This window comes from Passer domesticus, chromosome 3 (assembly GCF_036417665.1).
Source record: "Passer domesticus isolate bPasDom1 chromosome 3, bPasDom1.hap1, whole genome shotgun sequence".
In the NCBI taxonomy this organism is placed as follows: domain Eukaryota; kingdom Metazoa; phylum Chordata; class Aves; order Passeriformes; family Passeridae; genus Passer; species Passer domesticus.
The window spans coordinates 50,684,669-50,745,616 of record NC_087476.1 but is presented as its reverse complement, the minus strand read 5'-3'; the positions used below and the strand labels follow the sequence as shown (position 1 = coordinate 50,745,616).

General features: G+C 36.6%; 2 long non-coding RNA genes across 2 annotated transcripts; both read right to left on the bottom strand.

Annotated features, from left to right (window-relative positions):
* Positions 1 to 241: 241 nt before the first annotated feature.
* Positions 242 to 50,931, bottom strand: LOC135298085 (uncharacterized). The gene is made up of 9 exons (XR_010360056.1): positions 50,853 to 50,931; positions 12,683 to 12,823; positions 11,711 to 11,809; positions 9,639 to 9,767; positions 9,103 to 9,314; positions 5,010 to 5,055; positions 2,923 to 3,083; positions 2,644 to 2,716; positions 242 to 324 (listed from the first exon to the last, which is right to left on the bottom strand). It is a non-coding gene; the product is annotated as an uncharacterized LOC135298085 (long non-coding RNA).
* Positions 22,478 to 36,352, bottom strand: LOC135298086 (uncharacterized). Its single transcript, XR_010360057.1, has 2 exons — positions 36,287 to 36,352; positions 22,478 to 22,963 (listed from the first exon to the last, which is right to left on the bottom strand). It is a non-coding gene; the product is annotated as an uncharacterized LOC135298086 (long non-coding RNA).
* Positions 50,932 to 60,948: the final 10,017 nt, after the last annotated feature.

Below are 60,948 nucleotides of genomic sequence, written 5' to 3'. Positions count from 1 at the left end.
ATTCAGCTGAAAAGATGTAATGCATTTGGCCTCCAGTTCCTTTACACTCAATAAATAGACACTTCAACTGCTATGAAAATTGTTTCAAGCCACATCTGGAAAGCACAGCCCACACCACAAATGGCATTCCATTATAAAAGCAAGTGATTTTCTGCAATTTTTAGGGGGAAGCATTGTCATGACTTAAGACTTCTGTGACATTTCTGATTTAGCTAACAAGGGCACTAGAAACCCAGATGTTGCAAGGAAGTGAAGCTGACTTATTCATTCCTTCTGGTTTCCTTTGGAACTGATAGCCCACCTTGGGATGCATAATGATCAGATCTGCAAGAAATTAATCTTACTAGGGTGAGTAAAGATGGCACAGACTATTTAGTTCTTACCACTTCAAAAAACATTCTTCCCTGCTGAGTTTTCAGTCCGAAAAAAAGTGAGGAACTTTCTTCTATTTGTAGTGCAGTTAAAAGATTTCCACATTATGATGAAAACTAGCCAAACCTCTTCATTTGAAAACTAAATTCAATTATTATACAGACCATGCTAGATGAAATTAAATTATGACAGAGACTTTTGACTGCCACTAAATTGCGACCTATCAGGCCCACAATGACTCCATAGACAGCCAGACATATATATATATATATATATATATATATATACTGTGTACAAAAATGTGGCAATGTCCTTGCTAAGATGAAACCCTCAATACTGGTATCAAACAAACCCACCCCAAAAGAAAACTTTGTCTGCAATAATTTTGTTGTTGTTGTTGTAGTTGAGTAATAAATAAATCAATCAAAGAACATGGTTTTATCCTCTTTAGTCACTGACAAGCAGACTGTATCATCTATATTGACAAAACATAGCATAGGAGGACAAATGTGTGTTAGCATTGCTTGCCAGTCCATATGCTCTGCACAGGGATTACATATGGATTGCCATCCACAAAGCTCCCATTCTATGCCATGTTGATAGCACAGAGATGGCTGTGATGCACGTGGCCAATAAGCATGTGTGGTAAGAGATCTGCTTACTGCTACCCAAGATCCAAACAGCAGACATGGCACCAATCACCTTGGCAACAAACATTTGCTCAGGGAAAATGCACTGCATTTGCCTGGACATTCAGGCAACCCTTGTCTCCTTACTGCTCTGTGATGGCCCTTCCTTGTTTCTGCCCCAAAACCTAAACCACCACATTGTCAAAGAGCCATGTAACTTGATCCCAAGTCCGTCCCAGCTCCAGCTAGCAAAGTACAGAATATAGTCTTACTTCAAAACTGCCAAGGAGATGGATGGATGATTTTGAGGGAATTAAAACATAAGTGTTCAGGGATTCCTAAAAAGCTTAAATTCTCTGAACAACCTAGCTGTATATAAATTGAAGTTTAAGAGACCTTTGGCAGTATGGATTAAAGGACCAGTAAGAAAACAGCTTTTACAGAAGAGCCACAAATATTCAGGCTAAACAAGTGACTTGCGATCAAATATTTGACCATAACACAGGCCACACACCTGACCCAGTTATCCAACTTTGCTCTATTTGATCTATGAATCTTAACATAAGGCTCAAGCATTAAAGGCTTGTCATGCTTCTTGATGATCATATTTAATTGCCTGCCTCAAGAAAACTGAAAAGCAGCAATGTACTCCTTGTTGTTGAAACACATCTGCCTGTATTCTACCTTTCTTTAGTAGTTCACATATTTCTGCTACTTCAATAAGCTACTTAGTTGCAGAAATCCCAGTACCAATTGCTAGGTACTTCTTTACTGTAATTGATTTACCTTTTAATTTGCTCCATATTAAAATAAACACCAAATTGACTGGGTTTCTTAAATCTCTCTCTAAAGTGGAAAAAAAATTATTGTTAAGTTTTTACTTTTTTCTTCCCCTCAAAGAGTTAAAATGTTCTTATTTCTTATTGAACCAAATTTTTAGTGTGCTCCATTGTAGCCATTTAATTTCTTCATTGATAGATCCCTGCTTTTGCACCCATGGAGTCTGTTCTAGCACAGAAGGGAACCAATAGTTCACAGTGGACTGATAACCTCAACAACACATCCTCATGTCCAGGTGCATTTTTCAGAAGTAACCTAGGCTTCCATTAGTATTTTTCAAATTTATTTATAAATACGTGAACATACAAGAGGAAAACTTCCACATGAAATTGTTAAATGTAATAGCATAAAATGAAAATCATTGTCCAAACTGAAATCTTTTTTTAAAATTCTAACAGGAACAGAATTCTCCTTAAGAAAAGCATTCTTTTTACACAATTTTTTTTCTTATTCCCACTCATGCATCAGAAAGGTTGGTCTATGCTCCTAGGTTTGTTCTTTTTATTTGTGTTTTTCTTTTTCAAAATGGCCTTCCATGAAAAGAAAACTTTTACATGAATGATCACTGGCTTGAATTAGTCATAGCATTCCTGCTACATCAAACATCTTATTTGATTATTCTAAAGGACAAAAATATCATCTTCTTCCTTTCAACCTTCACAATGAAGCAAAATGTCCCACTGTATACATATTTTTTTATAATTTCATCTACCACTTTTGAGATGACAAACCTTCTCACCTGATATGTCAGGTAAGAGTACTTTTTTTTTGTTTGTTTAAAAAAAAATTCCCAGCAGCTTACCAGAAAGAGGCATTTTATGCAGTGCAGTCAAGGTTTTCTTTTTCTTTTTTTCTTCTGCAGTAAACATTCCTCCCTAAGATTTTGGTCTGTTAAAATACATATTGAAATTCTCCCTAGAGCATTTCTTACACCAAAGAGGAATAACAGCTAATATTTTGCTTCTCTAAGTAAAAAAGAACCGAGACTCTCCCCCATATTTGTAAGAGGTGGAAAACAGAAAAATAGCTAGTTGGATTGAAGAAATAAAACATGAACAAATGAGTATTTTCTAATAATTACTTGCTACAGGCTTGATCTTTCTGTACCGATGTTCCAAAGTTATATTCTGCTGTAAGAGGTAAGTCCAAGGCTTTGGCACAAAACGTACTACCTGCATTCAAATGAAATGTAAATGACTGTTCTGATTCATTCTGCATTCTTGCAGAGTTATTGGGAAAGGCCTGAAAGAGAAGATAAAAGGAAAGTCACAACCTTTCTTTTGTATTCAAATGGTATCCCACATAGATTACAGGTTCCCTTTTTAGTGTTCGTGACATTCCAACCTACAAAACTGAATTAGATCCAAGATTTTGAAGGCACATCAAGGTTTCTTCAGGACCCAGACTATTTTCCATCATTATTATATGAACTCATTCTGCCATGTTTTCTGAGTAGTATTTCAATTAATTCCCACTTCTTTCTAAGATCCCTAATAAAAACTTCTTACTAATACTCAATACTCCTGAACTTCAGGACATAGGAATCATTTATACAGCACCTGCCTTATTTTAAAGGCTGTTCCTGTCATTTAGATGAACATCTGTGTACTAAAAGAGTTTTTACATTTCCCACCCAATAAGACCCACAACATGCATGATCAGCCAGTTTCTGTGAGTGCAAGAGTTTAAAGTTCTATATAATTTTCACTTGTATAATTAAAATATGTAGAGGGGGGAAAAGAAACAAAAATGTCTTCAGGAAAAACTCAAACAAACGAAAAACAAAAAAACCACAAAATAGGTCAAAAATATCTTACCTATAATACTAATACCTTCTGAAAAGCAAGTACATCATCTGTACCTATACTTAAAAACTTGGGAGATTTAAAAAGGTAGATTTTTTTCTCCCGGTGAGATTTATTCTCAGTTGCTGCAGTGGGAAGCTCTAGTATGGTGCACGTGGGAGTGTTAGGGGAATATCAGGGGAGCAGACACACCTGCCAGGAGCTCACAGCCTGTGCCACAGTGGCAAATGAGACCAGGGTGAGGCCAGAAGCCATGGCAACCAAGCACCCCAACCATATAAAAGTCCTTGGGGAATGCTCATAGCCAGGGTGTGTTGCATCAGCAAGGGCATGGATTGACACCTTGAGCAGAAAGGGGCACAGGAAGAGCACTGAAGCCCAGACAGCTCAACCAAGGAGCACTGTTACCCACAAAGCAGAAAGCCACTGCCCCACCAAGCTCTGCACCCACCACAACTGATCCAGCTGCCCAGACAGTGCTCCAGTGGGAATACACTATCATCCAGGCTTATCTTGGATATTATGAAAAATTTATTTGTCAAAAAGGTTATCAAGCTGCACAGGGAAGTGGTGGAGTCACCATCCCTTGATGTATTTAAAGAATGCATAGATGTGGCACTTAGGGGCATCATTTAGAGATATACTTGGGGATGCTAGGTTAACAGTTGGACTCAATGATTTTAAAGGTCTTTTCCAACCTAAATCACTCTATTCTTTGCAACCTATTGAAATGCAGCATTTCTCAGCAGCTAATCAATTAGCTTTCACATCCTTCTCTGCCCTCAGATTTTGATGGTTAGGGTGTAGATTTTCAGGGATGAGGATAGAGAAATTCCATATATCAGTTCAAATCTGCATAGCCTATACTGAAATGACATCGCTTCCCTGGACCTGTAAAAAAAAAGTTCATTGTAGCATGCAAGCATTTTTCACAGTTCCTGAATTTATACTCATTGGCAGCATAAACAGTGTCCAATCTTTCACTCACTTTCCAGAGGAATAGCTAGAGAATGTTTTATTTTAGTGGGGCCCAGATTTGGATTTTCTTTAGTGAGTGGTGCTGAACTTTAAGCCCTGCTCATGACTGGTTCAGAATATTCCTGAACTGCATTGGGCCAGAGCCAGGGAACTCTCTGTCCCTTCCCTACTCTCCTGCAGAAACCTCTGTTTTACCTGAGCCAACTTTTGGGACAATGTTTCCACTTTGAAACGCTGGCTATCAAGGAATGGCTTTGAGAACACAGTCTAGACAGTGCTAAATCCCCAACTTTGTCTTGACATTCTATGGGAAGGCAATAATCATATAAAAAAGCTGGTCTGATGTGCAGTTGGCTAACTCCTTCACAAACATAAACACCATTACCTCAGCTGGGTAATCCATTCCTCTGGATGGGAAGAGGTGGGGGCCGCTGCAAGAGACTCATGACAGAAAACATTAAATGCTATTTTACACCATCTGCAAAGGCACAAATGTGTCTGCTACCAGATTCAATTACAGCAATCATCCTGAAACACCCTGTACTGGAAAAACCAAACACACCATTGCTCCTGTTTGAATGAGGCAGGGAAAAGAGATATGCTGCTGTCACTGTGGCTGTTGTCTACCCAGCCTTTTCATAAGTAATTTACCAAAAGCATTTTATGTATCCTAGGATAAGGGCCAAGCACTATGAATGTCAGTGTCTACTGACAAGGTAGATAATGGAATACCTTTTATTGGGCCAACAAAATATTATACTTTAGCTTTCAGGTCAAAAAAGCTCTGCCTTTTGAATGTTGTCAGTATTTCCAGAGTATAGCATTTAAATGAGACAATTGATTTAAGGCATTTCAACAGTCCAACATCAATCACATCTTAGGGCTAAGTCAAAAAGAAAAGTCTGCTAGGAAAAAAAGACAGGCAAGAGGTCTGCAGGTCCTATGTCCTGTTTTAGAGAATCTATCCTGATATCTCTAACCTAAAATACTTCTATGCTTTTATTCAAAAGTGTTACACAGCCTGTATAAAAATTGTCAAAATAGGGATCAGGTGTGGAGATGCACAAGGAAAAATTACACTGCCTAATTAATTTGAAAGTGGCTCAGGAAACCTGAAAAAGAAGGAGATTCTTAGACCATCTTCCAGTAAAAGTGGTGAACATTGAGAGAAACAAAGTAGATACAGAAAGAAGCATTAGAGCCCCATTTAATTTAATATAAACTAGACTAGATAAAAGAAAATTTAAAAAAATTCAACAGGAAAAACAAAGACAAAAATTCCTGTGGGCCAGCTGCCTTGATATAAGCAATTAGTTATCTGAGTTACATGACAAATTTCTTATGCATAACTAGCTTTTTCGGTGAAGGTGCATTAAAGATCAGATCACACTGTCAGTAAAGATTCAAGGATGGGAAATGCAAGAGTAAAATTTTAAAATTTCCAAAATGGTAATAAATGTATCTTGCTTGCTTCCTTTGATTGAAACTTTGAAAACTATAATCATCACAAGGGTAGATGAAGTTCATACCTGTCTTATTAAGAATAGTAATATAAAATGTTAAATTATCTTCTTAAACAGTGTATAAGAACTGCAGAACCTGAAAATAGAGACCCTCTGTTAAGAGGCTGAGCTAGGCAAAGAAGTCTAGACAAAATGCTGCCAAGGGCCCTTCTGTAACCTCTCAGCAAAGCTGTAGCTGCCCAGGGAAACTAGAGCAAGGGCTGACATCCCTCCTTTGATTGAAATCCTCAGCCTGTGAATAAATAGCTTTCCTTGGGAAAGGATTCCTCTTAGGCCTTCAGTTACTAAGATGTCCCAAGCTGTTTTTCTAGATAATTTCTTTCACTGATACATACTTGGGAAAATAAGAAACCATTTCATTATTAAAAACTCTTGATGCTAAATGTAAAAAACCAGTTTATTTTCATCCTACTTCATAGTGACCAGTAAGTACCATATATAACTTCCACTGCTTTATGACCCATTTCATGCTTTTATATCTCTTCCAGTATTGTCCCCAAATCCCTTTTTCTTCACACAAGACTTAATTTAACTGCTAATCTTGAGATGATGACAAATCATTGTACTTTTTAATCCCTTTTTCAATGGCAAATTAATACTCTCTATGCTAGAAGATGGCAATAAGCAGTCTTTAAACAAGTTTCTTTAGTTCCCAGTGTAATGGAAGAATTTTAGCTAGCAATGTGCAGTAGCTTTAAAACAATCATGTACGGACACTGGCTCACCAGTACCTTGGCTTAAAAAGATTTATGGAACCCTCAAAATCAGGAAACTGCTTAACCTATGCTATACAAAGGGCAATTTTATACCTTGAATGCACAAGAACATTCTATTTCTTTACAACAAAAGCAGGAGATGTAGTTGTCTAACATCTTAGATTCAAAAGCCTGTCACTAAATGAGAACACATTAAGAAATGTAATGCACCTAAGCAATAGTTAGTTTTTGTAATTTGTAGATTAAACTTTCCTATTATTTGAAATAAGTTACAAAGTACTTTCATATTAGAAGACTATCAGATATTTTTTCTTATTTTCTTACAATAGTCCCTCTGGTATTACCTAAACATTTTTTAATACATTACTCATGTTGTCAAAGTGTTGATAACACATAGCAAAGCAGCATTATAAACAGTGTTATTTGTTTTGGTGCTTTTTGCTAGCTTTTTTTCCCCAGATATTCTGAATCTTTTAAAAGATATAAGTAAAAATCATAATCTGATAAAAATGAAAGTCTCAAAAGAAGAAAAAGAAACATCTTCAGGTTAGACAGCCAGATTTTGAAATAGAACAGCTTACTCCCAAAGAGTTAGCCTTTGATTTTGGTAAGGTCAATGATTTTGGTAAAGTTGTCCTTTATCTAACTGTCCCTTTCTTAGATCTGGGTAAAACATCAGGACATGCAATATCCTGTTATGACTAGAAGCAAAATATTTCATACTCCACATGAAAAAGGTGTATCTACATTAAAATAAAAAGCATTTCCAATGTAGTCTCTCCTAAAGATGGCATAAAAACATTTACAAACATCTTCATAAAACAACATTATTATGTTCTTGCACAGGGGTTTAGTGCCAGAATTTAGGATCAAGTTTAGATGCTCTGCAAAGATACTCTACACCCCTACAGACCCAGCTCTCAACATTCTTCATCCTCATCCAAATATCCAACTCTTTTTTTTTGGGAGATGCCTTTTAGGAAGATCATCCTAACTCCTCAGCACTTTGAGCATTCAGTGTTGATGTAGTCTTGAGGAACATATCAAAGTATTTCAATTTAAAAGTAAGGATCTTTTAAATCAGACATGGATAGGATTTGAAACAAGCTAAACAAATAAGTGGCAAATGCTGATTTCTTAGCATTTTCACATCAATATTTTATGCCTTCTTGATCAGACATGTCTATCAAACACTGATTACAATCTAGTGAATTTCTGTCAGTCAGTGACCTGTGAAATACGAATGAACAGATGGGATCCTGTCATCTGATGTTACACACTGTGAATCTCATTATCAATTATGTTTCTAGTCCTAACTTTAGATGTCTACAAAAGTGGGTTTAAACCTTAACTTAAGGATCCATGTTTGAACCTTTTTCTGTATTCATGAAAATATCAACTGTATTCAGTTGCCCTTCCTGAAATTCTGACATTTCTTTCATTGTTAACAGTGAAGCACTGAAGTTTTGAAAACAGCAGAGACAAAGCCAGTGTGAGAGTCCTGAAAGAACAACAGATTTGCACCAAATGCTGTACTTGCTTAAATTCAAGCCCATTATAATTTGGAAAACAAAGATTTCCTTATTAAGTGCTTTAGATAAGATTATACCAGTCTGTAAAGTTCAATAAATATTGCTATTTCCTGGTAAGTTATTTTTAAAAACAGTTTCAATATGCTCCAACTACTAAGAGAAAGTGGCAAAAGTTTGCATTTCTTAAAATAAATTCTACAAATACTCAGCTTCACTGAAAGCTTCATTGGTCATAAAAGCAACACAGTTTTCTACAAGATATTTGACAGTTTATTAAAATTACTTAAACTCACCTTGAAGACACAGATATTTTTACTTTTATATGACTGTTCAGTCCTTGCTAGTGAAACACTTGAGAAAGGAAAGCAAAATAATAGATGTTCCAATCTGCTGAAGGGTTCAGATTTGGCTGATGACCTGATCTGAAACTTATTAGCACTGTGTTCTGAACAGTTTATGATAAATTTGTATGCTTCCATATACAGATTCAAAAGGTCTTCCAAAATTACTTTTGCCTGTACAGTATTCCAAATCCTGTCTGCCCCATGTGCCTGCCACTCACACTTCTGAGCTTAGCACCTCGTGGACATAAAAATCTGTTTGATGAAATTAGACGCACAGGTCTTCACCTTCATGAATGTGTGACAGCAGCTTTCAAGATAATGCAACGCAGCTCACTTGACAGACTTCATAGATTTAGTACTCACATTAAAAAGTGATTTCGCTTCCATGTCTTCAGAAAGCAAACATATGCTTCCAGTCTGCACAAAATTAAGTTTGCTTTCAGAGAGACATTTAACAAGAGTGAAGATTCCAATGTTTATCCAATTCCTCTTGTGACAGTGCAGGGACGCTGAAAAGAGGAAGGAGAGAAGGAAATACTCTGCTCTGTAGTATCAGCGGTGCCACTTGGTTCTTCCTGAGACAATTAAACAGTTAGAGATAGAATTGTAAATAAAGCTCTCTCTTATGCAACAAAGTGCAACAAATTCCTCCTACCTAAGAGGAATCTGGAGATCGCTCATCAATGCAAGGTTCATAGAAAAAAATCTGGGGGTACAATGTGTTTCAGGACTCCATTTGTCAATACTAAGAATAAGAAAAAATCCAAAATAGTTGTAGAAAATATTTATATGCTTAGCCAATAAGTTGTATGTATCTCCACAGAGAAGATTTCTGGTTGTCTAAACAAATAGACCACTGTTTTATTCTGTAGAGACTTTAAGTAATGGGACATACATACCAAGTCCATTTCTTAGGTTTAAGGCTATTTTAAAAGTCAGACTATGCACACATTTCAGAAATGTTCCTCAAAACAGTGCTGTAGTCACAAGTCTCAGAGCACATTAACTCTTCTTAAAGTAGCACTCTCCTATAACATGTCAAAAATAATTAACAAATAGAATATGCAAATACAATAGTTACTAATAATTGCTTTTTTATGTCCAAATACACTATGTTATGTCTTATCTGTCAGGTACACCTCTGTATTCTTGCTCTCATAAATTTTGTTGAGTTCACATTCTCAATATTAAGTAGCACTCAATGCATAAAGTGCATGAAGTAGAACAATGCAAAGGCAGTAAGATGAATGAAGAGGCAATACAAAGAGAATGAGCATGCCAGGAATTTTTCTGCCTGCTTCAGACACAGTTGTTTAAAGTTAAATGTGCTCAGCAGCAGTGTGGGTGTTTTTCAGCTGTGGCATAAAAGCAAAATCTTGATTACTTTGTTCTACTGGTGACAAATGCAATGTGCAATAATTACTACATTTAACTGAAATTTTCTACTGCTTGACTATTCAGCGAGCAGGTCAACAAGTTAAATATGTTTGGAAAAATCTGCAATGATATTAAATACCCAAAAATACATATTTTAACTGTTGCACGCCTATGTAAACAAATGTACTGATGGATAATTTTTCCATTCTGTAATTAAAATGGTTTCTGAAGGTATCAAATTCTTCAAAGATGCAACTATTAATTGCATCAATTTGATCAGAGGCCAAGAACATACAGAGGCTTGTAAATGATTATGCAGAGGCTCAAAAGAATTATACATTTGGTGATGATACTCAGTAGTACTACACAGAAATAAAAAGGAAAAAGCTACATATGCATTTCAGCTGTAAAACTGATATTTTTAAAATATTATGTGGGAAACTAAACTTTCCTTATATCTACCTTGTTAGATACCACAAGAAACATTTTGATTCTTAATTGAAGGAAATATGTTTCCTTAATCACAACATGCAGAAATTTAAAATTGTTTAGATTATTTGTTTTGTTTTTTACATTACAAATAAAGAGTACTAATTTGCTTATAGCACAAGCAATTTTAAACTGTCTCTATAGCAGATGAATATAATTAATTTTCACCTATGGAGGCAGTAGTAAAACTTCCACTTAGACCCAAGAAACATCAAAGCACAGATCCATTCTAGCCAAAGAAGAGACCACTGCAATTCCCCGTTCTGGTCTGCCTTTTTCAAAGGGAGAAATAATATTTAAATTTCTTGTGGCTGAGAAGTAAATTTTCAATCAAAAAATACAATCTGAAGGGTTGATTCTGTAGCATGATGAATTATTGCCATGTTTAACATGCAAACATCCCTTACATGTGTTTTACACATAAAATGTGGTTACAAATTGTGTGACAAAATAATAATTTACTTATTTTAAACTAGGACAACCACAGTGGAATTTGAACTATATAAACATAGTGTTTCTAAACATATTATAGTGTTACATTAGCTAGCTGAGTATTTTCTTATTAGTTAATGGTTATGGGAGATAACAGATATTAGGTTACCCCTAAGGAAATAAATTATTTTCCTATTATTTCAATAAAAATGGATTAAGGATTGCAAAGGAATACTAATAAAGATGCTGAATATCAATGCTTGGACATTTTAAAGCCAGTACTTTCAGCAGTTTTTCCCCTTAACCAGATTTTTAGATGTCCCAGGGATTTGTTATGAGTTACCTTGCACTTCTTACAAATAGAAAGAGAAAATGAAGTTTAAAAAGTCAGCTTTATAAACACATTCTGCATAAATTAGATTAACTAGATTTAGGTAACAAAAAAAAAGTTAAAATGTTTAATCGACATGTTAATATTGTCTGGACAGTACTGAAGTTTTTCTTCCATATAACCTGATAATAATTATCTTGCAGGTAAATATCAAAATTCACATTGATTTCAGGGAGCCATTGAAAAATAAATAATTTTGCAATCTGGCTTAGAATTATCACCAAGACATTGAATATATGCATGGAATTGAAAGAGGGTTGAAAAATGCCTTGAGTTACAGACCAGTGTAAGATGCCACCAGCTAATTCAAACCAAAATCACAACGTCTTAAAAGTTGACAACTGATGGAGAAAACCTGATGAAAGTGAGACTTTGATTCATCTGGAAAGTAAAAGGAAATAGGCACCTTTTCCAACCTGTGGCCAGGAATTCATGGCATATCCTCAAGTGGCAGTGCTAACAATATTAACAATGCTGAACAATTTAAATATAACAGACATACTTTTTGTGTTTTCTTATATTGCTATTAGTTTCTGACACTGAAAGACATTCTTTAAAACATCCAAGTAGAATATTAATGAGCATAGGAGGCTTTTAATTTCAAAATAAACATTTGGAATTAGTGAGTCAACAACTGGAGTGCTATCCTAGTCACCAGTTCTGTTGTAGCTCCTGCATTCCCCTCCTTGCCCTTCTGATAAGGGAAAAAACATGGTATTAGGATTCACTACCAAAGGAAGAACAGTCATCACCTAACTTCCAATCATTCCCTTCTAGCAAGTGCTAAAAGAAATTACAATTCCTATTCTTTAATCACACACAGTTCTAAATCTCAAAATCTCAGCCTATATTTTTGTCTGAGAGTGGCATCCAAGTAAAAAATCTCTTCCAATCTCTCTCCTCCCAGAGTCTGGGATATCTTCTGTTCAAGCATTTCACTCTCCAGATCTAAATATCTAATCTCATTTGTATCTATGTCTGGCAAGAGTTTGTCAGAAACACAAGATTTCATGTCCCATCCATCTTGAAGTTTTAAAATCTTAAATTCCCATCTGAGCACTGTGATCAGAGATTGCATTGAAACAATTGCATTCATAGCAAATGAAGTTTAAGAGAATTTAAAACTTCATAATTGTTTTAATTTACTTCCTTCTTCAACACTAATGAGCATATTTTAAATCCACGGGTAGGATTGCTTTTCTTCCCTCAGTTTTGAAATACATATTGTAAAGAAGATTTCTTTCACGTACTCACCCAATCAACAATGCCTGAATGTAAATTGAGGTATTTTATATGCAACTGCTTTTATCTTCCAAATCATACTTGCCTTCTGCAAAGAACAGAATGTGCTGATTCATTTTCAAAGAAAACTTTGTGACAAAATGGCTCATGCACCTGCCAGGGTAATAAAGGATGGTTTTTGTTAAACAAAACCAGAACTCTTCTCCCCTCCCCTGCATTATCACTGTTAATTGCTGTATTGTTTCAAGAAACAAAAATTCACAGAGAAAATAGCAACTGCATACACAGCAGTGTGTATCTACAAATTGTTGGAAGCTAACTTAAGCCAGTTGTTCCACCACTTTTATTTCACAGTGCAGAGGCTTCAGGAAAACGAATTCGTTCATCGTTCTGTCTTTTGAAACCTTGATTTTTTATCAGTTTACTTCACATGCACTCACTGATGATTTTCAGTAAGTACCACAGCACAAACTGTTATTTGAATTAAAAGAGTCACTGATTCAGGCAGAAATAAGTTTCTTGGAGAAATTTCAGTTTCAACAACACCCACACTCATGTGGGCTTCACACCAGGTGTGCTGCAAGGCACCAGGTGCAGTAGATTCCCTCCTATCCCTTCCTTCAGACTATAACCCCTCCTGCTTGTGATTTTTGTAAGAAACTGAAATAAGCTTCTGTTCAGTTATGATTGAATACATCAGGGGAAAGGTGTGACATGACAAAATAGAGGACAGAAAAAAGACACAGCAAAAAGCCCAAAAGGGACCCTTAAATTGGTGTTCTGGGAGACCACATTCATTGCATTTACCTGCAAATAATGTTATTTCTGCAAATTAAGAATAATCTCTAGAAAAATTAGAATACCACTGTAGTTTTATTACCTCCTTAATTTAAAATCCCATGTTTTCAAATCAAAGAAATAGAACTAAACTGTGAATTAAAAATAACTCTTTAAGGTTGAAGACACCTCTAGTTTCTGAATGTAACAGAAAAAAAGTGGTTTCATGGGGTTTTAGTAAAACAGACTAATCATCAGTGCTGCCCCAACAACCTGAACTAGGAATCATTGCCAAGAATCATGCAACCCTAACATGAAGACCTCACAGAAGCACTACCTGTTTCACAAGAACTTCTTCCTACAAAAATGGCTGTGGTCAAGTCCCATCAACATGAACCTCACTCACAGATCTATTCTCAAACAGCACTCCAGATGTGTCTCCCAAATTCAGAACTTCATTTCAACCTTAACTACAACAGATTTGTTACACAAATATTTCTGGATTCAGCTTACAGAGATGACGTTGAGTGGATTTTTTTTTTTTTAATTTTAAGAAGCAAACAACAGCTCATAAATGGCTGTAGATATACATGTTTGACTAAATATCAGTATCTGAATCATTCACCACAGACAACCTCTTGAGTCAGAGGTGAGTAAGTCAGGGTTAATTTCATCTCAAAGCAAATCTTCAGCAACATTAAAATCAGCTGAACTGAAAGCCCTCCTAAGGCATCCAATTCTCTCCACTTGACATAGAACAGAAAACTTGTATTGTTTCACAGAGCTAGAATTTTATCTTAGCAACTCTTAGCCCATATATAAAGTAAAGCAATGCACTTAAAGCTGCATTTCAAAACCAGGTTCCATCTCAATTTTTATAGAGCGTATCAAATTTAATGAGCTTTCTTAAAAAGTAAAAATCAAGTGCTAATACTTGCACTGCCCCCTCAATGAGCTTATTTCATTCATATTTGAAAGTGGACAAGTTTTTAAGGATATTAAAGTATTAATTTCCCTTGCTTCCCCATTAGAAACTTACTTCTAGGGAGAAGACAGTATTTATTCTTTTAGTAGTGGAAAATCAGAAAGAGCTTAGTCCAAATCTTTTCCAAGGAGAAGGAGCAACATACAGGAAGAAAAATAAGACTCCTTTATCAGGTAAAGGTCTCCAGACAAGCTACACTCCTGCTGCGATGGTTGCATAGGAGTGTGGGCTGGTGTGCAAGGACTGGTGACAATAGGAAAGCAAGTTTCATTAGTTCTGCTACTAATGGAACAGTTTGTTTTAGCTTATAAATGTTCTAGAAAAAATTAATGGCTATTAGAAACTTTGAAGATTACATTTGATCATTAAAGTGTGAAATAGAGAAATTTATGTCTGTTTTAATTGAAAAGCTTAATGCAACCTTTATGGCAGAGTTACCTCCTGATATATCTTCAAATGTCTGCAGAAGTTTTTTCTGCTGTGCATATTTTACATATGCCAGGAGATTCTAACTAAGAGAATTAGATGGTTAGGAGGACAGAGAAAAATTAATGGCAATTCAATTAAATGTTTATAATTAATTAATACTTGAGAGTGATCACTTTTTCCTTTCTACCATTGTATAAAGTAGTAGTTGTATAAAGCAAGGAGAAAAAAAGAGATGCAATCCTAAAGAGGTCATTTTAGTACTGGGGGGGAGTACCTCTCCACATAATGTATACTCAAAGTGTAGACCCAATGGAGTGTAGGTCAACTCCTCAAAACTTCACCTGCAACGCGCTAAACAGAATTATTCTATTGTAACTAGTCAAGTTTGTACTTATGCGAGATAAAACAAAGCTAATGAAGCTGGAAATCCTCAAGTATCAGAGAAACAATTCTGCTCTTTGATGCATCTGATGTCATATAAGCCTTGTGCTTATATGCTTATATATATTTAGGTTATATATACCACCTTGCCCCTGGAGACTGTCAGTTGTCAGGTCAACACAAAAACCATCGCCCCTTGTCCTGTCACTCCAGGCTCTGGAAAAATGTCTCTCTCCCTCTTTTTTATAAGCTCCCTCTAAGTATTGAAAGGCCACAATCACATTTCCCCAGAGCCTTCTCTTCTTCAGGCTGAACGGCTCCAGATTGCACAGCGTGTCACCAAAAAAATGCTCCAGTCCTCTGAGCAACTTCATGGACATAATCTGGATTCACCCCAGCAGGTCCATATTCTTCTTATGTTGAGGAGTTCGAGACACAATTCCAGGTGGAATCTCACCAGAGCACAGCAGAGGGGCAGAATCCTGTCCCTTACCCTGCTGGCCATGATGCTTTGGATGCAGCCCAGGATACCATTGGCTTTCTGGGCTGCCAGTGCACATTACTGAGTCAAGTCCAGCCTCTCATCCACCAGTAAATCCTTTCCCTTAGGCTTTATTCCAATCCCTTCATCCCTGAGCTTGTCTTTGTGCTTGGGATTGCCCCAGCCCAGATGCAGGACCTTGAAATGTAAATATATATATATATATATATTCACAACTGTTTGTCTGACCATCATCACACTGAGACCCTGTACAACTCACTGGGATCATATTGCAAGTCAGACAGTTCCCTCATCATTTACATAGGAGAATTTCTATTCCTTTCTCCTCAGATTCAAGGTGTAGTCAGGAGCAGCTCATCAGGTTTCAATAAAAGTTCTTGCCTTGAATTTGGTGGCACAAGTTGATCAGAAAGCCATCAATTACTGGCTTTATTTAGATAAAAAGTAATAAATAACATAGGAAACCTCTCTTCACTACAAAATGTGTGTTTACACCATCTAATAGATAATTGCTAGCTACATTACTGAAGCCTGTGAGCTCTTTGCTCCATTTGGAATACTTTGAATACTCTGTCAGAGCAGATGTGGTGCATTCAACTCACTAGCTGAGGTCAAAACAAATGCAGCAGCAAAAATCCCACTTCAGTGGGATAGCTGGAGCTTTTCCACAGCTTATGTAAAAGAAGTTGAGGGAGGTGATTGCTGAATGAGACCTTAGACAGATGACTTGATAGAAAAAAGAAAAATAGCTGTTGGCTGGCACATAGTCACAACTTTGTTTAAACTGGTGATTTGAGACTAAGAAATACAATTTTCATCCTTACTGTATGGAAAAATGTAATGGCAGCCAGTATACAAGAAGATACTAGAGAAAAGCAAATTCTGAAGAAAGGACTTCAATAATAAATAAAAATCCCTATGACTCCAGCAGTCTGTGCACAGGAGAGCAAAACTCCATCTTTTAGAAGTTCATAGAAAATAATATCCCTATAATTTTCTACAGAGGATTCAGAAATTTAACATTTCTACAAGAGGATCAATTTTGCAAATACTAGATACTATTCATGACCATTGATTAATGTCACAGTAGGACTATAAGTTTTTTTATCATGTTTAAAGGCTTCAGTAGAGAACTCCATTATCATTTTTGTTTAAAGGCACATTTATGAAATTAAATTAAGAGCAGGACACCAAGCAGTTCTGTGATTTCCACCTTATTCAGATAGCAAGAAGTAAAGCAGTGTGGGACCAATTAGACTGCAAAGAAAATCTCTCTTCAGTGACAGAGTATCTCTGTTTTATCTTTATAATTTCAATGTTCTTGGATTACCTGTATTCCACAAGTTTCCCTTACATCATAACATTTCTTCTTACCTCAAATAATTTAAAAATTATTTAAAATGAGAAAATAATTTAAAATTTCTATACAAAGTTAATTTTTTCATCCACAAGATAAGATAATGAAATAATATTATCAAGACTCAAGAATATTATTAGAACTGGGAAATACTTTGAATTCTTCTGATGGAAAATTGAATTTATGAAATTCAACTTGCTGTCAAATTTGCTGTGAAACCATTTACTGTTTTATAATTTCAATAACACACTTAAACTGAAAAGTGGATTGAAAATTAAATGAAGAGACTTTGTCTCTTTTGGCATTCTCAGAATATGTTGTATTTATAACAAAAATAGTCTCCCTCATGTATAATGATTTTAAAAATAAAATTTATTTCAGAAATGTATTGGGATAAAATGGGATAATTTCCCATCAGAAGCACGTTGAATACTTAATGGATTTTAAATTATCATGGATTTTTTGTATTGAAGATTTTTGTAGGATTTTTGTGCATTTTTTGATAAGTTTTCCACTCTGTTCACAGTTTACACCCATTCAGTTCTTCTGTTTTGAAGTCATCTATTAAAGATTCTGCATAGCAAAGCAGTGACTCTCAGTATGTGAATCCCAGGCAAGATCTTTTCCAGACTTTTGATTCTGAGAATGGAATTATGCATCTGTATTTAGTGATTTTTTTTACTAGTTTTGGTGACATTTAAGGTCTTAGAAGTGATCCAGAAACCCCTGAGAAGGTCAAACCTTCTGCTAGGAAATATTCAATTAACTATTCAAAGAACTTTTTTCTCAAAGATCCTGAAACCTGAGATAATCTGGTTCTAGTTGGTCAGACTTTTCTCCTTTTTCAGCACTGTCAAATTGATTCTTGAACTGTTTATGTCTCCAGGGCTTCTGTCAGGGCATTCTGTAGAAAGTGAAATTCGGAGTTAAATGTCTAACACAGAGACCCTGTAGAAGGTAGAGATTTAAGCAAATGAGAAAATCGGGGTCTTTCCTGTCAGTGAGACAATCTAGACAGCAGTGTACATCATATATGGGTCGAACCACTCTCCTAAAGATGCTTGATCTGTTAAGGGCCATGCAGTAGGCATACCCTGAGGAATAACTATGGAATTTCCTTAGTACTCTTTGCATCAAAAAGTCACAGGAGTATGTTGAAGGGGGAGAGTCACTTTAGAAGCACATGCATAAATGAAAAATATCTTCTAACAAATACACTAGAGTCAGGCAGCCAGCTGATGCTGCTTCTCTCACTTCCAGGATACTCTACATTTTTTGGATAGTGGTCAAGCGCTGGCAAATATGTTTCTGTAACTTATCCAAATGCTCTAGCAACCAGGCTGTAAGACTGATGCTTATCAGCCAAACATCTTCAAGACCATATAGTCACACAAAAGTTTCCCTTTGAATCTAGGCTAATTACATTATAGGACTCCAGGTGACCATATGCAGCAATTTTTCCTTCCAAATCCCAAATACATACACAAAAGAAAAACAAGTTAGATTATTTTAAATATGAGCATGTAGATGGTAGTTTATAGGCATATTTATCTGCATTCAGGCCCAAGCCATTATTTATAAACCTATCATTAGCTAAACCAATACTAATACTTAGGAGACAGCAAAATAATACATTACTCCACACGAAATTATGTCTTTGAAGGCAATTTTTCCCCATGTTATGCTTTTCTCTTGGACCAAAAGCTGAATTTGAGACATTAAGATGAATAATTTTCCCTTTTATATCAATGAAGGTTTCAATTCTGATTTCAGTTTGAGAATGGTGACAGCTTGTGAATTACAGGTTCCTGTGCACTTCTCTGACTCAGATTTATCAGTAAGGTCAGGCACGGCAGTGCAGGAATAGCATTGTAAATACAAAGGTGATTGTTCTGCCAGCCAGGTGTAAATTGTCCCAGCAGTGCACAGTGAAGCCCTTCTTTTATGTGTAAATTAATTGCAGTAACTATCAAACTACAGCTGGTAAGGCAGCCAGATGGGCATTAAATAGGAATTCCAGACTGCCAGAGTCTTCCTGCTGGAAAAACAACATCTTCACAACAGGAGTCTTCAGCTGCTTGAGATGAAAAACCAGAAAGGGAAAATGCCACCTCACACACCTGACTTGAAAGTGAGCATCTGAACAGCTGATACTCTCAATTGAGCCAAAAGCAGAACACAGAAAAATCCTTCATGGCTGGTTATAGATACAGCACAAGATCAAGTGTTCGAGATTTCATGGTTTTTCTTGCAAACTGAACTTGAACTACATAGCCTCTAAATAGAACTGCTGGTTTCAATAGCTTTTATAGTTATTTACCCATTCAACCACTTTTTTAATCTTTTTTTATGGAGATAACACCAGTTAAAAAGAAAACAACCCTGCAGCAGATTGGCAGTCCCATGATACAAGGTGTTCAGCAGCAGTAATAGGAGTGTTGAGATTTTTCCTCTTCACACATACTCTTGCACCTAAGTGACACAACCATCCTTTGAACTGGCTCACTGAACATGCACAAGTGAAAATAAATCCCAAGAAAAAAGTTATTATTGTCAAAATATGAAGCTGAGGTAAGAACCTCAAGCAAACATCCTTCATTTCCAGAAAGCTCATAAAATGTAATTCTACTACAGTGTCAAAAATATATTTCAATTTTACGGTCTTATTGAGTTTCAAAATTGTGTTTTTACTGCAGTCATTGACTGAACACTTAGTGTTCAGAAGGAAACCAAAAAGGCCAGTTATAGAAATGATGAATAATGATAAAAAACACCACTTCAGCTTCAGAAAAAAAAATAAAGTACTAAGTTTAATTTATTTTTACACGAACAATGGACTTTTTTGTGTATTTTAGGAAAATGTCTCATTTCATCAAAGTTGACACAAGGAGGTGTAAACTTCTAAATCTCTGCATAGACAGGTGTGGATGGATTCAGAGGTTGAGCCAAGGTGAATCAGAGAGCAGAAGTTCATTTATGTCCTGTATGCATGTGAAGAAGGGGGTTGATCCTGGCTGAAAACACACTGATGAGAACATCTCTGCTGGACATATCTCCCTTTCCCTTTTCTTTTAAAGCCTCAAAGTTCATGTGTATGGGCTCTGTTTGTAGTGAAAGCTGATTTGGAAAAGCATTTCTAGACTATGCTGATCATCCAAGGTATAAATTACAAATTGAGAATAACCTTTCCTGGAATAAAGCTTTCATCAATCAAAAAAAGGAGGAAACATCCACTCATTTACAAACAGAACACAATCTATTTTTGCTTCTTTGCACCTGCTCACTTGACAATCTGTCATCAAACAGGGAAGAATACAGCTGTGATTAGGAATTAAGAGTACAGAATTCATACCATTGAAAATCCCCAATAGGCTTGTCCACTTCTAAAAAATTGCATTAATTAAGAAAAATTATGTCGATATGTCTGACACAAGATTGTGCTTGTCTGTGTCAGGTGTTCCTGTACCAAGCCCAGTGATCACTAATTTAAGTTTTCAGAACCATATAAACATGCCCACAAGCCTAGCTGCAATTACAAAATAGCAACAAAAACAGCTGCTAGAATTTCTACTCAGATCATATTTTCAAGACATAATCCCTACCCTTAGAAAAAAATGTTGGCTTAAAAAAATACCAGCACTTGAAAATAACTAAGAAGGTGATCTTTCCAAATGACTTATGGAAGAAAAGAAAAAAAGGATTAGAAAAAAAAAAGAAGTCAAGGCCAGAAGAGATGGTGAAAGATTAGAGGCCTTGGAGCATGGAAGAGGAGGCTTACAGATTCAAACTGCTGGTACTTCACAACTTCAGCTTCCTAAGGCTATTTGTGTTATTTTAGATAGATGGAAAGAAGTAATTTTTATGCTTGAATTAAAATTATTTCTAAAATATCTGCCTTTTTCCTCAACCCTGAATATGCATTTTGACCATAGAGAAAGAGCATATTCTTTAAGAAAGCTCAATGACAAACATAACAAAACAAATTAACAATAAAACAAAAATGAACCCCTAAGTAAAATAAAAATGTTTATCCAGAATGGATTCTGTGATTCATATACCCCTCTAAGCTCAATTAGCTCTCTCAAGTTGCATTCTTCAGTTACAAGATAAAATGTAGTGGAATTTATCCTTGGGAGATGAAGCCAATTTTCATCACCTCAGTTGGTGCATAGACAAAAGACAACAGGCATGAAATTGTTCATGTAATGGAAAAGTGATATTTTGATTAAAATCAGTTTTGACAGAAAGTGATGGATTATCCAAAAATAAAAAACAGAAGTGCAAAGTCATACTTATTTGTGCATTGAAACATCACAGAAGAACCACTTGGTAATCCTTCTTGATACACAAATCCTTTAATTAAAAATATAAACAAGGTTCAAATATGCTCTCAGCAAAAGTGTCCCTTTAGCTACTATTTTTATGTCTCCACTTACATTTGCATCATTCATTCCTTTACCTAGAAATATGATTTCAGAGAGAAGTAATCAGAAATGGTAGTTTTCTTGGATTTTGCCTTTTTAGAAAAAAAAGAGAACACACTTAGCTATCCTTATACAACTACTCATGTTCTGATTCTCCCTATTTAAATGGTATTCTAGGAACCAACTGGCCAGTGATCAGACAAAACCAGTTCTTAATGTGCATTTTAATAAATATTTAAATCATTAGAAGATGTAGGACAGATTTCACTGCCAAAAATCCCCTATGGAAATTGGTATCTTCTCCAAAATTAGTGCCTGAGATACTTAAAGTGGTATAGACCTCCTTATTAACTATGTTAATTGGACAATGTGCTTGTATATGTATTTACAAATAAAGCATTTACTCATAGAATCACACTGTAAAAGAGGATTGTCTCTCTATATACATATTTATACACATAATTTGTATGTATATTTACCTGCATTATATATACACATACCTGCATACATACCTTCAGACAGGGGCAGCAGAAATTCCTAATTATGTTGCATGAACATTACAGTGCACTCAAAATATAATTGTGAGTTTTCAGTGCATCATTTCAGTCCAAAAAGCTCAAAAAAAACCACATCATGAAGAGAGATAAAATTCCCCTTATGAGCAAAATGGCATTGTTTCTACAATATTAAAAATCTTTTGACAATGTGCATGCTGCATATTATCTTCTGAACAGACGTTTAATTTACCAAATGCATTTGAATAACTATTAGGAAAAAAATTAACTGCTGAATGACCAAAACATCTTTGTGACATTATATTACATGGGAAATGAGATGAAAAATTTTTTAAAAATTTTGTTTTATGAATGAAAACACTGCTGACAGTCAAAAAACCTAAATTCTTTCAGCAGCAATCAAGTAGCTGCCAGCAAAGAATACATTTTGATCAGTATGGTGTTTAACAATGTTTTTTATTATTACTTTTTAAGATATGTATCTATCTTGCCTCTTAAAAAAATCTCAAAAGGGAGGTTCTTAGAAAAATATCTTGCCCATTCTACCACTTTCCATCTCTCCCAGAGAAGATGATATATAAGGGTGAAACAAAAAAAACCCAAAACAAATAAAAAAAAACCCCAAACCAAAACAAAAACCCAAACTGCAAATGATGAAGTAAAGAACATATACCAAAGTATAAAGGAGAAAAAAAAAAAGGCAAAATATTCCCCTCAGAACTTGGTCTTTGTCAATGAAACTCAAATCAATTTTTATTAAGGTTCTTTGGGTGTTTCTATGATTAGCAGCAATGAGTTTCACTCTCCTTCCATGAATCAAATCACATCACTTTCTTGACATTGCTTGAAGACCATTTCTTACTGCAGCATTCACTGCTGGAGCATTGCATCCTCGCACACCACAAACTCAGCAAAATTTTCATCTGTAGATGAAAACAAACAAACAACAACAACAGTTTTACAGGTTGGCAGAGCAATCATCCTCTTATCAGAATTACCAGTGGTTCTACTCTAACCAAGAACATTTTTGGAAGAAGTTCATTAGCAGGCGGGTCAAATTGAACAAATGACCAAACTTCTTTCAACCTTGCATGTTATACCTTGAAGATGTCATGGAACATAGAATTTTTTTTTAATTACTATCAGTGAACATGCAGAGCCTATCCAGTCTACTGCTAGGCAGAGAGTAACCAAGAAAGCTGTGCTACTGAACCAAAGTAATATTCAGAGTTTCAACCAACAGGCAAGTGCTACTGTACATATTTGCTTGGACTTAACTCTGCAGCTGACCAGGGTCCTAAAAATGCACAAATCTCCCAGAGAACAATCATTCATTGTTGCTTTCTCAGTCCAAATGCATGCAGTCTGGGATGACAAATATATTAGTAAATAACTTTTTATGTTTAGCCTTCAATATAACCATCTGTTTCTCAATATGGGCCTTGTCAGTCTGTTTTATGGCTGAAAATATATTTGTTTGCATTTACAATGTATTAATGCCCAGGGTACTCTTGTGCGATGAATTGTATCGCTCTGAAGGGAACAAACTTTGGGAGGCAATCACAAGAAATAACCAGTTAATGAAGAACATGTCACCAAAACTAGACCTCTTCAAGACCTCTTAGATGAAAGACTAATGATTGAACAAATTAATCATACTGGCAACCATTTTATCCAACATTGTAGATGAGTAGGCAGCTATTTTAAAGAGGAAGCAGACATTAAATGAACTTGCAGACAGCCTCATTCCCTCTAATCAAAGGGCTGTTGAGGATGGTTTGAACAAACTTTTGTCCTGCAGGGAGGAGTCCCAAAGAGGGCTACAGGCTCTATGTTTCAGCTTCATAAGACAGTTGTTTTGAAGAACTCTAAGACAGTGAGCTGACAACAATGACATTTGTAGACTGATACTCTGGTATGTGTTCTTTTTCAATCCAATAACACTTGACAACCTAATTTCTTTTTTTTCAGATTGTCTCAGGATTAAAATTGATTAAATCAACTTTGTTCATTCCAAATGAAGTAGAAGTGACACTTATTGTCATGGGAAGGGATAGAGTGGTGTCTCTGAAAATCTTTTGCCTGATGACACCAATTTATTGCCGAATTGGTTCAGAGGTAGTACAGGCCTTCGGGCTTTAGAAAAAAGGGTTTGGATTCTCAAAGAACAGCACAGACTTGAACTGCTTATTTCTCATTACTGATCTGAGAGAAAAAATAATGAGCTTTCTACACTGTATTTGACCATATCACTAAAGATTGCAAGAATTGCCTTACCCTACAGTGGACAACACAGAGAGGAAGAGTGAGCACAGTCATTCCAACTATAAGCATATTTATTAATGCACACTTTGGTTCATAGGTACTTAACAAGAGCTTTCCACAGGCAACATTTTGTCTTCCAGGTTTACTGCAACCCTAGGACACAACGGTGTCATTATTTACAGGCATAGTAAGTCAGCTGAGAATTGAAAATGCATGAAACAATTTTCAGAAACAGTTATGCTTAGTAAGCTAAGTTTGCAACTGCAGACTGGTTGTTCATTCTTTTCTTCATCTTATGGATATTTAGATGAAATATGACCTCTTGAGAAAACAAGACAAAAAAATTAAAGGTGATACTTCAACCTAAACAGTGTGCCTTTCCTCATGCAGAAGCAGCAGTTCAGCATTTTCTATCAGTCATGCAGAGCTTTGCTTACAGAAACTCTGTGGCAACAATTTCACACAGTGCTTTGAAAAACCTAAAAGATAACATTGAATTCTGTACATGCAAACTTTTATTCTGTATTTACGTTATTTTTTTTCCTACAGCTACTGTGTTTCTCTCCATCTATCTGATTCACAAAGGACTTTGAAATGCCTGCCTTATAAAATCTCAAGAAGGAAAGAAACTTTTAAGCAACAAGCCAGCAACAGAATAAAATCTGAATGGAAGACACAGCTTTTCTCTTTTGCCATTTCAAAGAGTCAGAACCCCAGGCGAGGGGGCCACAGACAAAAGTCAATCCTATGAAAGGGAGATGATCCTCTTAAGATGTTATTTACTAATAAGATGACCACCTCTTCTATAGGATATCCTGTTTAACACTCAGTAAGTATTTGAAGACATGTCTTCTATGAACATATTTTATTCTGCCATGTCTAGTCAGACAATTGAATGATTAAATATGCACTTGTCCCCAAACACCTTAAAAGATCATAAAAGAGCTCCACAATATATTATCATCCAGCACCCCTGAGGCAAGAAAAATGAGGAGAATAAATATTCATTCTTCTTCTATATGTTGAAAAATGGGCTGCCACATTAAGAAAATCCTCTTTTTTTTTCCAGTAGAGACATGAGTTTTCAAGACAAACGATGAATGACTTCATTTGCTTGCTTTTCATCAGAAAAATCAAATACATTTTTGTTTGTAAAGATTTCTGAAAGTTAGTTCTAGATTTAAATGAAAAAAAACCTCAGATCATTAACAAACAAAAATGAAAGCCCTCTCCCTGTTCTCAAAAACTCTGAAGAATATAATTTTAGATTTCAGATTAAGGGTTTGGATCTTAATTAAGAACTCTAGGGAGAGGTTGCCTTCTAACAGCTACCCTGGGGAAAATGGGACAGTACTGAAGAGAGACCAATTTCCATGCATATGAAGCCAGCAGACTCCTAAGCTCCCCATTTCCTTTTTGATAAAGCTCAAGCATTCTTGCATTAACTCCCAAGCAAAAATACCCACTCTTTTCTACTTATTCTGACCTCATTAACATCCTGTCAATTGTTTAAGAGGAGATTCTTTTTCATTGTAAATTCTCTGTCAAACCATACTGCCCCTCACCCCTGCTTCCTTTTGAGGGCCTTTAATTGTGTAGACTACAGACAGTTGACAAGCATGACAACTACTTTGATTTAATGCCACAAGATTATTTATGTGCTGCCTTAATTTTGAAGAGCAAACCTGATTAAATCCAAATCCTTGAGTTCCAGGATTCAATAAATAAACTACAGAAACACCAGTGCAAAAATGGACATTTCCAGCAAATGACTGTTTTACTTAGACATTTCAAAGAAAAATGGCAATAAAAAAATGTTTGCCCATATGTAAAAAAATATGCATACACACTTTCTAGCCATAAAGCAAGATCTTCTCAAAATCTGGAACTCTGAAAAACATGTGTTCAACTTAGTCAAGAGAAAGGAAATAATTTTAGTTAAAAGAAACCTTCTGTCTGCTCTACAGCTGTGCCTAATTTATACTGCAATGATTATGCAGGTAAGGCAATTAAATTTCAAACTGAAATCACAGTATTTTGCTGTTGTTTTGACTGTAATTATATGCCTATCAGAATACAATCTCAAAAATGAGCAGTTCTTGCAGTAATTTAGGAGAGGTTGTTATTTTACAGCAGCAAGCATGAACAAACATTATTGTGAGGAGTTGGGGAGAGAAGGTTTCCTTCAGTACTAATGACTGCAGTCTTGTTTTATTTCCATAATGCTGCTTTTGAAGTGTACAAGCACTTGACTTGAAGACTGTGACCATGAAATCCCTCAACTTCCTTACTGAGTTTGAATAAAAAATAGTAGTTGCTAACTTTTTTTTTTAAGTAGTCAGTTTTGAACATCTGAGGAAGAGGCAATGTAGAGGTAAGTTTTACAGTACTTTTAGGACTCCAAAATGTTTTATGAGCACATGCAAATTATTACAGTACCACAGAGCCATGCAGACACACCTTAGAGGAAGAAATGCAATTAGTTAATACCACACTGTACACGTCAGTACATTTGCATAGGTCATGAAAAGAATTAAAATTAAAAAAAAAAAAGATAAATTATTAAAAGATAGATAATTTAACTAAAAACTGCTTGAGAAACTTGTTTACCTTGTTGACCCTTTAGACAGTGAATCAACACCTGCCCAGCAGCCCTGTTAGGAGGGTTATAAGAAGTTGGCTTCTCCAGGCATGAAGGAGTAGAACAGCCCAGAGCTGCGAGGGAGAGAACACTGATCACGCAGTCAGGGACATGAGTCCCTTCCTTGGCCGCCTTAGGACTTCCCAGGAGGCTTTCTGCCCCCAGGACTGGGAGTGACATCAGTCTCTGAGTCATCACTACACCTTGTCTGAGATCACTTACAGACTACAGGGTCACTGTAGGGGGATATGTATATATTTCCCAAAAATGAACTTTTATCTTGGTCGGACAGGGAGTGGAATAGGATGAAGCCCTCACTGCTGTTTGTGAGTGTTGAGTGTCTCTGTCTGCACTGATCTGTGTGGCTATGTTATGTTTTTGTGTAAATTCACCTGTTTGTATGTGCATCTGCCAGAGGTACATGCTCAGTCTCCCTGCTGGCTGAACCTGGAATATGGAGCTAGGGCAGCATTGCAGCATTGGCTCTATGTGCTGCTGGATACAGCAAGCTCTCCAAGGCCAAAGCCCCAGCCAGCACTGAGGAGTACTCATCAGATGCCCTAAGATTTATTTATAGAAATCTCCAAATTATTTTTGGCCAGGTCAAAAGTAAACTGTACTTCTCAGTGTGTGAGTAACACACAATCATCCTCCTTTTCCTTATTCTTCAAGTAGTTTTAAATCTGTGTTCCTATTCTCATACACTCCCCTTGCTTAGGAGGTGAAAAAATTAAGATGTAGTGAAATCTAGAAGGCAAATATCCTAAGAATGGAAATAAACTCTCCCTCTGTATCAGTCTGTAACAGGGCACAATTTTATTTTTGCACACACAGAAAACATATAAACATATATATAAACTCTCAAATAAACGTGCATATTTACACATACGTTATATGTTTCTATATAAAGAAATTAAATAAGAAGAAAAAGACAATGCCAGCTGCATATTTTCACCACAGACAAGTTTTCAAGTTTTGGATCAAGGACAGTTTGTTTTAAGAAAGCAAGCCCACCACTGAGAACAAAACAAAGAAAATGAGCATAAACTATATTCTATTTTCAGTTGCTTAGTAAAATTATATTTTTTCAGTCTGAAAAGAGTTTCAGTATGTCAGGCCAGATAATCTCCCAGCATGATGTGACCTTCCTTCAGGCTGGTCACTCAAGTGAAGTCACAAAGTTTCTAGGGCACTTCATTTTAACTGCAGTGGTTTGAGGCTATTTTAGACTCATATTAGCAGCTCTCTGATACGGGTTGCATAAGCACTTCCCATCATGTGGGTCTCTTGAGTTTTCTCTAAGTCAAAGTTGCATGTATATGTGTAAGGACAATCAAACATGCTCATCCGAGAATCACAGCAAATCAGTAAAATAGAGAAAAGCAAGTGTAAGGGACTTGTATGTGAGCACCCAGGTATTACTTCAGTGAAACAAAGTCTGTTTTCTGAAGTTAAGGTGGAATCTTGCTTGGATTCCAACTGAAATAGAGATATAAGAGAGACCCTGATCTTTCAGTCAGGATCCAATGGCCATCACTGGAAATTGCGACCCACTACACCTAGAGAAACATGTAGCAGAGTCAATGCACCTGACCTGCTTGCATGTTTACTTCACTGTCAGTGGAACATCAACACAAGCAAATCATGTAAATCCTTTCCACATATGCATTTGCTCAGCTACAAGTGGACCTTCTCTTAGATGTTTAATATCTGTAATTTGTGAGAGGGACAGGGACTTCTCAAAAACTGAACACATCCATGCATTATTTTCTGCCTCTGAGAATGAAAGTTTCTCATCCTCACAGTCTAACCATGATGACAAATGCTGAGATTTAAAATAAGCAGTAAGTAAAACTAGCTAATACCAATTAAATGAATGGCCTCCATCATTTTTTAAGGCAGACTTGTTTTTGTCAGAAGGAATTCAAATAAACTGAGCACTATTTAAAAGGCAAACAAAGGAGTTGAGCCTGAACTAGAGCACAGGGAAGAAATGAGGCATGTCATTCCCATTATGTTCAGCATACACAAACAAGGAGAGTACTTGCTTTGTTTTTTTAGCAAATCCTCTCAGATTCCTTTACTTGTATACGCTGTACAGACTTAGCTATATTTACATTTACTTTCTCTCTTGTCCTTCCATGAAATATTCCAATTGACCTTAACCCTGTCTTTTACATATAAAGGTCTGAACAAGGCCTATAAATTTATATGATTAATAATCATATACAATGTAATAATAATCTAATACATATAAATCCACCTGCAAGACAGTTCCTTATTTTCAACACAACTTGCACTTGTCTAATAAGCCAATTGTGTTTTGGTTTTTTTTAAATCTCTTCATCTTCCTACTATCCTACCTTCCCACAGTACCTATAGATATATTGCAACATCATTTCAGTAGGTACCCATAGAGATTATCAAGAACACAGTCAGAAATTGTTTAACTTTAAAAAACAAGAAATTTTTCTTTCAGATGGAGCCTTTGATCAAAGTTAGCACTTAATTAGGACAGCTTGGTGTACTAGGGAGAAGGTATCTTCAGCTAGTTGTACACACCTGCCAGAGGAACAGTAGCTGCTTCCAAATGATATCACTCTTTGGCCTTGCAGAGGAAGGGCCAAGTGATTTCCATTACCAAAATATTTCTGTTGATAACAGAAATTAAAAACAACATGAGCAGCTTTTCAGGGTCCAGGCTGAATAGATAAGACTGGCAGCTAGAAGGCATACATAAAGACAAAAATGCAAGCCCACTATATTTCATTACAGTTCTATTCTGATTTGACAATTCTTTAGAAGAAATATTTATGGGAGTTCACAGGACCATTTGTACTGCAACATTTTCAAAGCTAGAGATACACACAAAAGATTTTGCAGACAACAAGTGCTGAATCCACCTTCTGAATGACTGAACACTGCTCAGAAGCAATTTTTCCCTTTATTTCAAACTGACTGCCTGGTACATTTGAGCGCCTTCTTTTCAATCCACTGCTGTAAAAGAGGCCAAAGAGTCAGGAAAGGAAGGGCAGAGTTCTTGCTGTGCACTCACAGCAGAAGATTTCTCCTCTATCTTTCACAGGAAGAGGAGTCAGTGACACAACCTTATTGAATGGGCCAGGTAGGATGTGGTTCCATTGCTCTCAGCAACACCACTATAGCGTTCATCTGCATTGGTTTTGCTGTACATATATTGCTTTTTGCTCTATCCTGTCTCATTACAGGGAATCACAGTTCAGCAACGCAAGGAGCTGCTTATTATCTTCAGGAGGAATTGGCAGAAACTGGTTGATAGAGCTGGTTGTATCACTTACACATTTGTTCAGCTACACAATGCTGCTCAGACAGAATTAGATGAAACACAAAGTAGGCCTCGGCCGACCTGACATTCCTCAGTGTTTTATGAATAGCAGAAAGATCTCTGTTAGTGATTTTCTGGAGCTGGACCAAATGGAAAGGAAGAAAAAAACTTTTTGGTTCCTAGCAGATCCCAGCCTAATTCTAATATGGTTTTCTGTCTCCTAACAGACTTTCCATATGTCATTTGTTAGAGTTTGGAATAATAATGGATACCAGACTCCTACAAGAATAGGTCCCCAGATGAATGAAAGAATTGAAGTCTCCGGACAAATATAAAGATATTCTATTCCTAATTTTCCCAACACTACCATTTGGGATATTTCTGTACCAAAAAGCTCCCAAGATACCTACCTACTTATTATTGCCTTTTTCAATTTTTTTCCCCTCTATTTTGACAGATCTTCATCTTCCATTTCTTATGTTCGCATTACTTGAGTTCCTTCCTTTTCCCAGGAAAATCACTGAAAAGGAAGGTAAGCCACCTAAAACTGCAAACCAATCCTGCCTTTATATGCTGTCATTAACTATTCATAACTTGGCTCCCAATGTGGCAGGAACTGCCTGTTCTTTTTCCATAATTCAGGATTATGCACACTGTCTCACAGTGAGGAAAAGGATCATTTCAACTCAAAACCATATGTTTCTGGCTATGTATGTCTCTCTCTAAGTATAGGTTATTGTTTGCACTTTGAGTCATAATCCTTCAAATATCTTGGAGAATACATCAGAATAATTATATTATTTACAGGTATTTACAAGCAGCTGGCAGCAAATAATATTAAAACACATAGCTGTGAGGTAAGTCCAGCATGTTCCTCTCTGGGTTTTGAGGAAAAAAAAAAAAAAGTCCAGTATCCAGTGACAAAATAAATGTGAGGATTTTCTGAACATAACTATTTGGTGCTTGTTTGAAGTGGGGTGATGAACAGGTAGACAGAGAATACAATACCACAATTTAGTTGGAAGGAACTGTGAAAACCACCTAGTCCAACATAATTCTAAAATCTATAAAGTCAATCTATCTACCTCAAAATGAACAATAGAAATGTATTTCCTTTACTAAAAAAAACCCCCAAAAAACAGCAAATCAAACAAACAAAACCCCAAAACCCTAAAACTGGTAAAAAGCAGAGTCAATTAAAAAATGTCACTTGTTCTCACCTTTAACTGACTCCCACTAAACTGACATCTGAGTTGTTCATACTCTTTTCCTGTTGTTGCCCTTTATTTTGGTTATTGCTCCTATTTTCCTTTACATAGAATCTGACACAGGTCTGTGTTTTGGATTTGTGATGAAAACGCTTGGTAATTTGGTGCTTTAGTTATTACTGAGCAGTGCACACACAAAGTGAAGACCTTCTCTGCCTCTCACCCCACCCCATCACCACAACATGTGTGTAGATCCTGATGTGTAGACTCTCTCTGCATCCACCACCTATTCCATTTAAGATCACAGAATGATTTGGGCTGGCAAGGACTTTAAAGATCTCCCAGTTCCCATCCCTTCACCACCAGCAGAGACACCTTCCATGAGACCAGGCTGCTCAGAGCCCCATCCAACCTGGCCTTGAACACTCTCAGGGGTATCCCCACCTCTGAAAACCAAATGTGTAGCATTAAATATCATCACAAGCTTAAAACTTGGCACACCTTCAGCGTTAACAGTGTCATGTCATAATGATGTTGATGATATCCTGTGGACTCTTCTCTCCTGAGAAAAGCTTATATCTAGGGGCCTGTCATTCTCAGTGCAGTGGTAAATATCACTTGTACATACAATTTTTAGAAGTGATTTGTGGCTGTGTGCTTGAAAATACAAATGGTATCTTGGACAAGTCATTTTGCCACTCTGTACCCCAGCACCCATACACAGGAGAAAGTGGTCCAATCTCAAAATTAACGGGGACTCTGCCTCAGTCTTCATTTGCCAAGCCTACCCTTAAAACACAGATCTACTTCCCAAAGCATAGCCCAAAGACCCTATGAATATGTGTTAGCTAAAATATGTATAAATTACAAAACCAGATAAAACTTACATGACCCCACAGGGGGAAAAAAAAAGAACAAACCACTGAAGCATAAATAATGTAGGGTTTGCTGGCTGCTCCTCTCATTTGTAAGTGTACCAGCAGCCAGAACACTGCTGTGTACAGGGCATCGGGTTTCCTCTCTGATCCTGGGGTAAAACTCAGATATTTTTTTTTTATTTTTTTTTTCCCCTAGCAAGATGTTGGGTTAGGGAAACAGGGTTACTCAAGCTGCCAGCCTCAAGGACAAGAAGTTAAACAAGAGCATAAATGTCACTCTACAGGGATCCTGTATGTTTTCCAAGTTGGAATTAAAACTGAAAGGCTGTAGGAAGCAGACCCCCATCAAGACCAAAGATTAAAATATAATCACTCCCATACGTGCTCCAAGTATAATATTGCAGTAATGGTCTGGCATGACTTACCTCTAAAATGAGATTTCTCAATTAGTGAAATAGCCTTTCCTGGCAAGCAAAGGATTACTGTATGCTTTCAGAAGCTTCTTAATATGAGCAAAATCATACATTATCAAAGTAAATTCTTTATTCATTATCTCCAAACTGAAAATTTCCTCACAGTGCAGCTTTCCAGAGGATTATATGACAGATTATGCAACAGCACTACACTGCTTCAGAATTGTGTCAGACCAGCAGCTTGTGAATGAGCTTAAGTTATTGCCAGACAAGGGACAACAGCCACAATCTGAAACACAGGAAGTTTTCAGGAAACACAAGGACAAACTTACTATAGCATGTGGGTGACAGTGCACTGGAACAGGCTGCACAGAGAGGCTGTGGAGCCTCCTTCTCTGGAGGTATTCAAGACCTGACAGGATGCAAACACATGCAGCCTGCTCCAGGTGAACTGCTTTAGCAGGCAGCTGGATTAGATGATCTCCAGAGGTGCTTTCTGACCCCAAACATTCTGTGAACACTGAAATCCTTCACAGATGCCAACACTTACCTGCAGCCAAAAATCAAGAAATCACATCTCCGTGGGATGTGTAATTTCACCAATAATGAGCTTTTCCCACACTGAAAGTAAGTCTTCCTGACCTCCTTCACCCTTACCCCTAGTCTCCAAAAACTGACATACTCAAGTTTCCTCACCTACTCTGAAGTTCTCTCATAAAGATCAACTCCCATTATCTGGTAATGATTTGCATCACCTTTTTGTGAAAAGGCTCTCTTTGCTCACCCTTCATTTCCATTTTCTTTCTTGCTTCCTTCTAATGAAGTCCTCTCTATGTTCAATGTCAGCCCATTCACATCCTCTGAATTCCCCTCACACATCTCTTTCTGCTCCCTTAATTCCTCACAGCATATTTTTTGTGACTTTTCATCATGAATATTTCAGCAGATTTTTTGTCTGTGTTAGTGTGTGATGCATTAGCTGAACTATTCCATTTTCATTCGTTTATTGTTTACCATACCATTCTTCTCCTATGTTTTATAGAGAAATCTTTGCCTTTTCCAGCCTCCTTGTACATTGCACTCATAATACAAGAGCAGAGGCCAGAGAGACTGTCACATTAATTTCTTTTCATACCATTTTCCATTTTACCAGGAAACCCTTCACCATACCAGCAATACAACAAAAACAACCTGATTTTACTCATGTATTATTTAAAACTTGAGGCGATATATCACAAAATAATGCAGGATGGAAATGTATAAGTGGGTCCTCATAGACTCCTAGGGCAAAGCTGACTAAGCTTCAGCAAATGAAATAGAAAACACTAAAGCTGTTTTGCTGCTGGCCCCTGTGGATAGCAGCAGTTCCTCTGTGCAAATTCACTGCCTTGGTACTGGAGTTACTCTGTGCAGCACAAGCTCCAGTCCTGCTGGTGCAGGTGTTGTAGTTCATAGATGGCAAACACTCCTTCCTCATTTCCTCAGCCACTTGCTCATCTGGTTCCATGTCTACTTCTGTGCTTTCTTGCTTGATACAACTGAAATTCCCCCACTTAAGAAAATCTAACAGCTGCAATTCAGAAAGCAGGCTCACCTCAAGGAAGCAGAACTGTAAGCAGGTATTCATTCCAATTTTACCATCACCCTTAGTGTGCTCATCTTCTCCTTTTTTTTTTTTTCTCACAAGGAAGGAAAAATATCCCCATTTTCACAATGTTTTTATTTCTGTTACCATAATAAATTTACCAGAAGAGTAAATATTGTATTGATGGATTTGAAAGTAGCTGATTATTATGATCTGCTTTTGCAAAAAAAATAAAAAGGTGACATCTTTCAAATATGAATAAAAATCCATTGGTGAAGGGAAGGTAGGAAAGGAATGGTTCTGCACTTCCAGCTTTCACAGGATAATAGAAAAAAGGATTATATAACCTCAATGCTACACTTGACCCAATTGCCTCAGTCAAAATGCCCCGGCTTCTTAATTGGCATTCACACATGGTCACCCCACTGACTGCAAGGCAAAAGGTCAGGGATATTTCTATAGAGGCTCAACTATTGAGCTCAATTACTCTGATCCCAGGAGGTTCCTGAGGAACAGGATGAGTCAATAAGTTAATGGAGCCTGAATACCAGCATCCTGCTGTGTGTGTGCTGGACAGAGGTGCAGAGTGTAACAGTGGTCAGGGCAAAACAAAAGTGATAACTGTGGGTAAAGGGCTGATTTCTTCCTGTTTCAGTACCAGAATGAGCTCATCATCTTTCTCATCAGCACTTGCTGCTGTGCAAGTGGCAAAGAGGCCAAACAACATGTTCTTTAATCCAGAGCCAGTTTCCATTGGTCAAATGTGAACAAAAATCAAAATCTTCCTTAAACTAACACCTGCTGCTGATATAAAATGTAGGTATTTACATTTAAAAAAAAAAAAAGCTTAACAGGACCTTCCTTGGTTTGTTTTTGTTTCTAGTAGAGGAACGAGGAAGTCAATGTAATTCAAAGATCAAGTGAAGGCTTTCCTACTATCTATTTTGTAGGTGGGACACTGGAACAGGACACTGAAGCTTCTTGCCCATGATAAAATACTACTGATATCAGATTCTTCAGCATTACCACTGTTTTTCCACCCTCCAAGTCAACATATGGCCTGAGGAGGAAATCCCACAATGATTTGCCACTGAAAAGGGGAGAGGATCTTCTTCACCATGAATTTTTATGTCTCTTACATTATGCAGGTTGTCCAGATGGCTTGTCAGCAGCACTTTGCTTCATCTCCTTTGCAATTAGAAATCCTGAGAGCTGTAAGTCTGACAGACCACAGATATTTCACAAGAATCAATTTATCTTAGAAAGCTCACACTGCTTTTGTGTTCAGAGATCTCTCAGCTGAAATCACTATTTTTGAAAGCTTGATAATAAACCATGAATACCATATTTCTATTAGAAGTCAGAAAGCAAAAGTCAAGAGAACTGCTGTCTTATAAACTCCTGGCAACAAGTGTGACTTTTTCTATTTTTATGTTTTATCTATTCCCTTTTCTTCCTCCCCTCACATAATCCCTGCTAACAAATTCCAGGTTAATTAACTGCACATGCTTCCTTATTGATATGTAAGAATTATTTACCTGGCATCCCATCAGTAGAGAACAGAAGAGGAAAATTCACCAATTCGCCTCTCAGAAGAAAAAAATGTGCTGAAAAATATATTTATACTACCTGTAGAGTAAGACGATTGCAGTAGTGGGGCTAAACCTCTTGACAGTTTATCTTAAAATGCTCAAACTCTTGTTAACAAGGGAGTTCATACTGCTGCAGAAACACTAAACTAATGTAAGAAAAACCTTTTGTCTTCAAAAGGCTTACAGATACATAGCCAGAGCCAATATATTTGTCACCTAAACCACAGAAGTTTTAAGGTTGAATGAGACCACCTAAACCACAGAAGTTTTAAGGTTGAATGAGACCTCCAGTTCTAACCCTTGCTCAGACAAACACTATCTAGAATGTCACTGTACAATATTCATTCAGGGTTTGAATACCTTCAGGGATGGAGACTCCTTAACCTATCTTGGAAACTTGTCCTAGAGTCAGATCCCTGCAATCACTGTAAAAAAAAAAAAAATGTATTTCAATTTGAATCTACTGGCTCTTTGGCTGAGTACTGATGAGAAGAATTTGCATTCATCTTCTTTACTACCCCCATCAGGTATTTATACACACTGATCAGATCACCCTGAACCTTCCCTTTCCAGACTTCACACCTGCTCTCTCAGCTGCTCCTGGTACATCAGACAATCCAAGCCCTTAAACATCCTCACAATGTGTTGCTGGGTTCATTCCACCACATCTGGCTCTCTGATGCTGTGAGAACTGGACCCAGCACACCATAACTGAGGAGGGGAAAGGATCACTGCCCTCAACCTGCTGGTGTTGTTCTGTGTCTTCTTTGTTGTGAGGGCACATTGCTGGCCTAAGATCAGCACCAGTATCTCACCTGTTCTATTCCACAAAGTTGCTTTGTATTCTAGCTGACGAACCACGGATCACCACAGAACTATGCATTTTCCCTATATATCCTTTCACTTCCCTCTCTTTTGAGTTATCACCTGGGTTTTTGAGATGTCCGCTCTGAAATAAGAAGCTGTCTATCTTCTGCTCACCAGCCCTTGCAGTCATGACTCATTCCTAGTCAACCACTAATCAGGGCCGTAATTTGTAAGAGTTAATTCTTTAGGTATTCATTATTTCAAAATATTAATCATGATTCTTGCTTTGACATATTTTTGAGAAGACAATTTTTTATCAAGTCCCCAGCTTAAAAAGGCTGCTCATGCACCACTGTACACAGCAGGGTTATATTACATGATATATAGCATGCTTTTAAAAGAACATGGATATCTTGCCTTCTTTCCTTTCCCAGACATAAAAAACTCCAGTACATATTTTTTGTACAGATGTTTTCTCACAAGCAATTATATCAAGAACTTCCACATCTAATAACATGGTACAGAATAGAAAGAAAATCCCTTGAAGCATAAAAAATAACTACATTCTTAGAAGAAAACAAGCTTCTCCATCTTGTATATTATTTTTTAGCTGGTCTGGAGACACTCATGATGATGGTGTACAGCTCAGTTATTCCCTCTTTGCTATGAGAACCTTTGGGATAATTCTATTGCTGTCCCTGTTTCATTGACCCAGTATCTCATGGCTTCAGGTTTTGGTTTCATGATATCATCTGTATCTTCCAGGGAAAAACCCCACACACTTTTATTGCTCTTTGCAATTTCAGAAAAAAAATTATAGCCATAAAAGGGTCTCAAGTCGATAGAAATATAATGTGCAGTCTAGGATTTGATTAATAACACAAAAAGGTGACTTTCTTGGCATCATGACAGTGTACCCCATAAATAAAACAAGGCTACATTATCATATGCATTATAGAGTAAAAAAAAATAGCTTATTAGACAATAGTAGCGCAGACATGAACCATAAGACTTCAGAGATTTCATTCTAGTGCAGGTGGCAGAATTATTTACTGCCTCTGGGTCATGTCAATCCTAGGTTCCTTAAATTCATACTGAGGGAATATACCTTTCCAGCTTTAACACAGGAGAGAAAATTATTTCAAAGGAAACATGTTATAGATGGTACAGAGTGTGAGGATAGGTAAACAATTTGTCCACTGCTCAAATGCAGTGCAAATTGTGAGAATTTCACAAGAAAAACTTACATTTTACATGTTTATTTAAATAATTTCATCTGTTATTTCTTTCAAAATGTTGAAAATTTGACCTCCCCTCCAGGAAAACCCAATTTCCATTTAAGTCCTACAAATACTCATTTCTTTTCCCTCAACATTTAACTTGTCTCTGTGCTCAGTGCAGGATGTTTCTCCTGTCTTCGAGCTTGTTAGTAAATTCCTTATATTTTGCAGGAGGGTACTTCATACCAAGAACTCTGTGCCAAGTTCTGCTGCAGGATGAAGAGGTTAAGGAATTTATGTAACCTTCAATCTTTTAAATGGATCCCCACGTTTGTGGGGAAACAAAGCCCAGCAGAAGTGCTTTGCAAACGTTGCCTAAGCCAGGGAAGCATATTTTATTGCTAAGTATAAAATGTATAACACCAGCATCAGTCTAAAGGGTACCAACAATTTGAAATCAGCCCTTCAGAACTGATCTCACAAGGTAATTTTCCACACAGTAAATTAGCCTACAATTTACCTTACAAAAATACAGAGAAGGATGGTTTTCTGGAAGAGTCAGGTGCCCCTCTCTTTGTGATATGGATATTCTGCTAATTTATGTTGTCTGTAGGACATATGGAAGTTGAAGCTCAGACAGATAGAACAACTTTTCAGGGTATCTTTGACAGGAAAATTACTTTTGTAAGAAGTATTATGCACAATTGCCAAATGGGAAAAAGTAAAATAGTCAACAGTTTTTGTAACTATAAAAGTCTACAGAATGAACATCAACTTCACTGCAGTGAAAAAGACACCAGGGAATTGATGTCAGCCCTAGCTTCCCCTTTCAACCTAACTCAGAATCTTATATTGTTGTATAAAGATCCTTTTTTTTGACAGCTGGACTGAAAATGAAGAGTCAAAGAAATAACAAATGACATCTATCTAGTTAGTTTAAAGTACTGGACTTCTTCAGGTACAAAGGAGTAATTTATGATGCAGGTCAGTATCTAAATTGCACTGTTGGCAGGGAGAGGATAGAGTTGGATGAAGTCTTGGCTGCTTCACACTCAAAGCAGAATTACAGCAGGGACTAAAATAAACTTTCCCTCAGAGGTTACAGGACTTCAGTGCTGCAAATGTAATCAGCCCAAAACAGTACTTTGTTTTAATTTCTTAGTTTAAATATCTTCAACTTTGAAATGGAGGATGGCTTTTTTTTTTTCTTTAAAGTGAAAAACCTTTTTAAGTTTTTGGTACTTTATGGTCTTTAGCAAAACAGTTAATGTTTTTCATATAATGTGTATTTCTGTGGAAAATTCTTCTGGTCAACAGCTCTTCCCAAGTTAACATCAAATGGTAAGTCTTTCGGGTCCTCATCTACTATTAATAAAAAAAACCAAAACAATTACATAGCTCTACATCTAAGATCTTATAAAAACATTTGTATCCCAGGTTTGGGTCCTCCCTCTAAAAAGTAACTCTCCACAGGGAATCACCAATTAGAGGGTGATGCCCACAGGAGACACTAATAGGTCCATTAAGATTTCATATTTTAATGAGGTATCTGTAGAAAATCATAAAAACTCTAAAAATTTGTGTAGCATAAAGAGTGGTGAAACAGTAAATAACTACATTGAAAGGCCAGTCACAATATGAAATATGGTCAGTGTCACAGCACTTTGCAGGTGAGGTGGGAGCCCAACCTACACACCCAGTCCCTCATTAGGCTTCTGTAATTAGTGATTGGGACATTCTGATGCAACTAAATTACATAGTGCAACCTCAGCCAGCACCAGAAGTAGCTTGTCAGCGTTGTATGGATTCTAAATAGCTCCAGTCTGTTAAAAAGGGATTTTTTTGCTGACAAACTTGAAGCAGCCCTTAGAAAAATTACACTGTGGCTGTACAATCAAAGGGCTGCTGTGGAGTGGAGGGTGTCACACAAAGATTTAAACCATTCATCATGACAGAAGCTCCAGCCCAGTGTTATGATCAGGGAGCCCAAGAAATTTTGGGTTGTGTAAAGACAAACAAGGACAGCAAATGTAGGGAGGGAATTGTACTGCTGTCTGCAATGTTGTTTGTGTGGGACTTACACGTGAGGTTTGGGTGCCACAGGGCTGCAAAGGAGAATATTCCAGAGGGGTAGTGAATTCTGTTTCATTCTGTATATGCACACAGGCTGAGGCTGTTTTCTGATAAACATGCTTTAGGCATATCTACCATATGCTTCAGTGAAACCAAAGCTATAAGGCCAAATATGAAGAAGGGTTTGTAATGCAGAGATCAATTGGAATGATATAATTTTGATCAATTTTGATATTAAAATAAATTTTAAGAAATGTTAAAGCCCAGTAGATTAATATAAGGCAGAGCAGAAGACCTTCTGCAAAATGCCTTTCCTTGGCAAGATGGAGAAAATTCACAGCATTTCTATGATGTCCAGAAATATATAAAAGAAATTAATGCTACATTTCGTGTGAGCCTCAGCAGAGTATGTATTAAATTGTAAAAATTCTGGGATTGATACTCTTCTGCAGAAAAACATTAAAAATTACATTAATACTTCTCTCAAAGTTTATAAGTGAGGGAGAATGAATACAGGAAGGAAATTACTCTCAGTGGGAGAAAATTATTTGAATTTTACTAGGTTGAAAGGAATCAGGAGTGCTGTATGAATTAAGCATGATATAAATCTACAGCCTGAAAGAAATACCCTAATAATAAATTTACAAGTTAAAAAGATCAAGACCTAAGTTAGTAGTGATAGTAAGATCTGTTTGTTTCAACCTGATCAACAAGGAAACCTGAAATCACCAGCAAAGTTTCAAGAGTGCTTTTGAAGAAATCAAAGGGAATTCTGCCATGCTACTCAGCAAGAGCTCTTTTTTCCTGAATACCCTCCCCACTACTTTTCCATGTGTAATTCAAAGATTCAACTTACCACATTCCTGAACATTACTATTCCTGTAACTGAAGTTCTCCATCACATAATAGAAAGCCTTCACCACAAGCCTTTTGCATACTGCTCACCAAATTTCTAACCTGTAACCTTGCAATTGCTTTAGTGGTGAAATATGAGTTTAACCTGCATGCTAACCCAGTTGTGTGAAAGGAAGAACTGGCATTGGGTGGCGTAAACCTGGATTGAAATTTTGCAATTGTGTACTTCAGACAGAGATTTAAACAAACAAGGCTGTATAGCTACATAAAGCTTCACACCACCCCTAAAGCTAAACAGACTTATTTTCCTACTATTAGTTACAGATAAAGTAGGAATTCATTACAGAAAAGAAAAAGGTCAGGAAGATAGTGTCTTCTGGTGTTCAATATCAGCTACAACTATAGACATCCTAGGAGGAGAAGGGAATGTTGCATTAATTCTGAAGGGGCTGTAAGAATACATGAAAAAGCAGAGCATCCTGGAAATTTAAGAGAAAGAACTTCAACTGGTTGCACTATCTGAAGACCAGTTTCAAGTCTGTTGAAACCAGCTGCTCCTTTCTCAGCATGTCCTTCAAGTTTCTTTTTTTTTAAACACTGTTCACAAGAGAAAAAAAGCATTGTTAGCTGAAACTCACTCCTGTCCTCAAGTACTAGACAGTGTACAAAAACTTTATGGCTGCAGACTCTGCACATAATCATGTTTATTTTTTAGGTGCTATTCAGCTGATACTTTCTTCCCTGTTGGGAATCCAAACCTGTTTACAAACTGTTTATCAACCCTCTTTATCACTGGCCACATGCTGTCCTTTACATTTGGTTCTGGTAAAAATCTTCATCCCCACAAAATATTTGATCTTAAAGAGATGTCTGGAGAGAGTATTACTTTCACAGAGCCAAAACTCCCAAAAGCCTTTACATCAGAAAATATACAAAATGATGTTCTGGGTGTATGAAAAACGAGCCTTGGGAGACACCATGATTATCTGATGTATAAACATCAGTTTGAAGACTTTTGCTGAAGAGCAATGAAGAAATGATTCTGAAGGAAGCAGTGTAAAAAACCATTTTGTTGAAACTACCAAGAGCGCGTAGGGGGTAGGAGAGGGCAGGAGAATTTCCACTCAACAGACATTTATTCTGTTCAGCCTTTACTCCCACATTTGTAAAAGTGTTAGTCTGGGAGCCACGTGGTATAGTAGAAAAGCTAGAATAGCACTGGTGAACAACTGTCTTTAAAAAAAACCCAAAAAAACAACAGACAGCAATTGTGGTCCAAACACCTGACTTCCACTGATTGACAGTAACTCACGGGAAGAATATAATAGATGAGAATGAAGGAATTATGTGGCACTACTCATCTCTTTGCCCATTTATATGCACCCAAGGGCACAGAAGCACAAACCCTCAAAATTCTAACCTTTTAAAAATTGTACTTCTATAAAGAAGTATTTCCCACATTGGTATTGCTGTTTTCTTCTCCCAGTGTCATGCCTGATTCCCTTTTTTGCAACTCGGTTTTCAGGTCAGGCTCACCAGGCATGGATGTGCAAGTGTTGCCTGCTAAAGGCATCTAGAAGTACGAGGGCTGTCCCAGAAATCAGGATTTTTATTTGATCAATAGCTTTTGCTACTGGAGGATACACCCTGACCCCTGTCTGAATCAGAGCTGTTTGGCGGCTGACAGCACCCTAAAGAAAAATGTGGTAATCTAAAAAACACCAACAACTAAAAAAATTGATGGGGGGGGGGGGAGGAGGGGAGACAGTACTTACCAGGAAAATAAATGAACTGCCAGCAAAAGTAATAATTACTATTACAATGAAAATTCTCTTGCATGAATCATATTAGAGAAGACTACTGCTACACTTACAAATGTACCTATGCTCACACACATTGAGATCCATCTGCAGGCAAATGCTATTTTTATCCCTTAAAATCTAGTTTCATATTTATTGCAAACTTTACTTTGTAAAAGAAAGTTGACAGATATACTTTGTTGATAACTTCATTAAAACACACCCAAACAGAATAATTAACGGCTTCTCTGGTCTCCTTCAACTGTATTAACAATCATGGTTGATAAAAGATCTGTTCCCATCAAAGAGATAACAGATTTTCCCCTAAGAGGATTCCGTTAATGCCCAGCAACTGTTGATTGTACTGTGAGGAATGAGGTACTTGAGCAGTGTAAAAATACATCTGCTGTGGAAATCTTCTGATATTGTTAAAGAAAAAGCTGTTTGTAATAGTAAATGCTCAATAAAACACTAAAAAGATATTGTGCTCTCTATTTGCTTCAAATAAAGTTTTCAAGCAAACAGTAAACTATGTCTACTGCTAACTACTCTTATATCTCTTGCTGCCTCTATCTGCACAAGAAAATAGGTAAAATATAGTTATAATTCATGTCTGTAGAAAGTAGAATAGAAAAAACTTTTATATATCAAAGCAAGTTACCTGCCTGTAGTCCACAACCTGGTTCCCACCAATTATTAATAAAAAATAAAATTAAATCCTACTGCAATTCATAAGAATTAAAATATCTGGTATTAAATCATATTTTATTGGTAGCTGAAGTATTTTCCTCTGAAGCTTCTCAAATCTACCTGATTATAGAAAACACTATGAAATTTTAGCCATTTAACATTTCTGCTACTAGACAGATCTTTGAAGAAAGCAGGAGGTTGCTTATTAGAGAACTTGGTCTACAAAAGAAAAAAGTCTGTCTTCTCAAAGCAAACAAACAGTATAAACTTTGTCAAGATAACCTTGAGAATATAAAGAAATTCAAGCCTCTTCTCAAAAACAGAGCAGTTTTAGTTCATCAGTTCTCAAAGGCATATCTGTATTTATATCAGATGAATCAGGACAGTAACTGCTTTGCACACATCAACTTATCTTTCAAACCTGACCATATACCTCAGAAGTTGTTTTTTTTTTTTTGTCACCAGCATATTCTGAGGAGGACAGAAGTGCTGATGAGCAGTGACAGCTGTACAACATACAGTTGTACAGTTTGGAGCCATGGCACAGGCTGTACAGGAAATCCATTCTACATCCTCACACAAGGCCACAGGGGAGTAGCTTCCTCAGCCTCTGTGCTGCCCCTGTGCCTGTCTCCCCAGCCCCAGGGAAAGGGGGCAGCCAAGCTACTGCTGTGGCAGGCACACAGGAGACCAGCTAATCCTCCTTGCCAACTGGGTTTGGAAACTGAGGCCATGTCAAGAGGGGGCTAACCAGAGTTGAATCTGTCAAACCAACCCCTTCACCACAAACACCTGGAGAAACCCCATCAGGTTACTGGACTTCCTTTGTCTTGAGAAAATCTGCTTGTCCACTTACTGTTGTCCTGGGCCCCAGCACAGAACCCAAAGCCAGCCCTCTCCTGCCAGCCAAAGTCTCTGTGAGGCTTGTGAGGCACAGACACTGTGATAAAGACTCAGCTTCCAGAAATTACTGTGAAATCATGGAGCCAAGAGATTTATGTTGAGAACTGGAAATAACATTTAAATTGGTGTATAACAATAAGAAAAAGGAGTAATTTTTGAAGAAGAAAGATAATTTTCTATGTCTACTTTATTCAGGGAACACCAGTGTGAGTCAGTGATGGTGTTAAACAACTGCAGAACCCAGTATTTTATCCTGTTATTGCTATAGCAATACAAAGGACATGCCACTGCCACAAGAGATAATAGCATTTAAGTAGCATAGTAAGTGCTGTTATAAAATACTCTGAGTAAGTACAAGGTCATGCCAGTCCCTCAGAGAATACTTTCTTCATGTACCTTCCATCCTTCAGGAGAGTTTTAAATGTTTCAGACAAATCTACTTCTAACTCATTCTCTTTAACTATTCCTGACATACTCTGATAATAGCTGTGATGGGTTTGCACTTGAAGATTTAACAACCCACCTTCTTCACTTACTGAAACTTGTGCTGAATTTGTGATGAGCCTAAATATCTCACACCAGTTTCCCCTGCAACTGACAAATGTCTCAAACATGTGATGACCAAACAGGGCAGAAGGAGAGGGTGGGGGGAAAATAGACATTGCCTTTTTTGTTGCAGAGGTGTGGTGTAAAAGCAGGGGAATTTAAAGAGACAATATTGTGTGCTTTACACCTTCCTTTGCCAGACTACCATCAGTTGATCACACAGTCATTCTACCAGCAGTAAACATAAGCCAAGAGATAATAACTGTATGATTAAGGTTGAATATGCCACTCCAAGGCTTCATATCCCAAGCCAGAAGGAACAGATTTCTTCCTTTGAGAGCATGGCCTCAATTTTATCCAGTAGAAGAAATTCATCTCACTTTAAACCTAAACATTAAGAAACACTTCCTGGTATTACAGACAAACTGCATGCATGTCAGTGAACTGCTGGAAGTATGTCTAGCCTTTAACAAAAGAACTTTGTCTTCTCTATGAGTGCAGAAGTCTAACAATAAGATATTTATATGCACTCTGTTGTTTAAAGAGACAAGAACACATGCTCTGTTAATTAAGCTTTTTTTTTGGTCTTATTCTGAAGCATTCAAGAATTTCAAAAAAGACATTTTTAATTATGACACACTTCAAGTCATTATTTGAATTTAGCATTTTGTTATCCTTCTGGGGATTCAGTCCTGCTATTGACCATACCTCTCAGCTGGCTTTGCCAAAACAGATCTTTGGTGTCTTCTTCTGTGCCTGCTAAAGGAGATTGACAGCATCACTGAAGCTACAACAAGCTTTAATTCAGAACACAATAAGTGGCTTAATAAATGTATAGTCAGTTGAAAGCAAACAAGCATGAAAAGGGTGATTTTTTTGATATTCTGCTTTATAATTCAGATAAATGCTGTTAAATACTGTGTGTTAAATATTGTGTGCTGTTAAAAATTGCTGTTAAATATATGTGCCTCTGCCTTTTTTCTGGCAAAACAATACTTTAAACCAAAACACTACACATACACATGAACTTTTCCCTGTGTTTTCATTTCATCTACCCTCTGTTGATCCCCACTGTAACATGTTACAGAAATAAAATTTATTGTTTTTGCATAGCAAGTAATAAAGAAAAAACATGTTTTTGGAGGATGCTTTTATGGGGTGGTGAGAGAGAAACAAGTTCACATTGGGCATCATTAGAATGATATATATGCCCATTAACATATAATTAATTAACCAAAAAAATATAATCTCTAATTCATTGTTCCATTTTAAAATATTTTAAAACTGTAACAAAATGTGAAAACAAATGTAGTGTGTTTAAGACTAGAATCTGGACATCTAAGTGTTCAGATCATAAAAAAAAGGTTCAGAAAATTGTAGTTTTAATCACAAAAATATTTACAATGGTAAACCTGCAACCTGACAATGTCATCAAAAAATACAGAATGATACGCATAATAAAATATGCAGAAATTATCTGAATTTCTAATACAGTGCATGGTTGGAAAATTTCTAGCTTTAAGACAAAATATTCATGCACAGCAGAAATTCTTTGACACCATACACCAAATCAGACAACAATGTGACTGGATATATAAATTAACAATATACTAAAATAGAGCAAGTCAGGGGGGAATGTAGCAGCAAACATCTTAGCTTCAAAATTAATATTTTTCCTTCTCTTATGTTTATTGCCATTCCTAATTTCATTGCTTTATACTCACAGAACAGATTTTCAGGTTTCAATTTTTACTAGTTTTCCAGTCTCGTCATTTCCATTTTATTTCTTTTCTAAGGTGTGAACACATGACTGCAAAAATGATTTTTTTTCCTTGTTAGAAGGTCATAAAACTTCCAGAGTTTCTATTTGACTTGGAGCTACGCAATTAAGCATTGATATGTGTCTAAACTCAAGACCTTGGACATGTAGAGATGATACAATAGTTTGACAATTATAAAAAACATTCTTGTGATAGTAACCTTATTTCACCTGAAGGGTCAGGGAGGTGAGAAAAAGGTTTTTTACCACTGTTACTGTTCACAATTGTGCAGGTTTTGCATTCCATCACAACAATATTAACAAAAGAGCATAAAATAATAAAAATCAAAACACCTGCTTGTAACCTTGATTTATAAAGCTTTACTTGAAAAACAGATATACTGTTTCCACTGCACACCTAGCTACATATTTCAGACAGATAATAAGAGTCATTAAGTCCAAAAAGGCTGAAACATTATATTCTGATGAAAGGAACAGCATTGCTTGGATACGCTGTATGGTTTGGACAGAAAAAGCCGCTTTTCAGAGCGTTACAAGGAGATGAAAGTCAAGAGATAAATGCTCCCAGCCTCCGCTGGAATATTTTGCAGCAACACCAAGAATAACACCAAGAACACCCAAAGTAGTTAGCAGGGCTCTCAACAGAACAAGAAACTTAAAAAAGAAATATAAAAACCAATCTCAAGAAGTTTGGAAGCAGACATTGTTCTCTTTAGAGGATTACAATTGTTCGGTTTAGATGTGCACACATTAAGTGTTGTGAGTACAGAAGAAAAACAAGTAAGATCACCCTTGAAAAGCAAACTCACCCTCCTCCTTTCCTGGCTCTTAGATTTCTTGCCAAAAGCAAAGGTAGATTTCACTACTTGAGAAGCAAAGATGACTGATCCTTTGAGTTGGGTGTGTGTGTTTGTTTGTTTGTGGTTTTAAGCCTTTTCAAGTCTGCTTTGGAAACAGTATTGTTCCACTCAGAAAAGCAGGATTTAAGGTGAAATCAGTAAGCATATCAAAATGGCTGAGTTGAGGAACTATGAAAGGTTTTTGAAGCCTTAAAATATTCAGTCACACTAAAATTTCCCCATCATGTGCACATATGCTGTTGGAAAAAAATCACTTTCCACTAGATGCCCAACAACAGTGTTTTTGGCATGTGTTTCTCCTTGGAATAAGCATTTTCCAATAGCCAGTCAGATTTTGGTTCCTGCCCTGTCCTTCAGCTGTATAATTTCTAACACCTTGTCCAAGGACAAAATTGTCACTTCAATATTTAATAGTTATGGGCCTGGTTGATCCAAGACTAGAAGCTTTAATAACATACATGACAAGAATAATGCTTAATAATATAATGCATAAAAAATGTTCTTCATTTCCCAAATTTTTAATACACCAAACACCTTAGAATCAATAGATTTCAGAGATTTATGTGTCAGTTCCGATTTGCTAAACCCAGGACAGAAGGAATACAATTATTTGCTAAAACAAAACCAGAATTTTTCCTGAAGTTTAACTGCAGCACATTTTGGAGTTTGCTGGAGGCAACAGTATTACTGCTACTCCGTGTTTTTCCCAAACCCAACAACATAATTCAGAGCTCCTAAATCATCAAAATACAGGCAGTGTAGCTCCTTTCATAGCCTCTGAAGATCACTGGATGTCTCTAGAGAAAATATTTTATTCTGAGAGTTTTGAGTCAGATTTCTTGATCAAAGAGATTGGGTTATTAAAGCTCAACTGAACTCCCAAATATTTTGATTTTCACATGTCAGTTTTCCTGGAAACACACAAACACCATCCTCTGCTTCATCAACAGCATGACAAAACTCAGACTGGTCCAATGGTTTGAACCTGTATTGTCCCTTCCATATAATTATTCCTTGTCAGGAGGTCTGAAGAAAACAAACCACAATAGCAGCTGGGGAACTCTTGAAAATTTTTTGAGTTTTATATATTTTTTTTTAATAGAAATGTCCAACTCAACAATAAGGTAAGCCACAAAAAAGTATTAATAATAATTATTAATTTGTTATTTATAATTATAAATTTATTATTAGCTGAAGTAAGAAGAATCCCACTTCATTAGTGTACACTGGCTATTATATGGCTGTCTGGGAACTGCTAATAACAATGTCTCATTCTAGCTTACAGTAATAGGACAAGGTATATGCCCAATTAAAAAAAAAAAGCCTATTCCATTGTTAAAACTTCAGACTGCCACATGTGGAACAACTCAAACTGTGCATGCGAAACTAACATTTATGTTGAAGAGCAAAAAAGGAGAGGAAAAACGAAAAATACCTGAGAGAGGATTATTTTCTCTGAAACCGATGGAAAACAGTTCTTATGATGAACCAACTTGAATGCCACTCTGTGAACTGCTTTGAATTACACAATTCAGCATTACACAAAAGGTGACCTTTTCAGTATGCTTTATGCAAGCTTCAGTATTCTTTATGTGAGTTCCCTGGATGTTCAGACCCTTTCCCCCAAAGGTTAGTCTGGTAATAATCAGGAAGGAAAAAAGGGAGCAAGCTATTCTACTAAAGTTAGAGTGTTCAGATCTATTCAGTATCTTTTTAGTTATTCCCGAAGTTTTGGAACAAGGCCTGTTTCCAAGAAGGGCCAAATGCTCTGCTTCATTGGAAAAAGCTCTGCCTAGAAGAATTCACATTGGACTGATATGCATTTAGTTACGTACTTTAGAAAGCAAGAATTTAAGTTTGTAACAGGTTGGGCAAGCTACTTCTGGGCACAGTCTGCCACAAGCTTCTGAATAAAATACTCGAGTTCTGTAATCAGCAGAACTAAAAAACCATGCTGTGCATGGCTGTGTCTCGTGGTATGATGACTAGACACCTAACAAGGTACAAGTCTTCAATGCCGTTGGAGGCAACTGAGGAATCTTGTGATAGCTGAGAGCTAGGCACACATTTCTTTTGTGTTTATCCACACCAAAAACTAGGCCTGATTTTTGTTTTTTCCTTTTTATTGAAGCTCACTCATGATTCATTTTGATTCTCTGCATGTTGCAGTTTGTTTCATCAGGACTTATATTTCTATGCTCAACAGTTGACCTTTCAGCTGTATATGATTTTTAAATTACACAAATTGGCTTTTGCTAGACCCTTTAGAGCCTCACATTTCCAAAACATGAGCAATCCATAACACAATCTGGAGAAGGCACAAAGTGCTATAAGCCTTTTCATTTCTTTTTAGTTCTCCCTACCTTATAGGTTTCCTCCCATCTCCAATGAAATATGTATTACTGTCACAGGTGTTTGTCAGCAACCAGAACACATCTATCAATTTAGCACTTGAGGAATTCATATCTACTTTTCTGAGCAATTCTCAGCCTACAGTCTTTTCCAAACAATTGAACTGAATTTCTGAATAAATAAAAAAAGAACACAAAGGGGGCTCACTTAATAATTTTTTTTCCAAATGTGATATTTGTTTTCCTTAATTTCTCTGTTTTCACAGATGTGCTTCTAAGCGAAGACTACTTTGAATCTCTAAGACTTTTCATTCGCCGTATGCTAAACATCCTCCCAATCAATTTCTTTTTGGACTTCACTTGCTACAAGTCCTGCTTAACATTCTTTATTTACTTAAGCATTATAGACAACCATCAATTCAGTCTCATTTTTGCCTAAGTTGGGGTTTTTTTTGGTTTTTTTTTTTCCCCTCACAGCATAACAGGAAAAACATTACAAATCACATTTATTAACTCAAGCTACAGAAAAGGCACATGGTGTGACTCTTGGCGATGGCCTGTGCTGAGCTAAGAGCTGGGCTCAATGATCCTTGTGGGTCCCTTCAAACTCAAGAAATTCTTCAATTCTGTGAACTTGTAGTCTGTCTACAGTTTTCCTTTCCAAGTTTCTTCTACTTAATAGTGTCTGGGTGTAGCTTATGGCACAAAGCTCAATTTACAACTTTACCTCGAAACATGAATCAGCTAAAATGATTGCTCACCCACAAAAATACAAGAAGTGCCACTCATTCATATATATAAAAAAAGAGATGAAGACCTCATTTTCCATACCAATTTTCAGACCCACACATTCCCATAGGTTTTCTCTCCCTCTGCCCCACCTCATCCCAGAACTACAAATGCATTAAAAATTTGCATCTTCACTGGCCACCCAAGAAACCAAATAACAAATCTCACAAGGGTAATGCATATTTTAAAAACCTAAAGCAATGCAGTACCATGAGCTGATCTCTTAAAACAAAGAGACTGCCTTAATACATACCACACACACCCTTGGCTGCAGTACATCTCTGCATCCCCCTCACAGACAGTGGTGCTCTAGAGAGAGCTCTTAGCTATCTCCTCTTTTTTTACCTCCTGTCTTTCAGGGCTATTTGTAGGGAGAGCACTTAGGGATGACATTAATTGCATCATTGCCCTGAGGTCAATCAACATTTCATAGCCCCACCTGACAATCTAGTCACCACAGGCGAGTATTATTAGTATTACAAATATTTTGTGATCTCCAGCTCTGAGATCTCCATCTAAATAAATACTCTGTCTTCCTATCTACTTCTAAAAGTCTTTTCAATATGACATGCTAACTGGTAGGAAGACTGAATATAAAGATTAATGTACAAAGCAGCATCCCATCTGTCTTACCCTTAAGACTTAAAGAGATTAGATTCTTATGTGCTTATAATGAATTGTTAAAAAGTTCAAATCTTCTTGCTTAGGCAAATAGCAAATATTAATGATGGTCACTTTCAATGACCACTAGAGAGTCACTGCTCTGTGAATGCAGAAAAAACTTGACCTGTTTAGCTGCAAATGGAAAGATACTTGTAAACATAACCTGAAATAGCACACTGGTCAAAAAGGAGAGAGGAGATTTCTATAACTTTATAAAGGGCAATGCTGTCCACTGATGTAATTAAATTTTGGAATACTAAAAAGCCTGTGTTTGTATAGCAAATTATTTTGAAACTAATAAATAAATATTGTCTCTCTAACAATGTTCTTTAGCTCTCCAGTGAAAACCATAATGGTAGACAGATTAAACAACAAATATAAGATATTGTTGAGGCAGAAAATATTAAAATTATTAAGAATCAATTGATGAAATATTGACTTAGAAAAAAAAAAATAAATCCACCAATGGCTGTTAGACATAATGACGCAGACAAAAACTTCAATTTCAAAAGTCTTCTCCAAACAGGAAATGCTAAATTATCTCACCACATTCCTAGTTAATAGCTACTGTTCAGCAGTATATCAAGTTTGTTGCATTTCTGCTGCTTCTCAGTATTCCTCCTGGCCTGCTTCTTAGAGGCAAGTCAATGAATTGGTTCCAAGAGAAAAATGAAGTTGCTTTCCCTCCCACAGGTACTTAACACACTTTATATCAGAGCAGCGAAGGACAGACTCAAGAGAAGTACAGGTTAGGGGAAATCTGTTTATCATCCCAAGAATGTTCCATATCTCAAGGACCAGAAGCAGAAACACAGTTAGACAGGAGCTAAATGAGGGAAGAAAAGCACACGCACAACAGCACAGTTCCTTTTACCTGTTTGCAATCCTGAGGATAGACAGCAAGAAGTTAACAATGAGAGACAATTAATTCCCTCTTCAGCTTCAGGAAAGAGCTGTCAATTACATTCAGCAATTAAACCTGGTTCTATATCACCTATTCTAGTATGAATGTGGAGACAAATTAGCAGCTGTATTTGCATCATAATGTACTGTGCTACCAGACTGGCAGAATTCCAAACAGACATTTACTGAAATATTTCATCAGCTTTGAGTCTGAAATATTTACAGTAAAAAGGTAAAGCCTGCATGGTGAAAAACTACCATTTCAAACTAGTCCGCTTTAGACCTAAGCTATCCAATATAGCCTGGAGGAGAACCAGGACTGATTTCCAGAGACCTTTTGAAGATACCTAGGCATTTATGAAAATTTAATAAAAAGGGCTTCATGCTGAATGTAAGTTCTTGTCTCTTTTTCTCTCTCTTTTTTTTTTTTTTCTTTTGAAATGAAATGAAGAAGACCACAGAGTTTATATCATGGAAAATGATTGGTAAAAAGTTTTCATCTTTTGAGATAAGGAGCATACTCCACATAATATTGGAAGTCACAAGCTTCAGAATAAATATTCCTGGTGGGATTTCAGTTTTTTAAGTTCTAAATTAGAAAAAGGGCAAGAAATAAGATTAACTGAAGCATGGCAACATCACTACTGCCAGCAATCACTCAATACTTCCTTGCTACCTTGTAATAAAGAAAAGGTAGCCATGAGACAAGGGATGCTATACTACAGGAAATATTTAAGTATTTTTATAGAAATTACTGTTTATTCACATATTTTGCTCTGTCACCCAAATTATTCATTACTACAGTATTTCTTTGTCACTTCTACATGTTCCTTCAAAGCTTGAGGTCACTTGTGGGGGAGTGTGAGGGATGTAGTTTGTTTTGGAGGTTGGCAAACAATCCCTAAATATACCAAGCAATATCTTTTTCATTGTTAAGGTGACATACTATATAGCCGGCACTTACAAGTTACTGTAGAAGTACACAAATATAACTTTTTTTCATTGGAAAGAAAACAACTCAAAAATTATATTAGTTTGTACAGTTTAAGAGAAAAAGAAAACAACCAAACAACCAAAACCGCATAATATTTATTTAGATTTAGTTTACATCCTGTAATCTGGATTTAGTCCAGAGAGTTTACCTCTAGATTCCCAACTTCTCTCCTCACAGGTGAAGATTTCACAAGGCCTGCTTCCAGCTGAGGACCAAAAAGGGTTTAGAATTGGAAATAGAGAAAGACTGCAAGGTACTGGAATAGAACAAAGAGAAGGGTGCTATGAGGAGAGTGATGAAAGCAGCACAACAGGAGATGAGCATTAGTTCTGTAGGTGTGCAGTGTCAGTTGTCAGGCTTATTTCTACATTTCACTGCATCAAAGAAAAAAGTTTTGTACCCAACTGAGTGGCAAATAAGATGGGAAATCACTATACAAACCATCCTGGACTTTTAAGGTGCAATTCTGCTTTGAGCAAGGGAGAATAAGAACGAATTTTTATTTCTCCTTCAAGATCAAAACAAAGATTTTAATTGCTGAAGTTGATTATCAAATATTTTTGAACTTTACCACTGCCATCTAATCTGAAATAAATAATTCAAAGGACAGCTGGTGAAAGCATGCTGAAGTTCATGAACTTTAATACATGCTCACTGATTTTTTTCCCCTAGCAGTTGCTGGTTCTTTAATCAAGACATAATACGAAGTGTCAGAAGTAAGCATGCTCTTACCAATAACCACCCTAAATGACTTTTTGGGGGTTTTGTTTGTTTGGTTGGGATTGTTTTTTGTTTTTTTTTCCTCAGACATAACCCACTGTTGGTGTGATTTTTCGCTGAGTATGCAGATACCCTCCAAGTTCTCATTTTCATTCAAATCCAGTCTTGTGAACTGTGACATATGATGATAATGGTACATGTCACTGTACTCAGCCTCTGAAACAGTGAGTCCTGCAGAGGAAAAGCACACAGCAGCCATTCAGAGAACAAAGTTTTTAAAGATGAAAATGATCGAGTCTGTTTGAAAGGATATCTGCAAGCTGGGGTGGCAGGTGCTTGGCAGATGAAGGCAAAAAAAAATCCTCCTCTATTACAGGGCAGAACATGATCAAGAAGAAAGAGCTGAGGAGGGGTTGCAAGTATTAACAAAAAATCAAAAAAAAAACACAGAAAAAGTTAAAATTTAGGAAAGCTAGTTTTCATAACTACATACATGAAAACAAAGCAAAACACATCCAATTGCATCCATTCCAATGGGAGAAATACCAAATCTGCCTCACTGATAGTACAATATTTGCATTCTGGATCACACTGCATGCATGTCACAACCCACACAGCTCCCTGAGACATGGAATTCATTCAAGACACAGAGGCTGCAAGAAGCAGCACAGCTCAACTCACCTCAGGTGTCTGACACTTTCAGTCACTCAAAATGGCTTGCATTGATCTCCTGGTGACCTGAAGCTCCTCAGGGCAGGAACTTTAAAGCCCAGATGAAGATAAAACCTATATGTAGAATTGTAGATATTCTATATTAGGCTTTTTAAAAAAATTTGTTTTGATTTGGTTTTTTTTTTTTTGTTTGTTTTTTTGGGTTTTTTTTGTTTTTCGGGGTATTTTTATTAATATCTTTTTCTCAAGTCTTTGGGTGAGAAATAAGAGAAAATCAATTTCATTTAAGCTATACTGATGTTTATGTATCAGAGGAAATCCCACTGTGCTTAGAGGGACCAAAAGAGTCTTTCTTTTTTGCAAGTAAGAAAGACATAGAGAAAAGTCCTCTCACTGCTTAGCTCCATTATGGGTTCAGGCCCATTATGAGTTGTTACAATTTTGTTCTTCATTATGTGGAGAAAGTACAAAATACATAGAAAGAGATGCCAGAACATGCAGTGAGTTTTGATGATCCTAGTAGGACATAACAAAAGGAACAAAACCTGCTTGAGAGGGATAGAGCTGGAGCCCAGCTAATATGTGCTGCAAAGTTTTTTTTGTTCACAATTGGAAGGACTCCCCAGATAAATGGAATCTTATACATGCTAAACTTCTTAACTGTAGTTAATGCAGTTTTATCATCCTTAAAATATGTGAGTCCCCAGATAAATAAAAATAATCTGTTTCGTCCTTGGAAGCTTTTTTCAAATACCTACATAAGTTATATTAATGTATTTCTCCAGTAAATCTCCAGGGGAAACCTGAACACCTACTGAAACTCAAGAATTGCACTTTACTGATAAAATTTTAAAAAATATTTCAGACATCACATTCCTGCCCTCTAAGTTTTTACTCTGCCAGCTTGTAGCATCAAGGAGATGAGAAGAGGGTATAGGTTTCAAGAAAGAACTGTCGGCCTGGAAATAAACACTTCAATACCACACATGCCATAAGAGACAGGAACTCATTCAAATATTAGAAATATCATTATGTCTCAATGAAAGAAGAGCATTAGCTCAGTTTCTACACTGGCTAAATTCCCATTCTGATAATTACATTTCTAAAACTTCAATCTCCATTGCCATTTTTACTGACTGTAATATATGTTATGTTCATATATTTTAGTATCATCCTACTACCTAAACACCTAAAGTGTTTAGTTTTCTTTATGCCCTGTAACTTTTCCTGTGAAGACACAGGTCCTCCTTGGAGGCATTGGATTTTGTCTTGTTCACTAGAATGGGATCTGGGAGAGGAACTCCAGGATATGGTACTTAGAAATATTGTCCTTATTTAAACAAGCTGTAGTGATCATTGTGTGATAGGAGAAATTACAATTAATAGATTAGGTAGATTTGGGAAATACAGGCTTCTAAGTCTCTAAATCAGTTTGTGATTAAAACTTCTACCTTCTTCATTAAGTGACAAACGATAAAAACAACATGAACAGCTTTTTACCTGGTGTCAACCTCAGTTTCACTACTGCAACCAATACATGCAATTTTTCTTGGGGCATATATTATGGCCAAAAGATGTCTCAAGTTTGCATTAGGTCTGTATGGCCAGGTTTTGGTAGCAGGGGAGGCTACATGGGTGCGTTCTGTGTGAACCCGCCAGAAGCTTCCTCCATGTCCATCAGAGACAATGTCAGCCAGCTCCAAGAAGGACCTGACAATGTCCAAGGCTGGGTCTATCAGAAATCCTTAGTAACATGGTATGATTATTTTAAAAGAATGATGTATGTTCAGAAGCAGCATCACAGTATTGCACTGGTGCTCATACAGCAATCGTTTTTCTTCTTCAATATCACAGCATGCATCACTTCACTGTGCACTCTGAACCAAATGCTGAGGGTCATCATTAATACAGAAATCAAGATTTGTTTTCTTTAGCTAGTCAGTTGTGCACAATGAAAAAATGATTGCTTCTAGTCTCTGCATAAGGTTTTGATTAAGGTTTGATTTTGTTTTGTTTCTGCACAGAGAAACAGACTGGAAAATTGCAAATAATAAATGACATTCAATCGTTATTGTGCTGTTTTCCCATTCAACACAGTTTTGAGGTCTTCAGTGTAAGATATCAAGCTCATTTCAATCCTGATCTCATCGACTATTCAGTAGTGTTTAAGACTCCACAGGTAAATTTACCCTGTTCTGCCTAGACATTTCTTGAATTGTTAAAATGAAGTGTGTCCATCAGAAAAGTTAATGGAGTTCTGATCAAAAATGCACTGCAACCACCATACCGGGAACAGCAGAAAATGCAGAAACCCAAGAACAAAATTATCTGACACAACTAGCAGAGGAGGAGAGCTTCTAAGTCCCATTCATTAGAGTTTGATTTGTGCCCTGAAGCATGATCACTGATCTTTCTTTTGAAAAGAGAGACTGTTTAAAAAAAAATATTTTATACAGATAACAATATGCAGAGCTCCATAAAGCAGTATCTGTAATGATGTTATTACAGTGAGTTTTATGGTTTAATTATGCACTGATGTAAAGGAGTTCCTTTGAAACATAATGCCTTTTAGTTTCAATGAATGTTTCTGTGTTACTTTGTTACAAAAATAATGCAAAAAGTAATCTTTTTGACCCTTTTCCCCCAAATCTTTGCTTGTGGAAGAAAAGGAGACCATCTGTGAGATTTTTTAGTTTTGAGGTTTTTTTTGAATTTTTTTTTTAATTTTTATCGTGTTGCACACTCCAATTACTGCTTTAAATCAAGCAAGCTTTAATCTTTTCTTTACTATATCCTTCTTACATGGATGTCACTCTCCATCTCTCATTTTCCTTATCTCTGTACAACTTTTATGGACTGTTTTTCACTCTTGGTTTGTGGAAGAGGTAGAGAACCCTGACAGAAGAGAAGTAGGCATTACTTTTTCATATACTGATTGTATAACACTTAGTTCTAGTATTTCTTGTTTTCTAGAAGGATTCAGTTTAAAACCCACACACATATGTAGCTATAAGCTGGCATTGCTGTGTAGAAGACTGGCCAAGAACAGTTAAATTTCTATTATCATCTGTACTTCAAATGACAGCTGAAGATTTAAGTGGGCAGAAGGAAGAAAAAAAAAGAAAGAGTGGGGAATTGAGTGATTTCTGTTCCCCCTATCTCACTGCTAGAACAGAACTAATGCAGTCTAAAAATTAAAAGCAGTATCTTAACAAAAACATCTTGTGGTAATACCTTACCAACAAAAATTCTTGTGCTGAAGCCAAGCACAAAGACTGTTTGTCCCACTTTGAAGTAAAATACTCCTTCACTTTTCAAGCTCTTCCCTTCAGAAAGAGTTCAGAAGTTCTGAGGAAAGTAATGTCCAAATGAAACTAAGTCACTTTCTATCTCATACAAATAATGCAACCCTTTCCTTATTTTTATTCCTGTTCTTAACTATGCAAGGAATAAGCTCTCCTTTTTTTTTAACTGAAAAAAATGTTATATAAACTGACTCTGATGAAGAAGGTATCCTAAAGCCCACAAGGATTAAGACACAGCGAATAAGTACTATGTGTGTTTCAGGGAGAAAAATAGACCAGGACATATGGGACCTAAGTTCTCCTCCAACCTCAAAATATTCCATTGCACAATAAGCTTGTTCTGGGATCTAAAATCAATCTCATTACTGTTTTTGAGCAATCCCCACCAATTTAGAAGTGTAATATTTTAAAATAAAATTTTGTTCTCTTAGTACCATATTTCTTTTCTAACTATTGTAGCCATATTAAATAGGTATAATATGGAAATATTGAATGGGACTTTTTCCTAGGGAACTTGGTTCTTGCCTGTAGACATGCTTGGGTTGAGACGTTCAAAATATCCACTACACAATAAATATGGATCCACAATAGCTACCTACTTGTTGTATAATACGTGTACAGGATTTGTAATAAGGTATGGATGTCATACACAAAATTTGATAATGAAGAAAATTATTTCCATCTCTACCGAGATAACATTAAGAAAATAGGAAAAAATAGTCTTTAATTGATAGTTTACAGAGAAAAAAAAAGTTACTAAAGTAAAAATGTTCTTGCTCTTCTAAATATTAAAAATTACCATTGCAGAGGTACTTTTTATAGTCTCATGTTTTATGTGTCATTTGAGCCATCTGGCTTGCAGTCAGAGCAACTAAACTGTCATTCCCTTCATCTCCACAAGAGAGGAATATAACCTGATTTTCTTACCATAATGTGTACTGATGGAACAAGACATAAAAGCTTTTACCTGGAACAGAGCCTAGGAAGACCCCAGTGACAGCTTTTATAGCATTTCAACTCAGTTTCTGAATGGGAGCAGTTGGCCAGCCCAGAGCTGGTGACAGCTCTTTGCTGCTTGTCAGAGGAACCTGACAAGCAAGGGCAGATGAGAAGGTTCAGCTACAAGGTTTTTACTGAACCTAAGCCAAGATTTCTGAACTGTGACATATCTGGTCAGAACAGTCAGTTCAAGATTTCAACCTACACAACAGTGCAGAAAAAAATTCATGTTCATCCTCCCTACTTCTCCATCAATAGTATTATGCTCCTATACAGATACCTGGGAAAGGTTATCCTCTCCTTTAGACACCCTTATAAGTAGGCAACAGTCTCTGACATGCTCATTCCTTAGGACTATAATTTGTGTCATCCTATACAGAAAAAATATTTGCCTGGAGAATACTGAGCAACATGTATTCTAAACAGTGAGGCTACAGTGTTTGCCTCAGTGCTTTTTGTTTTGCACAGGCTCTCCTGCAAATACAATTTAAGTCTTGATAGAATTTTCTTCCTTTCCTATTTTTCCCTGCCCATGAATTGCAGTTATAGGTTGCAGACCTATGCACTAAAGTTCCAGAGTGGTGTTAAGCACCATTGGGTTTATTTCAACCTCTGCGTTGTAATGCAGATAAATGTCTAAGAAAGATGATCTATTATAATCTTCAGGCCTTTGTGATGACATTTATAGAAATTATGAATCTCTGTCCAAACCGTTTATTTCAGATGTGTAGGTGCTAATGTAATCACCACAGAAATGCACTCACTGAGGTTCTTCTTGTATTTTGAATGGAAATCATTACTGAGACACAGACGAGATTTCAATTCCATCATCAGCACACTTTGAACACTGTTTCTTGTGAACACAGCCTCCAAATCAGAGCCAGGACTGAGAGAGTCACATCATGTTTCACAGAAGTGTGTCTCTATTGACATGGATTCAAAAGTGATGTGTGTGGAACTGCCTGTGATGAGCCTGCTAAATGATGTAAATACAGAAATGTGTCTTTCATTTAATGGCTAAAGGATATTACCTCTGCTCTGAGCTGCTTTTACTCATATAACCCCTGCACTGTTGTATTAAATATCATCTGCTCAGCCCTGTTCTAGTCAGCAGCCAAATCTCTTTTTTCCCCTTAAGAGAGTGCTGGATCACAGATATCTGCACACAGCAGCTTCCACTGCTGGTCTCATTTTGTGGCAGACTCACAGAAGGACAGCACCCTTATATTTATCCCATCCCATATATTTTCACTCTTGCAGAGGGCTTCAGCTTCAGACAGAGGAAGACAGAGCTGTCTCCAAAGCACTTCTCCACCAACAGTTGTGTCTAATTTTGAATATTCAGAAATTTAAAGAAAACTATAGTAAATATCTTATACCACTGAACAGTTTATATTTTCAAGTCCATTCTCAAAAAAGCCCAAAACCCTATCTCTGCCCATGACATTGCAGCTTTCACAGGAAAGGGGATTTTCTATTCATTAGTCCCCCTGTCCTCCTCCTGGAAGATTCTAGTCATCAAAGCATTATATCAACATTTCTTTTTAAGGAGGAACAAGAGGATGCAAAATGTAATCTCCTTTATTTGAAATTCTGCCATCTTATATACTGGCTACACAAAACCTGGTTTGAAAGGCAGCACTGGGAACAATTACTGGTGCTTGCAGGTGTGAAATCAAATATTTCAGAGTGATGAATACCAACACCACATGGGCAGTGTATGCTGACTTGCTGTATATAGAATTCAGTTTTCTTAATATATTCATTATTGTGCATTTGCACCCTCAGCATCAAGGGTTTGTAAAAACCTTAGGAAAGCTTTAAATCAAAATGGAGAATATTCACAGTCTAAAGATGCAGCCTGCATAAGAAATGAATCTTCTTTCATTATTTCTTTCCTTTCTGTCTACTGCCTTTACCTTGATATCCAAGATCTCTATTTCTGAGTCCTTATGTTCACTTCAGACTCATTGGCATCTTTACTTCCCAGGTGCAATTAATTTTGAGCATTAATCCCCACACTGGTGGCTAAGCAACACTTATTTTAGTTGCGTATGAGATAGTGCATTTATATCTAAGTCATTTAATCAATC